The sequence below is a fragment of the Oncorhynchus clarkii genome, chromosome 32 (genome assembly GCF_045791955.1).
Source record: "Oncorhynchus clarkii lewisi isolate Uvic-CL-2024 chromosome 32, UVic_Ocla_1.0, whole genome shotgun sequence".
NCBI classification, from domain to species: Eukaryota; Metazoa; Chordata; class Actinopteri; order Salmoniformes; family Salmonidae; genus Oncorhynchus; species Oncorhynchus clarkii.
The window spans coordinates 10,512,005-10,584,093 of record NC_092178.1 but is presented as its reverse complement, the minus strand read 5'-3'; the positions used below and the strand labels follow the sequence as shown (position 1 = coordinate 10,584,093).

The 72,089-nt window shown below is 41.4% G+C and overlaps 1 protein-coding gene across 1 annotated transcript; it reads right to left on the bottom strand.

The window, feature by feature from the left end:
- Positions 1-33,911: 33,911 nt before the first annotated feature.
- Positions 33,912-70,635, bottom strand: LOC139392319 (E3 ubiquitin-protein ligase MYLIP-A-like). Its single transcript, XM_071140220.1, has 7 exons — positions 70,383-70,635; positions 67,114-67,304; positions 46,412-46,597; positions 39,209-39,406; positions 38,650-38,814; positions 36,962-37,370; positions 33,912-35,873 (listed from the first exon to the last, which is right to left on the bottom strand). Exons 1-7 carry the CDS (start codon positions 70,467-70,469, stop codon positions 35,652-35,654), a joined length of 1,458 nt encoding a protein of 485 aa, XP_070996321.1. The 5' UTR covers positions 70,470-70,635; the 3' UTR covers positions 33,912-35,651.
- Positions 70,636-72,089: the final 1,454 nt, after the last annotated feature.

The window sequence follows — 72,089 nt, the reverse complement described above, 5'->3', positions numbered from 1 at the left end:
TGAAACCTCAGTCAGTAAAATATAAAACCTTACTCAGTCAGTAAAATATGAAACCTTACTCAGTCAGTAAAATATAAAACCTTACTCAGTCATTAAAATATGAAACCTCAGTCAGTAAAATATGAAACCTTACTCAGTCAGTAAAATATGAAACCTCAGTCAGTAAAATATAAAACCTTACTCAGTCAGTAAAATATGAAACCTTACTCAGTCAGTAAAATATGAAACCTTACTCAGTCAGTAAAATATGAAACCTTACTCAGTCAGTAAAATATAAAACCTTACTCAGTCAGTAAAATATGAAACCTTACTCAGTCAGTAAAATATGAAACCTTACTCAGTCAGTAAAATATGAAACCTTACTCAGTCAGTAAAATATGAAACCTTACTCAGTCAGTAAAATATGAAACCTTACTCAGTCATTAAAATATGAAACCTTACTCAGTCAGTAAAATATGAAACCTTACTCAGTCAGTAAAATATGAAACCTCAGTCATTAAAATATGAAACCTTACTCAGTCAGTAAAATATGAAACCTTACTCAGTCAGTAAAATATGAAACCTTACTCAGTCAGTAAAATATGAAACCTTACTCAGTCATTAAAATATAAAACCTCAGTCATTAAAATATGAAACCTTACTCAGTCATTAAAATATGAAACCTTACTCAGTCAGTAAAATATGAAACCTTACTCAGTCAGTAAAATATAAAACCTTACTCAGTCAGTAAAATATGAAACCTTACTCAGTCAGTAAAATATGAAACCTTACTCAGTCAGTAAAATATGAAACCTTACTCAGTCAGTAAAATATGAAACCTTACTCAGTCAGTAAAATATGAAACCTTACTCAGTCAGTAAAATATAAAACCTTACTCAGTCAGTAAAATATGAAACCTTACTCAGTCAGTAAAATATGAAACCTTACTCAGTCAGTAAAATATAAAACCTTACTCAGTCAGTAAAATATAAAACCTCAGTCATTAAAATATAAAACCTTACTCAGTCATTAAAATATAAAACCTCAGTCAGTAAAATATGAAACCTTACTCAGTCAGTAAAATATGAAACCTTACTCAGTCAGTAAATATGAAACCTTACTCAGTCAGTAAAATATGAAACCTTACTCAGTCAGTAAAATATGAAACCTTACTCAGTCAGTAAAATATAAAACCTTACTCAGTCAGTAAAATATGAAACCTTACTCAGTCAGTAAAATATAAAACCTTACTCAGTCAGTAAAATATAAAACCTCAGTCAGTAAAATATGAAACCTTACTCAGTCAGTAAAAATATAAAACCTTACTCAGTCAGTAAAATATAAAACCTCAGTCAGTAAAATATGAAACCTTACTCAGTCAGTAAAATATAAAACCTCAGTCAGTAAAATATAAAACCTTACTCAGTCAGTAAAATATGAAACCTTACTCAGTCAGTAAATATGAAACCTTACTCAGTCAGTAAAATATGAAACCTTACTCAGTCAGTAAAATATGAAACCTTACTCAGTCAGTAAAATATGAAACCTTACTCAGTCAGTAAAATATGAAACCTTACTCAGTCAGTAAAATATGAAACCTTACTCAGTCAGTAAAATATGAAACCTTACTCAGTCAGTAAAATATGAAACCTTACTCAGTCAGTAAAATATAAAACCTTACTCAGTCAGTAAAATATGAAACCTTACTCAGTCAGTAAAATATAAAACCTTACTCAGTCATTAAAATATGAAACCTTACTCAGTCATTAAAATATGAAACCTTACTCAGTCAGTAAAATATAAAACCTTACTCAGTCAGTAAAATATGAAACCTTACTCAGTCAGTAAAATATAAAACCTCAGTCAGTAAAATATGAAACCTTACTCAGTCAGTAAAATATGAAACCTTACTCAGTCAGTAAAATATGAAACCTTACTCAGTCAGTAAAATATAAAACCTCAGTCAGTAAAATATAAAACCTTACTCAGTCAGTAAAATATAAAACCTTACTCAGTCATTAAAATATGAAACCTCAGTCAGTAAAATATGAAACCTTACTCAGTCAGTAAAATATGAAACCTCAGTCATTAAAATATGAAACCTTACTCAGTCAGTAAAATATGAAACCTCAGTCATTAAAATATGAAACCTTACTCAGTCATTAAAATATGAAACCTTACTCAGTCAGTAAAATATGAAACCTTACTCAGTCATTAAAATATAAAACCTCAGTCATTAAAATATGAAACCTTACTCAGTCATTAAAATATGAAACCTTACTCAGTCAGTAAAATATGAAACCTTACTCAGTCAGTAAAATATAAAACCTTACTCAGTCAGTAAAATATGAAACCTTACTCAGTCAGTAAAATATGAAACCTTACTCAGTCATTAAAATATAAAACCTTACTCAGTCATTAAAATATGAAACCTCAGTCATTAAAATATAAAACCTTACTCAGTCATTAAAATATGAAACCTCAGTCATTAAAATATAAAACCTTACTCAGTCAGTAAAATATGAAACCTTACTCAGTCAGTAAAATATAAAACCTTACTCAGTCAGTAAAATATGAAACCTTACTCAGTCATTAAAATATAAAACCTCAGTCATTAAAATATAAAACCTTACTCAGTCATTAAAATATAAAACCTCAGTCATTAAAATATGAAACCTTACTCAGTCATTAAAATATAAAACCTCAGTCATTAAAATATAAAACCTTACTCAGTCATTAAAATATAAAACCTCAGTCATTAAAATATGAAACCTTACTCAGTCAGTAAAATATGAAACCTTACTCAGTCAGTAAAATATGAAACCTCAGTCAGTAAAATATAAAACCTTACTCAGTCAGTAAAATATGAAACCTTACTCAGTCAGTAAAATATGAAACCTTACTCAGTCAGTAAAATATGAAACCTTACTCAGTCAGTAAAATATAAAACCTTACTCAGTCAGTAAAATATAAAACCTTACTCAGTCAGTAAAATATAAAACCTTACTCAGTCAGTAAAATATGAAACCTTACTCAGTCAGTAAAATATGAATCCTTACTCAGTCAGTAAAATATGAAACCTTACTCAGTCAGTAAAATATGAAACCTTACTCAGTCATTAAAATATAAAACCTTACTCAGTCAGTAAAATATAAAACCTTACTCAGTCAGTAAAATATAAAACCTTACTCAGTCAGTAAAATATGAAACCTTACTCAGTCAGTAAAATATGAAACCTTACTCAGTCAGTAAAATATGAAACCTTACTCAGTCAGTAAAATATGAAACCTTACTCAGTCAGTAAAATATGAAACCTTACTCAGTCAGTAAAATATGAAACCTTACTCAGTCAGTAAAATATGAAACCTTACTCAGTCAGTAAAATATGAAACCTTACTCAGTCAGTAAAATATAAAACCTTACTCAGTCAGTAAAATATAAAACCTTACTCAGTCAGTAAAATATGAAACCTTACTCAGTCAGTAAAATATGAAACCTTACTCAGTCAGTAAAATATGCATCCTTACTCAGTCAGTAAAATATGAAACCTTACTCAGTCAGTAAAATATAAAACCTCAGTCAGTAAAATATAAAACCTTACTCAGTCAGTAAAATATGAAACCTTACTCAGTCAGTAAAATATGAAACCTTACTCAGTCAGTAAAATATGAAACCTTACTCAGTCAGTAAAATATAAAACCTCAGTCAGTAAAATATGAAACCTTACTCAGTCAGTAAAATATGAAACCTTACTCAGTCAGTAAAATATGAAACCTTACTCAGTCAGTAAAATATAAAACCTCAGTCAGTAAAATATGAAACCTTACTCAGTCAGTAAAATATGAAACCTTACTCAGTCAGTAAAATATGAAACCTTACTCAGTCAGTAAAATATGAAACCTTACTCAGTCAGTAAAATATACAACCTCAGTCATTAAAATATAAAACCTCAGTCATTAAAATATAAAACCTTACTCAGTCAGTAAAATATGAAACCTTACTCAGTCAGTAAAATATAAAACCTTACTCAGTCAGTAAAATATAAAACCTCAGTCAGTAAAATATAAAACCTTACTCAGTCATTAAAATATAAAACCTTACTCAGTCAGTAAAATATAAAACCTTACTCAGTCAGTAAAATATGAAACCTTACTCAGTCAGTAAAATATAAAACCTTACTCAGTCAGTAAAATATGAAACCTTACTCAGTCAGTAAAATATGAAACCTTACTCAGTCAGTAAAATATGAAACCTTACTCAGTCAGTAAAATATAAAACCTTACTCAGTCAGTAAAATATGAAACCTTACTCAGTCAGTAAAATATGAAACCTTACTCAGTCAGTAAAATATAAAACCTTACTCAGTCAGTAAAATATGAAACCTTACTCAGTCAGTAAAATATGAAACCTTACTCAGTCAGTAAAATATGAAACCTTACTCAGTCAGTAAAATATAAAACCTTACTCAGTCAGTAAAATATGAAACCTTACTCAGTCAGTAAAATATAAAACCTTACTCAGTCATTAAAATATAAAACCTTACTCAGTCAGTAAAATATGAAACCTTACTCAGTCAGTAAAATATGAAACCTTACTCAGTCAGTAAAATATGAAACCTTACTCAGTCAGTAAAATATGAAACCTTACTCAGTCAGTAAAATATGAAACCTTACTCAGTCAGTAAAATATGAAACCTTACTCAGTCAGTAAAATATGAAACCTTACTCAGTCATTAAAATATAAAACCTTACTCAGTCAGTAAAATATAAAACCTCAGTCATTAAAATATGAAACCTTACTCAGTCAGTAAAATATGAAACCTTACTCAGTCAGTAAAATATAAAACCTCAGTCATTAAAATATGAAACCTTACTCAGTCAGTAAAATATGAAACCTTACTCAGTCAGTAAAATATGAAACCTTACTCAGTCAGTAAAATATGAAACCTTACTCAGTCAGTAAAATATAAAACCTTACTCAGTCAGTAAAATATGAAACCTTACTCAGTCAGTAAAATATGAAACCTTACTCAGTCAGTAAAATATAAAACCTTACTCAGTCAGTAAAATATAAAACCTTACTCAGTCAGTAAAATATGAAACCTTACTCAGTCAGTAAAATATGAAACCTTACTCAGTCAGTAAAATATGAAACCTTACTCAGTCAGTAAAATATGAAACCTTACTCAGTCAGTAAAATATGAAACCTTACTCAGTCAGTAAAATATGAAACCTTACTCAGTCAGTAAAATATGAAACCTTACTCAGTCAGTAAAATATGAAACCTTACTCAGTCAGTAAAATATGAAACCTTACTCAGTCAGTAAAATATGAAACCTTACTCAGTCAGTAAAATATGAAACCTTACTCAGTCAGTAAAATATAAAACCTCAGTCAGTAAAATATGAAACCTTACTCAGTCAGTAAAATATGAAACCTTACTCAGTCAGTAAAATATAAAACCTTACTCAGTCAGTAAAATATGAAACCTTACTCAGTCAGTAAAATATGAAACCTTACTCAGTCAGTAAAATATGAAACCTTACTCAGTCAGTAAAATATGAAACCTTACTCAGTCAGTAAAATATGAAACCTTACTCAGTCAGTAAAATATGAAACCTTACTCAGTCAGTAAAATATGAAACCTTACTCAGTCAGTAAAATATGAAACCTTACTCAGTCAGTAAAATATGAAACCTTACTCAGTCAGTAAAATATGAAACCTCAGTCATTAAAATATAAAACCTCAGTCATTAAAATATAAAACCTTACTCAGTCAGTAAAATATGAAACCTTACTCAGTCAGTAAAATATGAAACCTTACTCAGTCAGTAAAATATGAAACCTTACTCAGTCAGTAAAATATGAAACCTTACTCAGTCAGTAAAATATGAAACCTTACTCAGTCAGTAAAATATGAAACCTTACTCAGTCAGTAAAATATAAAACCTTACTCAGTCAGTAAAATATGAAACCTTACTCAGTCAGTAAAATATGAAACCTTACTCAGTCAGTAAAATATGAAACCTTACTCAGTCAGTAAAATATGAAACCTTACTCAGTCAGTAAAATATGAAACCTTACTCAGTCAGTAAAATATGAAACCTTACTCAGTCAGTAAAATATGAAACCTTACTCAGTCAGTAAAATATGAAACCTTACTCAGTCAGTAAAATATAAAACCTTACTCAGTCAGTAAAATATGAAACCTTACTCAGTCAGTAAAATATGAAACCTCAGTCATTAAAATATGAAACCTTACTCAGTCAGTAAAATATGAAACCTTACTCAGTCAGTAAAATATAAAACCTTACTCAGTCAGTAAAATATGAAACCTTACTCAGTCAGTAAAATATGAAACCTTACTCAGTCAGTAAAATATGAAACCTTACTCAGTCAGTAAAATATGAAACCTTACTCAGTCAGTAAAATATGAAACCTTACTCAGTCAGTAAAATATGAAACCTTACTCAGTCAGTAAAATATGAAACCTTACTCAGTCAGTAAAATATGAAACCTTACTCAGTCAGTAAAATATGAAACCTTACTCAGTCAGTAAAATATGAAACCTTACTCAGTCAGTAAAATATGAAACCTTACTCAGTCAGTAAAATATGAAACCTTACTCAGTCAGTAAAATATGAAACCTTACTCAGTCAGTAAAATATGAAACCTTACTCAGTCAGTAAAATATGAAACCTTACTCAGTCAGTAAAATATGAAACCTCAGTCATTAAAATATAAAACCTCAGTCATTAAAATATAAAACCTTACTCAGTCAGTAAAATATGAAACCTTACTCAGTCAGTAAAATATGAAACCTTACTCAGTCAGTAAAATATAAAACCTTACTCAGTCAGTAAAATATGAAACCTTACTCAGTCAGTAAAATATGAAACCTTACTCAGTCAGTAAAATATGAAACCTTACTCAGTCAGTAAAATATGAAACCTTACTCAGTCAGTAAAATATGAAACCTTACTCAGTCATTAAAATATAAAACCTTACTCAGTCAGTAAAATATGAAACCTTACTCAGTCAGTAAAATATGAAACCTTACTCAGTCATTAAAATATAAAACCTTACTCAGTCAGTAAAATATGAAACCTCAGTCAGTAAAATATGAAACCTTACTCAGTCATTAAAATATAAAACCTCAGTCATTAAAATATAAAACCTTATTCAGTCAGTAAAATATGAAATCTCAGTCAGTAAAATATGAAACCTTACTCAGTCAGTAAAATATGAAACCTTACTCAGTCAGTAAAATATGAAACCTTACTCAGTCAGTAAAATATGAAACCTTACTCAGTCAGTAAAATATGAAACCTTACTCAGTCAGTAAAATATGAAACCTTACTCAGTCAGTAAAATATGAAACCTTACTCAGTCAGTAAAATATGAAACCTTACTCAGTCAGTAAAATATGAAACCTTACTCAGTCAGTAAAATATGAAACCTTACTCAGTCAGTAAAATATGAAACCTTACTCAGTCAGTAAAATATGAAACCTTACTCAGTCAGTAAAATATGAAACCTTACTCAGTCAGTAAAATATGAAACCTTACTCAGTCAGTAAAATATGAAACCTTACTCAGTCAGTAAAATATGAAACCTTACTCAGTCAGTAAAATATGAAACCTTACTCAGTCATTAAAATATGAAACCTTACTCAGTCATTAAAATATAAAACCTTACTCAGTCAGTAAAATATGAAACCTTACTCAGTCAGTAAAATATGAAACCTTACTCAGTCAGTAAAATATGAAACCTTACTCAGTCAGTAAAATATAAAACCTTACTCAGTCAGTAAAATATGAAACCTTACTCAGTCAGTAAAATATGAAACCTTACTCAGTCAGTAAAATATGAAACCTTACTCAGTCAGTAAAATATGAAACCTTACTCAGTCAGTAAAATATGAAACCTTACTCAGTCATTAAAATATGAAACCTTACTCAGTCAGTAAAATATGAAACCTTACTCAGTCAGTAAAATATGAAACCTTACTCAGTCAGTAAAATATGAAACCTTACTCAGTCAGTAAAATATGAAACCTTACTCAGTCAGTAAAATATGAAACCTTACTCAGTCAGTAAAATATGAAACCTTACTCAGTCAGTAAAATATGAAACCTTACTCAGTCAGTAAAATATAAAACCTTACTCAGTCAGTAAAATATGAAACCTCAGTCATTAAAATATAAAACCTCAGTCATTAAAATATAAAACCTCAGTCATTAAAATATAAAACCTCAGTCATTAAAATATAAAACCTCAGTCAGTAAAATATGAAACCTTACTCAGTCAGTAAAATATGAAACCTTACTCAGTCAGTAAAATATGAAACCTTACTCAGTCAGTAAAATATAAAACCTTACTCAGTCAGTAAAATATGAAACCTTACAGTCATTAAAATATGAAACCTCAGTCAGTAAAATATGAAACCTTACTCAGTCAGTAAAATATGAAACCTCAGTCATTAAAATATGAAACCTTACTCAGTCAGTAAAATATAAAACCTTACTCAGTCATTAAAATATGAAACCTTACTCAGTCAGTAAAATATGAAACCTTACTCAGTCAGTAAAATATGAAACCTTACTCAGTCAGTAAAATATGAAACCTTACTCAGTCAGTAAAATATGAAACCTTACTCAGTCAGTAAAATATGAAACCTTACTCAGTCAGTAAAATATGAAACCTTACTCAGTCAGTAAAATATGAAACCTCAGTCATTAAAATATAAAACCTTACTCAGTCATTAAAATATGAAACCTTACTCAGTCAGTAAAATATGAAACCTTACTCAGTCAGTAAAATATGAAACCTCAGTCATTAAAATATAAAACCTTACTCAGTCATTAAAATATGAAACCTTACTCAGTCAGTAAAATATGAAACCTTACTCAGTCATTAAAATATAAAACCTCAGTCAGTAAAATATGAAACCTTACTCAGTCAGTAAAATATGAAACCTTACTCAGTCAGTAAAATATGAAACCTTACTCAGTCAGTAAAATATAAAACCTCAGTCAGTAAAATATGAAACCTTACTCAGTCAGTAAAATATAAAACCTCAGTCAGTAAAATATGAAACCTTACTCAGTCAGTAAAATATGAAACCTTACTCAGTCAGTAAAATATGAAACCTTACTCAGTCAGTAAAATATGAAACCTTACTCAGTCAGTAAAATATAAAACCTTACTCAGTCATTAAAATATAAAACCTTACTCAGTCATTAAAATATAAAACCTTATTCAGTCAGTAAAATATGAAATCTCAGTCAGTAAAATATGAAACCTTACTCAGTCAGTAAAATATGAAACCTTACTCAGTCAGTAAAATATGAAACCTTACTCAGTCAGTAAAATATGAAACCTTACTCAGTCAGTAAAATATAAAACCTCAGTCATTAAAATATAAAACCTCAGTCATTAAAATATGAAACCTTACTCAGTCAGTAAAATATAAAACCTTACTCAGTCAGTAAAATATGAAACCTTACTCAGTCAGTAAAATATAAAACCTTACTCAGTCAGTAAAATATGAAACCTTACTCAGTCAGTAAAATATGAAACCTTACTCAGTCAGTAAAATATGAAACCTTACTCAGTCAGTAAAATATAAAACCTTACTCAGTCAGTAAAATATGAAACCTTACTCAGTCAGTAAAATATGAAACCTTACTCAGTCAGTAAAATATGAAACCTTACTCAGTCAGTAAAATATGAAACCTTACTCAGTCAGTAAAATATGAAACCTTACTCAGTCAGTAAAATATAAAACCTTACTCAGTCAGTAAAATATGAAACCTTACTCAGTCAGTAAAATATAAAACCTTACTCAGTCAGTAAAATATGAAACCTTACTCAGTCAGTAAAATATGAAACCTTACTCAGTCAGTAAAATATGAAACCTTACTCAGTCATTAAAATATAAAACCTTACTCAGTCAGTAAAATATGAAACCTTACTCAGTCAGTAAAATATAAAACCTCAGTCATTAAAATATAAAACCTTATTCAGTCAGTAAAATATGAAATCTCAGTCAGTAAAATATGAAACCTTACTCAGTCAGTAAAATATGAAATCTCAGTCAGTAAAATATGAAACCTTACTCAGTCAGTAAAATATGAAACCTTACTCAGTCAGTAAAATATGAAATCTCAGTCAGTAAAATATGAAACCTTACTCAGTCAGTAAAATATGAAACCTTACTCAGTCAGTAAAATATGAAATCTCAGTCAGTAAAATATGAAACCTTACTCAGTCAGTAAAATATGAAACCTTACTCAGTCAGTAAAATATAAAACCTTACTCAGTCAGTAAAATATGAAACCTTACTCAGTCAGTAAAATATGAAACCTTACTCAGTCAGTAAAATATGAAACCTTACTCAGTCAGTAAAATATGAAACCTTACTCAGTCAGTAAAATATGAAACCTTACTCAGTCAGTAAAATATGAAACCTTACTCAGTCAGTAAAATATGAAACCTTACTCAGTCAGTAAAATATGAAACCTTACTCAGTCACCTCAGTCATTAAAATATGAAACCTTACTCAGTCAGTAAAATATGAAACCTTACTCAGTCAGTAAAATATGAAACCTTACTCAGTCAGTAAAATATGAAACCTTACTCAGTCAGTAAAATATGAAACCTTACTCAGTCAGTAAAATATGAAACCTCAGTCATTAAAATATAAAACCTTACTCAGTCAGTAAAATATGAAACCTTACTCAGTCAGTAAAATATGAAACCTCAGTCAGTAAAATATGAAACCTTACTCAGTCATTAAAATATAAAACCTTACTCAGTCATTAAAATATAAAACCTTACTCAGTCATTAAAATATAAAACCTTACTCAGTCATTAAAATATAAAACCTTATTCAGTCAGTAAAATATGAAATCTCAGTCAGTAAAATATGAAACCTTACTCAGTCAGTAAAATATGAAATCTCAGTCAGTAAAATATGAAACCTTACTCAGTCAGTAAAATATGAAACCTTACTCAGTCAGTAAAATATGAAACCTTACTCAGTCAGTAAAATATGAGACCTTACTCAGTCATTAAAATATAAAACCTTACTCAGTCAGTAAAATATAAAACCTCAGTCAGTAAAATATGAAACCTTACTCAGTCAGTAAAATATGAAACCTTACTCAGTCAGTAAAATATGAAACCTTACTCAGTCAGTAAAATATGAAACCTTACTCAGTCAGTAAAATATAAAACCTCAGTCATTAAAATATGAAACCTTACTCAGTCAGTAAAATATGAAACCTTACTCAGTCAGTAAAATATGAAACCTTACTCAGTCAGTAAAATATGAAACCTTCACCTCAGTCAGTAAAATATGAAACCTTACTCAGTCAGTAAAATATGAAACCTTACTCAGTCAGTAAAATATGAAACCTTACTCAGTCAGTAAAATATGAAAACCTCAGTCAGTAAAATATGAAACCTTACTCAGTCAGTAAAATATGAAACCTTACTCAGTCAGTAAAATATGAAACCTTACTCAGTCAGTAAAATATGAAACCTTACTCAGTCAGTAAAATATGAAACCTTACCTCAGTCAAAAATATGAAACCTTACTCAGTCAGTAAAATATGAAACCTTACTCAGTCAGTAAAATATGAAACCTTACTCAGTCAGTAAAATATGAAACCTTACTCAGTCAGTAAAATATGAAACCTTACTCAGTCAGTAAAATATGAAACCTTACTCAGTCAGTAAAATATGAAACCTTACTCAGTCAGTAAAATATGAAACCTTACTCAGTCATTAAAATATGAAACCTTACTCAGTCAGTTAAAATATAAAACCTTACTCAGTCAGTAAAATATGAAACCTTACTCAGTCAGTAAAATATGAAACCTTACTCAGTCAGTAAAATATGAAACCTTACTCAGTCAGTAAAATATGAAACCTTACTCAGTCAGTAAAATATGAAACCTTACTCAGTCAGTAAAATATAAAACCTTACTCAGTCAGTAAAATATGAAACCTTACTCAGTCAGTAAAATATGAAACCTTACTCAGTCAGTAAAATATGAAACCTTACTCAGTCAGTAAAATATGAAACCTTACTCAGTCAGTAAAATATGAAACCTTACTCAGTCAGTAAAATATGAAACCTTACTCAGTCAGTAAAATATGAAACCTTACTCAGTCAGTAAAATATGAAACCTCAGTCAGTAAAATATGAAACCTTACTCAGTCAGTAAAATATGAAACCTTACTCAGTCAGTAAAATATGAAACCTTACTCAGTCAGTAAAATATGAAACCTTACTCAGTCAGTAAAATATGAAACCTTACTCAGTCAGTAAAATATGAAACCTTACTCAGTCAGTAAAATATAAAACCTCAGTCAGTAAAATATAAAACCTTACTCAGTCAGTAAAATATAAAACCTCAGTCAGTAAAATATAAAACCTCAGTCAGTAAAATATGAAACCTTACTCAGTCAGTAAAATATGAAACCTTACTCAGTCAGTAAAATATGAAACCTTACTCAGTCAGTAAAATATGAAACCTTACTCAGTCAGTAAAATATGAAACCTTACTCAGTCAGTAAAATATGAAACCTTACTCAGTCAGTAAAATATGAAACCTTACTCAGTCAGTAAAATATGAAACCTTACTCAGTCATTAAAATATGAAACCTCAGTCAGTAAAATATGAAACCTTACTCAGTCATTAAAATATGAAACCTTACTCAGTCAGTAAAATATGAAACCTTACTCAGTCAGTAAAATATGAAACCTTACTCAGTCAGTAAAATATGAAACCTTACTCAGTCAGTAAAATATGAAACCTTACTCAGTCAGTAAAATATAAAACCTTACTCAGTCAGTAAAATATGAAACCTCAGTCATTAAAATATGAAACCTTACTCAGTCAGTAAAATATGAAACCTTACTCAGTCAGTAAAATATGAAACCTCAGTCATTAAAATATGAAACCTCAGTCAGTAAAATATGAAACCTTACTCAGTCAGTAAAATATGAAACCTTCAGTAAAATATAAAACCTTACTCAGTCATTAAAATATGAAACCTTACTCAGTCAGTAAAATATGAAACCTTACTCAGTCAGTAAAATATGAAACCTTACCTCAGTCAGTAAAATATGAAACCTTACTCAGTCAGTAAAATATGAAACCTTACTCAGTCAGTAAAATATGAAACCTTACTCAGTCAGTAAAATATGAAACCTTACTCAGTCAGTAAAATATAAAACCTTACAGTCAAAAATATAAAACCTTACTCAGTCAGTAAAATATGAAACCTTACTCAGTCAGTAAAATATGAAACCTTACTCAGTCAGTAAAATATAAAACCTTACACAGTCAGTAAAATATGAAACCTTACTCAGTCAGTAAAATATGAAACCTTACTCAGTCAGTAAAATATGAAACCTTACTCAGTCAGTAAAATATGAAACCTTACTCAGTCAGTAAAATATGAAACCTTACTCAGTCAGTAAAATATGAAACCTTACTCAGTCAGTAAAATATAAAACCTCAGTCAGTAAAATATGAAACCTTACTCAGTCAGTAAAATATGAAACCTTACTCAGTCAGTAAAATATAAAACCTTACTCAGTCAGTAAAATATGAAACCTTACTCAGTCAGTAAAATATAAAACCTTACTCAGTCAGTAAAATATGAAACCTTACTCAGTCATTAAAATATGAAACCTTACTCAGTCAGTAAAATATGAAACCTTACTCAGTCAGTAAAATATGAAACCTTACTCAGTCAGTAAAATATGAAACCTTACTCAGTCAGTAAAATATGAAACCTTACTCAGTCAGTAAAATATGAAACCTTACTCAGTCAGTAAAATATGAAACCTTACTCAGTCAGTAAAATATGAAACCTTACTCAGTCAGTAAAATATGAAACCTTACTCAGTCAGTAAAATATAAAACCTTACTCAGTCATTAAAATATGAAACCTTACTCAGTCATTAAAATATGAAACCTCAGTCATTAAAATATGAAACCTTACTCAGTCAGTAAAATATGAAACCTTACTCAGTCAGTAAAATATGAAACCTTACTCAGTCAGTAAAATATAAAACCTCAGTCATTAAAATATGAAACCTTACTCAGTCAGTAAAATATGAAACCTTACTCAGTCAGTAAAATATGAAACCTTACTCAGTCAGTAAAATATAAAACCTCAGTCAGTAAAATATGAAACCTCAGTCAGTAAAATATAAAACCTCAGTCAGTAAAATATGAAACCTTACTCAGTCAGTAAAATATGAAACCTTACTCAGTCAGTAAAATATAAAACCTCAGTCAGTAAAATATGAAACCTTACTCAGTCAGTAAAATATGAAACCTTACTCAGTCAGTAAAATATAAAACCTTACTCAGTCAGTAAAATATGAAACCTTACTCAGTCAGTAAAATATAAAACCTTACTCAGTCAGTAAAATATGCATCCTTACTCAGTCATTAAAATATGAAACCTTACTCAGTCATTAAAATATAAAACCTCAGTCATTAAAATATGAAACCTTACTCAGTCAGTAAAATATGAAACCTTACTCAGTCAGTCAAAAATATGAAACCTTACTCAGTCAGTAAAATATGAAACCTTACTCAGTCAGTAAAATATGAAACCTTACCTCAGTCAGTAAAATATAAAACCTCAGTCATTAAAATATAAAACCTCAGTCATTAAAATATAAAACCTCAGTCAGTAAAATATAAAACCAGTCAGTCAGTAAAATATAAAACCTTACTCAGTCAGTAAAATATGAAACCTTACTCAGTCAGTAAAATATGAAACCTTACTCAGTCAGTAAAATATAAAACCTCAGTCAGTAAAATATGAAACCTTACTCAGTCAGTCAGTAAAATATGAAACCTTACTCAGTCAGTAAAATATGAAACCTTACTCAGTCAGTAAAATATGAAACCTTACTCAGTCAGTAAAATATAAAACCTCAGTCAGTAAAATATGAAACCTTACTCAGTCAGTAAAATATGAAACCTCAGTCATTAAAATATGAAACCTTACTCAGTCAGTAAAATATGAAACCTTACTCAGTCAGTAAAATATAAAACCTTACTCAGTCAGTAAAATATAAAACCTTACTCAGTCATTAAAATATAAAACCTCAGTCAGTAAAATATGAAACCTTATTCAGTCTCCTACCAGTCTCCTACCCCCTGTCCCTTACCCCTGTCCCCTACCCCCAGTCTCCTATCCCAGTCCCCTACCCCATGTCTCCTACCCCCAGCCCCCTGTCCCCTACCCCCAGTCCCCTACTCCCAGATCCCCAGTCCCCCAGCCCCCTCCAGGCCTACCTATGACCTTCTCTTCAGACTGGTTCACTTGGGTCTGATCAGGACATCCGTAAAGTCCAGTTTGAGATCTGTATCTACACGAGGCATGGTTCCTGAGTTATGGAGGATTATTGAGGAGGTTATTCTGAAGCAGCAGGCTGCTGGGTTTTTCGTAGGCACCAAGACCCAGGCCCGCAACCTCCAGGAGCAGATTTATAGTGTATGGTGGCCCTCCCAGCCCCCCTGGAATCTCCTTCTCCTTCTCTTTCCCCTTCACCCTCGCTCTCCCCTATCCTTTGTTGTTCTCCCCATCCACCTCCCTCTCTCGCAGTGGAGTGGACACAGCAGCTGTGTCAGCCGCAGACGTTGCTTGTCCGGGCAGATTAAGCACACACATCTTGTAAACATACACTACTGGTCAAAAGTTTTAGAACACCTACTCATTCAAATGTTTTTCTTAATTTTTTAAAACTATTTTCTACATTGTAGAATAATAGTGAAGATATCAAAACTATGAAATAACACATATGGAATCATGTAGTAACCAAAAAAGTGTTAAACAAATCTAAATATATGTTACATTTTAGATTCTTCAAAGTAGCCACCCTTTGTCTTGATGACAGCTTTGCACACTCTTGGCATTCTCGCAACCAGCTTCACCTGGAATGCTTTTCCAACAGTCTTGAAGAAGTTCCCACATATGCTGAGCACTTGTTGGCTGCTTTTCCTTCACTCTGCGGTCCAACTCATCCCAAACCATCTCAATTGGGTTGAGGTCGGGTGATTGTGGACATCAGGTCAACTGATGCAGCACTCAATCACTACCCTTCTTGGTAAAATATACCCTACATAGCCTGGAGGTGTGTTGGGTCATTGTCCTGTTGAAAAACAAATGATAGTCCCACTAAGCACAAACTAGATGGTATGGCGTATTGCTGCAGAATGATGTGGTAACTATGCTGGTTAAGTGTGCCTTGAATTCTAAATAAATCACAGACAGTGTCACCAGCAAAGCACCCCCACACCATAATACCACCTCCTCCATGTTTTAAGGTGGAAAATATACATGCAGAGATCATCCGTTCTCCTACTCTGCGTCTCACAAAGACACAGCGGTTGGAACCAAAAATCTACAATTTGGACTCTAGACCAAAGGACAAATTTCCACAGGTCTAATGTCCATTGCTCGTGTTTCTTGGCCCAAGCAAGTCTCTTCTTATTGGTGTCCTTTGATAGTGGTTTCTTTGCAGCAATTGAACCATGAAGGCCTGATTCACACAGTCTCCTCTGAACAGTTGATTTTGAGATGTGTCTGTTACTTGAACTCTGTGAAGCATTTATTTGGTCTTTAATTTCTGAGGCTGGTAACTCTAATGAACGTATCCTCAGCAGCAGAGGTAACTGTGGGTCTTCCATTCCTGTGGCGGTCCTCATGAGAGCCAGTTTCATCATAGTGCTTGATGGTTTTTGAGACTGCACTTGAAGAAATATTAAAAGTTCTTGAAATATTCCGTATTGACTGACCTTCATGTCTTAAATTAATGATGGACTGTCGTTTCTATTTGCTTATTTGAGCTGTTTTTGCCATAATATGGACTTTGATTTTTACCAAATAGGGCTATCTTCTGTATACCCATCTACCTCGTCACAACATTACTGATTGGTTAAAACGCATAATAAAGGAAATAAATTCCACAAATGAACTTTTAAAACTTCTTCGGGACAGGGGGCAGCATTTTCACTTTTGGGTGAATAACATGCCCAAATTGCCCAAAGATTTGGATAGAACACACTCTGAAGTTTCTAAAACTGTTTGAATCGTGTCTGTGAGCATAACAGAACTTATGTAGCAGGCAAAACCCAGAGGACTAACCATTCAGATTTCTTTTTTTTGAGGTCACTGTCTTCTCAATAGGTTTTCATTGGGAAACCAGATTTCTAAGGGACTTGCTTGCAGTTCCTACCACTTCCACTGGATGTCACCAGTCTTTGGAATTTGGTTGAGGTTTGTGCTTTGTGTAATGAAGAAGTACGGCCATCTTGAATGAGAGTCACTTGAAGTGGACTGTTTGAGAGGCGCGAAAAGTAGCGTCAGTTTGTTTTCTTATGGTATTGAACACAGATCATCCCGTCTTCAATTTTATAGATTATTTACGTTTAAAAATACCTAAAGTTGTATTACAAAAGTAGTTTTAAATGTTTTGGCAAAGTTTACAGGTAACTTTTGAAATATTTTGTAGTGACGTTGGTCAAGTTGGAACCAGTGTTTTTCTGGATCAAACGTGCCAAATAAATTGACATTTTGGAATATATATGGACGGAATTAATCGAACAAAAGGACCATTTGTGATGTTTATGGAACATATTGGAGTGCCAACAAAAGAAGCTCGTCAAAGGTAAGGCATGATTTATATTTTATTTCTGCGTTTTGTGTCGCGCCTGCAGGGTTGAAATATGCTACTCTCTCGTTGTTTACTGTTGTGCTATCATCAGATAATACCATCTTATGCTTTCGCCGAAAAGCCTTTTTGAAATCTGACATGTTGGCTGGATTCACAACGAGTGTAGCTTTAATTTGCTATCTTGCATGTGTGATTTAATGAAAGTTTGATTTTTATCGAAATTTGTTTGAATTTGGTGCTCTGCATTTTCCCTGGCTATTGGCCAAGTGGGACGCAAGCATCCCGCCTATCCCAGAGAGGCTAAGAAGGAACACCTGTTAATTTAAAATGGATTCCAGGTGACTACCTCATGAAGCTGGTTGAGATAATGCAGAGAGTGTGCAAAGCTTTCATCAAGGCAAAGGGTGGCCATTTGAAGAATCTCAAATATAAAATATATTTTGATTTGTTTAACACTTTTTTGGTTACTACATGATTCCATATGTGTTATTTCATAGTTTTGATGTCTTCACTGTTATTCTTCAATGTAGAAAATAGTAAAAATAAAGAAAAACCCTTGAATAAGTAGGTGTTCTAAAACTTTTGAGCATCACCTCCTGTCCAGCATAGTATAGTCCAGTATAGTATAGTCCAGTATAGTCCAGTATAGTATAGTATAGTCCAGTATAGTATAGTCCAGTATAGTATAGTCCAGTAGAGTATAGTCCAGTATAGTCCAGTATAGTCCAGTATAGTCCAGCATAGTATAGTCCAGTATAGTCCAGTATAGTATAGTATAGTCCAGTAGAGTATAGTCCAGTAGAGTATAGTCCAGTATAGTATAGTCCAGTAGAGTATAGTCCAGTATAGCCCAGTATAGTATAGTATAGTCCAGTATAGTATAGTCCAGTAGAGTATAGTCCAGTATAGTATAGTACAGTAGAGTATAGTCCAGTATAGTCCAGCATAGTATAGTCCAGTAGAGTATAGTCCAGTAGAGTATAGTCCAGTAGAGTATAGTCCAGTATAGTATAGTCCAGTAGAGTATAGTCCAGTATAGTCCAGTATAGTATAGTCTAGTCCAGTATAGTATAGTCCAGTAGAGTATAGTCCAGTATAGTCCAGTATAGTATTGTCCAGTATAGTATAGTCCGGTATAGTCCAGTAGAGTATAGTCCAGTATAGTATTGGCCAGTATAGTATAGTCCAGCATAGTATAGTTCAGTATAGTCCAGTATAGTATTGTCCAGTATAGTATAGTCCAGTATAGTCCAGTAGAGTATAGTCCAGTATAGTATTGGCCAGTATAGTATAGTCCAGTATAGTATAGTCCAGCATAGTATAGTCCAGTATAGTATAGTCCAGTATAGTATAGTCCAGTATAGTCCAGTATAGTATTGTCCAGTATAGTATAGTCCAGTATAGTATAGTCCAGTATAGTATAGTCCAGCATAGTATAGTCCAGTATAGTCCAGTATAGTCCAGTAGAGTTTAGTCCAGTATAGTCCAGTATAGTATAGTCCAGTATAGTCCAGTATAGTATAGTCCAGCATAGTATAGTCCAGTATAGTCCAGTATAGTCCAGTAGAGTTTAGTCCAGTATAGTCCAGTATAGTATAGTCCAGTATAGTCCAGTATAGTATAGTCCAGCATAGTATAGTCCAGTATAGTATAGTCCAGTATAGTATAGTCCAGTAGAGTATAGTCCAGTAGAGTATCGTCCAGTATAGTATAGTCCAGTATAGTATAGTCCAGTATAGTATAGTCCAGCATAGTATAGTCCAGTATAGTATAGTCCAGTATAGTATAGTCCAGTAGAGTATAGTCCAGTAGAGTATCGCCCAGTATAGTATAGTCCAGTATAGTATAGTCCAGTATAGTATAGTCCAGCATAGTATAGTCCAGTAGAGTATAGTCCAGTATAGTATAGTCCAGTATAGTATAGTCCAGTAGAGTATCGTCCAGTATAGTATAGTCCAGTAGAGTATGGTCCAGTATAGTGTGGTCCAGTAGAGTATGGTCCAGTATAGTATAGTCCAGTAGAGTATAGTCCAGTAGAGTATAGTCCAGTAGAGTATCGTCCAGTATAGTATAGTCCAGTAGAGTATGGTCTAGTATAGTGTGGTCCAGTAGAGTATAGTCCAGTAGAGTATAGTCCAGTAGAGTATAATGAGAGAGAGAGAGAGAGAGAGAGAGAGAGAGAGAGAGAGAGAGAGAGAGAGAGAGAAGAACGGACAAGGAAAGTGGTACTCGGTTGGTACAGCGTGGCTCTTGCAACACCAGGGATGAGAGTTTGATTCTCACGGAGGAACGGTGCTAAAATACATGCAAACTTCACAACGTGTTCATTACTTTCAGATGAACCATGTCTGGAATGAGACGTGGTGGATAGGAAGGGTGAAACACCACAAGGATCTCCCCCTACATTCTACAACATACTCACTATGGCCAGAAGGGGTCACAATAGCTAAGGAAATACAGTCTTATGCCCTGTGTTTTGGTACAGGTATAGCATTATGCCCTGTTTTTGGTACAGTGAGCCTTATGCCCTGTGTTTTTGTACAAGTAGTGTTTGTTCCCACCTGTGTTTGTGGGATATTGTATTTTGTATTTTGAGTAAGTGTATGTAGCACCTCTGTAGTCACGATTCGTTGTTTGTTTATTGTTAAGTTTCACTATTGATAAATTATGTGGAACTCAACATTCGCTGCGCCTTGATCCGTTTCTACAAACGATCGTGACAGGGGTACTGAACTTTGTAAAATGGCTTAGTAATATTCCAGGTACATTTTCAAGATTGAAAACCCATCTAAACTCCTATCTCCTCTCCATAAAACGGTGATAACCTCACAGCGGTAACAGTGATAACTGGGAAAACCTCACAGCGATAGCTGTGATAACTGGGATAACCTCACAGCGATAGCTGTGATAACTGGGATAACCTCACAGCCATAGCTGTGATAACTGGGATAACCTCACAGCGGTAACAGTGACAACTGTGATAACCTCACGGAAATAACTGCGATAGCTGTGATAACTGGGATAATCTCACAGCAATAGCTGTGATAACTGGGATAATCTCACAGCGATAGCTGTGATAACTGGGATAATCCCACAGCGATAGCTGTGATAACTGGGATAACCTCACAGCGATAGCTGTGATAACTGGGATAACCTCACAGCGATAGCTGTGATAACTGGGATAACCTCACAGCGATAGCTGTGATAACTGGGATAATCTCACAGCGATAGCTGTGATAACTGGGATAACCTCACAGCGATAGCTGTGATAACTGTGATAACCTCACAGCGATAGCTGTGATAACTGGGATAACCTCACAGCGATAGCTGTGATAACTGGGATAATCTCACAGCGATAGCTGTGATAACTGGGATAACCTCACAGCGATAGCTGTGATAACTGGGATAACCTCACAGCGATAGCTGTGATAACTGTGATAACCTCACAGCGATAGCTGTGATAACTGTGATAACCTCACAGAAATAACTGTGATAGCTGTGATAACCTCACGGAAATAACTGTGATAGCTGTGATAACTGTGATAACCTCACAGCGATAGCTGTGATAACTGTGATAACCTCACCGAAATAACTGTGATAGCTGTGATAACCTCACAGAAATAACTGTGATAGCTGTGATAACCTCACAGCGATAGCTGTGATAACTGTGATAACCTCACAGCGATAGCTGTGATAACTGTGATAACCTCACAGCGATAGCTGTGATAACTGTGATAACCTCACAGCGATAGCTGTGATAACTGTGATAACCTCACAGAAATAACTGTGATAACTGTGATAACCTCACAGCGATAGCTGTGATAACTGGGAAAACCTCACAGCGATAGCTGTGATAACTGTGATAACCTCACAGCGATAGCTGTGATAACTGTGATAACCTCACAGAAATAACTGTGATAGCTGTGATAACCTCACAGAAATAACTGTGATAGCTGTGATAACCTCACAGAAATAACTGTGATAGCTGTGATAACCTAAAGCATATAAACTGTGCTGTGATAACTGTGATAACCTCACAGAAATAACTGTGATAGCTGTGATAACCTAAAGCATATAAACTGTGCTGTGATAACCTCACAGCGATAGCTGTGATAACTGTGATAACCTCACAGAAATAACTGTGATAACTGTGATAACCTCACAGCGATAGCTGTGATAACTGGGAAAACCTCACAGCGATAGCTGTGATAACTGTGATAACCTCACAGCGATAGCTGTGATAACTGTGATAACCTCACAGAAATAACTGTGATAGCTGTGATAACCTCACAGAAATAACTGTGATAGCTGTGATAACCTCACAGAAATAACTGTGATAGCTGTGATAACCTAAAGCATATAAACTGTGCTGTGATAACTGTGATAACCTCACAGAAATAACTGTGATAACTGTGATAACCTCACAGCGATAACTGTGATAGCTGTGATAACCTAAAGCATATAAACTGTGCTGTGATAACTGTGATAGCCTCACAGAAATAACTGTGATAGCTGTGATAACCTAAAGCATATAAACTGTGCTGTGATAACTGTGATAGCCTCACAGAAATAACTGTGATAACTGTGATAACCTCACAGCGATAACTGTGATAGCTGTGATAACCTAAAGCATATAAACTGTGCTGTGATAACTGTGATAACCTCACAGAAATAACTGTGATAGCTGTGATAACCTAAAGCATATAAACTGTGCTGTGATAACCTAAAGCATATAAACTGTGCTGTGATAACCTCACAGAAATAACTGTGATAGCTGTGATAACCTCACAGAAATAACTGTGATAGCTGTGATAACCTCACAGAAATAACGGTGATAGCTGTGATAGCTGTGATAACCTAAAGCATATAAACTGTGCTGTGAAAAAGTATTTGCCCCATTTCAGATTTTCTCTATATTTGCACATTTTTGATACTGAATGTTATTAGATGCTCTTCAACCGATCGCTGCCCGCACCTGCCTGCCCATCTAGCATCACTACTCTGGACGGTATGTGGACAACTACAAATACCTAGGTGTCTGGTTAGACTGGAAACTCTTCTTCCAGACTCACATTAAGCATCTCCAATCCAAAATTAAATCTAGAATCGGCTTCCTATTTCGCAACAAAGCATCCTTCACTCATGCTGCCAATCATAACCTCGTAAAACTGACAATCCTACCGATCCTTGACTTCGTTGATGTCATTTATAAAATAACACTCTACTCAGCAAATTGTATGCAGTCTATCACAGTGCCATCCGTTTTGTCACCAAAGCCCCATACACTACCCACCACTGTGACTGTATGCTCTCTTTGGCTGGCCCTCGCTTAATATTCGTCGCCAAACCCACTGGCTCCAGGTCATCAATAAGTATTTTCTAGGTAAAGCCCCGCCTTATCTCAGCTCACTGGTCACCATAGCAGCACCCACCCGTAGCACACGCTCCAGAAGGTATATTTCACTGGTCACCCCCAAAGCCAACTCCTCCTTTGGTCGTCTTTCCTTCCAGTTCTCTGCTGCCAATGACTGGAACCAATTGCAAAAATCACTGAAGCTGGAGACTTATATCTCCCTCACTAACTTTAAGCATCAGCTGTCAGAGCAGCTTATTGATCCTTGCACCTGTACATAGCCCATCTGTAAATAGCCCATTCAACTACCTCATCCCCATAGTGTTATTTATTTTTTTGCTTTTTTTACCCCAGTATATCTACTTGCACATTCATCTTCTGCACATCTATCACTCCATTGTTTAATTGTTAGATTGTAATTATTTCGCCACTCTGGCCTATTTATTGCCTTACCTCCCTAATCTTACTACATTTGCACACACTGTATATGTAACGGTCGTCGGTGGAAGAAAGTGAGGACCAATGCGCAGCGCGGTAAGTGTCCATATTTTTAATAACGTAATAGAACACTGAACAAAAACAACAAAGTGAACGAACGAAAGCGAAACAGTTCTGTCTGGTGCAGAATGCAAACAACAAACAAAAAACAATCACCCACGAAACACAGGTGGGAAAAGGCTACCGAAGTATGATTCTCAATCAGAGACAACTAACGACACCTGCCTCTGATTGAGAACCATACCAGGCCAAACGCAAAACACAACATAGAAAAACAAACATAGACAACCCACCCAACTCACGCCCTCACCATACTAAAACAAAGACATAACAAAATAACTAAGGTCAGAACGTGACAGTATATATACTTTTCTATTGCGTTATTGACTGTATATTGTGTTTATTCCATGTGTAACTCTGTGTTGTTTGTGTCGCACTGCTTTGCTTTATCTTGGCCACGTCACAGTTGTAAATGAGAACTTGTTCTCAACTGGCCTACCTGGTTAAATAAAGGTGTTCTCCACTGGCCTACCTGGTTAAATAAAGGTGTTCTCCACTGGCCTACCTGGTTAAATAAAGGTGTTCTCAACTGACCTACCTGGTTAAATAAAGGTGTTCTCAACTGGCCTACCTGGTTAAATAAAGGTGTTCTCAACTGGCCTACCTGGTTAAATAAAGGTGTTCTCCACTGGCCTACCTGGTTAAATAAAGGTGTTCTCCACTGACCTACCTGGTTAAATAAAGGTGTTCTCAACTGACCTACCTGGTTAAATAAAGGTGTTCTCAACTGGCCTACCTGGTTAAATAAAGGTGTTCTCAACTGGCCTACCTGGTTAAATAAAGGTGTTCTCAACTGGCCTACCTGGTTAAATAAAGGTGTTCTCAACTGGCCTACCTGGTTAAATAAAGGTGTTCTCCACTGGCCTACCTGGTTAAATAAAGGTGTTCTCAACTGACCTACCTGGTTAAATAAAGGTGTTCTCCACTGGCCTACCTGGTTAAATAAAGGTGTTCTCCACTGACCTACCTGGTTAAATAAAGGTGTTCTCAACTGACCTACCTGGTTAAATAAAGGTGTTCTCCACTGGCCTACCTGGTTAAATAAAGGTGTTCTCCACTGACCTACCTGGTTAAATAAAGGTGTTCTCCACTGACCTACCTGGTTAAATAAAGGTGTTCTCCACTGACCTACCTGGTTAAATAAAGGTGTTCTCAACTGACCTACCTGGTTATATAAAGGTGTTCTCCACTGACCTACCTGGTTAAATAAAGGTGTTCTCCACTGACCTACCTGGTTAAATAAAGGTGTTCTCCACTGACCTACCTGGTTAAATAAAGGTGTTCTCAACTGGCCTACCTGGTTAAATAAAGGTGTTCTCCACTGGCCTACCTGGTTAAATAAAGGTGTTCTCCACTGACCTACCTGGTTAAATAAAGGTGTTCTCCACTGACCTACCTGGTTAAATAAAGGTGTTCTCCACTGACCTACCTGGTTAAATAAAGGTGTTCTCCACTGACCTACCTGGTTAAATAAAGGTGTTCTCAACTGACCTACCATGTTAAATAAAGGTGTTCTCCACTGACCTACCTGGTTAAATAAAGGTGTTCTCAACTAGCCTACCTGGTTAAATAAAGGTGTTCTCCACTGACCTACCTGGTTAAATAAAGGTGTTCTCAACTGGCCCACCTGGTTAAATAAAGGTGAAATGAATAAAAATGTCTTCAACCAAAACCTAATATTAGATCAAAGGAACCTGAGGTTACAAATAACACAATAATTACATACCTAACTATTGTGTTAATCAGTATCTAAAATATTCTGAAGTTGAGAAAATGTTAAAGGGGCAATTCCTTTTTCACAGCACTGTATAGCCAACTCATCTTTGACCCCTTGTATTGTATAACCCTCTCACTGTGCCTTATCAGGAGACAGAGACACAGCAACACACTGCCCTGCATTGATAAGTCAGCAAGATAAGTCAATCTTATGCAATATTGAATTAGAGGTGGGGCAGTCTGTGTTACAGAAAGTCCACCATAAGAACATGTGTCAGCATGTTGGAGCTGAAGATGAGGCTTCAGATCTGCCTCTGTGTCTACTGTGTAATACATTGTTAGATTTTATGACACTGGGGAGATAGATAGATGCTGCCTGTAGGTGAAAGTTCATGTGGGGGTCACCATCGCTGCATGGACAGAGGGAGGGGGACCTCAATAAAACTCAATGTTACCCACCTTTTTGTTTTATGATAGGGCTTACCTATCTATTACATGAACTATTTAACTATTACATCGAAGCGTGTTTTCGCATGAGGGTTTAACCATCTAGTTACCTGTTATTGTTTTAGGGGGACACCCATCTAGTTACCTGTTATTGTATTAGGGGGACACCCATCTAGTTACCTGTTATTATATTGGTGTTTACCATCTAGTTACCTGTTATTATATTGGGGTTTACCCATCTAGTTACCTGTTTATTATATTGGGGTTTACCCATCTAGTTACCTGTTATTGTTTTAGGGGGACACCCATCTAGTTACCTGTTATTATATAGGGGTTTACCATCTAGTTACCTGTTATTATATTGGGGTTTACCCATCTAGTTACCTGTTATTGTATTGGGGTTTACCCATCTAGTTACCTGTTATTGTATTGGGGTTTACCCATCTAGTTACCTGTTATTATATTGGGGTTTACCCATCTAGTTACCTGTTATTATATTGGGGTTTACCCATCTAGTTACCTGTTATTATATTGGTGTTTACCCATCTAGTTACCTGTTATTATATTGGGGTTTACCCATCTAGTTACCTGTTATTATATTGGGGTTTACCCATCTAGTTACCTGTTATTATATTGGGGTTTACCCATCTAGTTACCTGTTATTATATAGGGGTTTACCCATCTAGTTACCTGTTATTATATTGGGGTTTACCCATCTAGTTACCTGTTATTATATAGGGGTTTACCCATCTAGTTACCTGTTATTATATAGGGGTTTACCCATCTAGTTACCTGTTATTATATTGGGGTTTACCCATCTAGTTACCTGTTATTATATAGGGGTTTACCATCTAGTTACCTGTTATTGTATTGGGGTTTACCCATCTAGTTACCTGTTATTATATTGGTGTTTACCCATCTAGTTACCTGTTATTATATTGGGGTTTACCCATCTAGTTACCTGTTATTATATTGGGGTTTACCCATCTAGTTACCTGTTATTATATAGGGGTTTACCCATCTAGTTACCTGTTATTATATAGGGGTTTACCATCTAGTTACCTGTTATTATATTGGGGTTTACCCATCTAGTTACCTGTTATTATATTGGGGTTTACCCATCTAGTTACCTGTTATTGTATTGGGGTTTACCATCTAGTTACCTGTTATTATATTGGGGTTTACCCATCTAGTTACCTGTTATTGTATTGGGGTTTACCCATCTAGTTACCTGTTATTATATTGGGGTTTACCATCTAGTTACCTGTTATTATATTGGGGTTTACCCATCTAGTTACCTGTTATTGTATTGGGGTTTACCATCTAGTTACCTGTTATTATATTGGGGTTTACCATCTAGTTACCTGTTATTATATTGGGGTTTACCCATCTAGTTACCTGTTATTATATTGGGGTTTACCCATCTAGTTACCTGTTATTATATTGGGGTTTACCCATCTAGTTACCTGTTATTATATTGGGGTTTACCCAATGTTTCTTTACCACTTTACTCCTGTGTATCACTACAATAGATACAAAAAAATAAGTCTGTTGTGACTTTACTCTCTTTAATCGGATGAATGTGATTTATTTAATCCATGTTTCATTGTTACCCTGATTAAATGAAAAATGTAACAATTAACTCATTAGGATTTGGGGCACTACGGAATAAGTTGTTTAATTAGTTACCATCTCCCGAATGAATCTCTAGAAGATATGTATATTATATATCGATAACAGTCACTTATTAATCATTACCTCATATCAGTCTTATAATCTGAATGGTGGCATCATTATTGGATCTGCAAACCCCCTGAGTTTTACTGATCATTCTGTTTCACACAAATTGGTTGAATTATTTATTTACTAGCTAACTAAATAATAACATAGAGTAACTTCCTCTTACATGAGACAAAGGTCCCTAGTGGAATGTCAAGATATGATGGTCTTTGGAGGCAAAGGGACATTCCTCTAGTTGATACTTAAGGGTAAAAGAGAGAGAGTCTCCTTATCTTGTAATTTACGACCGGGTGTGAACTGCCAACCCAGAACAGAACCGAACAGAGCAGAATAGAACAGAACAGAGCAGAAGAGAACAGACAGAACAGAGCAGAATAGAATAGAGCAGAATAGAACAGAACAGAACAGAACAGAACAGACAGAACAGAATAGAACAGACAGAACAGAATAGAACAGACAGAGCAGAATAGAACAGAGCAGAATAGAACAGAGCAGAAGAGAACAGAACAGACAGAACAGAATAGAACAGACAGGACAGAGCAGAAGAGAACAGAACAGACAGAACAGAGCAGAGCAGAATAGAACAGAGCAGAGCAGAAGAGAACAGAACAGAATAGAACAGAGCAGAAGAGAACAGAACAGACCGAACAGAATAGAACAGAACAGAATAGAACAGAACAGAGCAGAACAGAACAGAGCAGATCAGAACAAAACAGAACAGAGCAGACAGAACAGAATAGAAATGAGCAGAATAGAACAGAAGAGCAGAACAGAACAGAATAGAACAGAGCAGAACAGAACAGAGCAGAGCAGAACAGAACAGAACAGAACAGACAGAACAGAATAGAGCAGAACAGAACAGAATAGAGCAGAACAGAACAGAGCAGAGCAGAATAGAACAGAATATAATAGAACAGACAGAAGAGAACAGAACAGACAGAACAGAATAGAACAGAGCAGAAGAGAACAGAACAGAATAGAACAGAGCAGAATAGAACAGAGCAGAAGAGAACAGAACAGATAGAACAGAGCAGAAGAGAACAGAACCGAACAGAATAGAACAGAGCAGAAGAGAACAGAACAGAGCAGAAGAGAACAGACAGAACAGAATAGAACAGAGCAGAATAGAACAGAACAGAGCAGAAGAGAACAGACAGAATAGAACAGAGCAGAATAGAACAGAACAGAGCAGAAGAGAACAGAATAGAATAGAACAGACAGAACAGAACAGAGCAGAATAGAACAGACAGAACAGAATAGAACAGAGCAGAATAGAGCAGAAGAGAACAGAATAGAATAGAACAGACAGAACAGAATAGAACAGAGCAGAATAGAATAGAATAGAACAGACAGAACAGATGGTTTCTGAGTGCAGAACATTTTGTACACTTTTGTGTCTTTCCCTCCAAACTCCATTCTGGTGTTAGAGAAAGACACAGAGGAAACGTTACTGTGTCACTGACATGCAGTCATAGAGAGGGGTGTCTAATGAAATGGCCATCTGCAAACTATGATGAAAAATAACATTAAAAGGGGAGGGAGATCATCATTTCTAATTTATAAAATCTCTAAAAAGCTGTGCAGAACGCTCCCAGCAGAATTTTGTTTGTAACTATAAACATCTAAATTACATGATAACCATACATAATGACTACTCTATATTGCCCATCTCTTTGACAGGGCCCATGCCCACCTCTCTGATGGGCCCCATGCCCACCTCTCTGATGGGCCCCTTGTCCACCTCTTTGACAGGGCCCATGCCCACCTCTCTGATGGGCCCCTTGTCCACCTCTTTGACAGGGCCCATGCCCACCTCTCTGATGGGCCCCTTGCCCACCTCTCTGAATGGCCCCATGCCCACCTCTCTGATGGGCCCCTTGTCCACCTCTTTGATGGGGCCCTTGCCCACCTCTCTGATGGGCCCCTTGTCCACCTCTTTGATGGGGCCCTTGTCCACCTCTCTGATGGGGCCCTTGTCCACCTCTTTGACCAGTTCCCTTCCGTCAAGGGACCCATCAGATAGATGGCCATCAGAGAGAGAGAGAGAGAGGCAGACGGAAGGGAACTGTTGCGTCTAATGAAGTCTGTGCCATTGTCGTTGACCATGTAAACAGAGGCCTTAACATGGCAGAGGCTGCCAGATTAGTTCACCCCAATCTGAAAAGATCAACTGTCAATTCGATCATGAGAACATTTCACCAAGGACACTGGTAAGTCTGCAGGATATGCACTATGCTTTCCCATTACATATTGTAATGCGTGTAAATTCACTAAACATGTTCCAGTATTGTTCCAGTATGATCTATGGACAGTAAACTCTGTTCTACCTCATTGGCCAACGAGCGACCGTCCAAGTGCCTGGACAACGTGGGAGAAACATCTCCACACCTCATTGTGTTTTTCATTGAAATTGAGCAGGCCTGTCAAGGTGAAGGGGTCCCTTATGTCATTGTGTGGGACAATGTCAGGTTCCACAATGCAGAGGCGGTTCAGGCATGGTTTGGGACCCATCCCCGATTTGTGACCCTATACCTGCCCCTATACTCTCCTTTCCAATTGAGGATTTGTTTTCAGCATGGAGGTGGAAGGTGTACGATCCCCATCCCTATGAGCGTGACACCCTCCTTCTGGTCATGGATGAGGCATGCGACGACATCAATGCAGACCAGTGTCAAGCTTGTATTCGCCATGCCTAAAGGTTTTTCCCGCAGTGCAGGAACAATGAGGACATTCACTGTGATGTGTATGAGAATGTATGGTGAAATGCTCAAGACAGACTTGATGCACATTAATCTGTGCTAAACGTTGTGTTATTTTCATTTAATTTCTTTCATTTAATTTCTTCCATTTGATTAGACAGTACACCTATGTTACAATTATATCTGAAAAATATATTGTAGAGGATGTCTTCTTTGATCACACCTTTGATTACACATTGGATAGATATTATGGAGATAATAGATTTTCTGTCCATTTTGTTGGGTAATGTAACTATCGCCTAATGTGAAAACTGTTGTTTACAGTAGAGAAGCATATTACTTTCAGCACTTCTAAGGGCTGAGTTTGAAGCACATATTCTCAGGTTGTTTCCTGCTTTGAATTTGATTGTTCTTCATAACAGCAACTCTTCTAGAACACCTTCCATGAGCAAGGTTCCACGGCTATCTACCATTATAGTGCACACTGCACTATACAGGCCATACATAGCGTGTCACTTCAGACGTAGACCGTAGATCTGTAAGTGAAAAGTAATGAAGTCTTTAAGTTGGCCAGAAAGACATGGATGTATGTACATTAAGGGAAGGAATGTTAGTTGTTCACTTCATGTTTAAAAAAACGATTGTTCTCTTTCTGTAATGCCACTCTCTTTCTGAGAACAACAACTATACCCGTAGAAAAAAGGGTGCTAACTATAACCATAGAAGCTTGTCCCGATAGGGGTAACCTTAATGGTCCTAGGTAAAACCGTCTGCAAAATGTTCTACCTAGAATCCTCTGTAAATGGTTCTACCTAGAACCCTTTATTAAGGCGTCTACCTACAACACCTTCAATCTTCTAATCTGTGTTCTAAATGGAACTCTCATCAAGGGGTAGAACCCTTCTATCTTTTGATACAAAATGTAAATTCTAAACTGAACACTTTTTCTAACTAAAACCCTGAGAGGACTTGAACTCACCAACCATCAAGGAGTTGCATGCAATTAAATGCATTACATTTACACTGAAACCCATCTCTGCCTAGCCATGAGTGTCTGAAGAGACTATAAACTCAACAGAGGTGAACCCCATCTCTGCCTAGCCATGAGTGTCTGAAGAGACTATAAACTCAACAGAGGTGAACCCCATCTCTGCCTAGCCATGAGTGTCTGAAGAGACTATAAACTCAACAGAGGTGAACCCCATCTCTGCCTAGCCATGAGTGTCTGAAGAGACTATAAACTCAACAGAGGTGAACCCCATCTCTGCCTAGCCATGAGTGTCTGAAGAGACTATAAACTCAACAGAGGTGAACCCCATCTCTGCCTAGCCATGAGTGTCTGAAGAGACTATAAACTCAACAGAGGTGAACCCCATCTCTGCCTAGCCATGAGTGTCTGAAGAGACTATAAACTCAACAGAGGTGAACCCCATCTCTGCCTAGCCATGAGTGCCTGAAGAGACTATAAACTCAACAGAGGTGAACCCCATCTCTGCCTAGCCATGAGTGTCTGAAGAGACTATAAACTCAACAGAGGTGAACCCCATCTCTGCCTAGCCATGAGTGTCTGAAGAGACTATAAACTCAACAGAGGTGAACCCCATCTCTGCCTAGCCATGAGTGTCTGAAGAGACTATAAACTCAACAGAGGTGAACCCCATCTCTGCCTAGCCATGAGTGTCTGAAGAGACTATAAACTCAACAGAGGTGAACCCCATCTCTGCCTAGCCATGAGTGTCTGAAGAGACTATAAACTCAACAGAGGTGAACCCCATCTCTGGCTAGCCATGAGTGTCTGAAGAGACTATAAACTCAACAGAGGTGAAACCCATCTCTGCCTAGCCATGAGTGTCTGAAGAGAACTTTGAGGCTATAAACTCAACAGAGGTGAAAGCCATCTCTACCTAGCCACGAGTCTGAAGATAACTTTGAGGCTATAAACTCAACAGAGGTGAAACCCATCTCTACCTAGTCGTGAGTGTCTGAAGAGAACTTTGAGGCTATAAACTCAACAGAGGTGAAACCCATCTCTACCTAGCCACGAGTCTGAAGAGAACTTTGAGGCTATAAACTCAACAGAGGTGAAACCCATCTCTGCCTAGCCATGAGTCTGAAGATAACTTTGAGGCTATAAACTCAACAGAGGTGAAAGTTGGATGGATTATAAAAATAATGACTAGACATGGATTATTAGACTACCAGATCTCTAGTTTACTTCTCTCTCTCTCTCTCTCTGATAACCTCCCCCTCTCTCTCTCTCTGATAACCTCCCTCTTCTCTCTCTGATAACCTCCCTCTTCTCTCTCTGATAACCTCCCTCTCTCTCTCTCTGATAACCTCCCTCTCTCTCTCTGATTACCTCCTTCTTTCTCTCTCTGATAACCTCCCTCTTTCTCCTGTTCTCTGTGTTAACCACTCCCTAGTATGTCATGTAGTACATGTTGCCACTTATTGTGTAAGCCTACAGTATAGTGTTTTATTGGCAGTTATGTAATGAGGAATTTATGCAATCATATAACATTTCACTTAAATACATTTTTGATTAGACTCTTGGACAAAATAAGTAATAATGTTTAAGTGTTTCTTCTATATTATTTTAAAGACAGATTATGGTCTTATGCTGATATTAACACTTTTGTAATACATTATATTTTCATTGTCAGACATAATACCCACAAGCTTGTTATAGTTTCCCATTGTTCTCTGACACCACTAATACATTTTGCCTGTGTGCTTTTGACCACACTGTACGGCCACAGGGCAGCGACAGACATGACTGCTGCTGCGTCACAGAGCAGAACACACTAGATCGAGTGTGGCCAACTCTAGGCCTCGACTGTTTGCTACGGATGGAGGAAAAAGTGAGACAATCAGGCCCTTGAGGACTGGAATTGTCCACCTCTGTACTAGATGAAGTTTCTATGTGCATCTGGGTTACTGGCTGCCTAAGGCCTCGTGGCTAGACACTGGAAACTGAGCAACAAAAGGGGGCCTCCTCGACTGCGTTCACACAGGCAGACCAGATCAGAATTTTGGTATTTTGACCAAATCAGATCAGCTCTGAAAAAAATATTCAAGATTCAAATGGTTATTTATTCATCCTTAATGGAATAGACCACAGAACAGCTGTAAATATTGCAGATTGTCCCTTTAAAGTCAGTCACTCCTACTACTCATTCAGGACCCTCCCTCTTTTCCAGCTGTCATCAGTGTCCTTGGAGTCTCTTTAACAGTATAGATGTTGCCTGACAGTGTGTGTGTGTGTGTGTGTATCAGTACAGATAGTGGATCAATACTAACGTTCTTTCGGGTCACCTCCCCTCGATCGCCAAGCTGTTTAATCACAGTGAAGCAACGCGTATCCTAAAATAATCATTAGTAAAAACAGTCTGTAATCTGATAATGCATCATTCTGATAATGAAATGATCAGTACATCAACATACAGAAACTTTAACGACAAAACAACATTTATTTACTGAGATCTGATTAAAAGCATAGCAGGCATTACCTTTGACCTTTAGTAATCTTCAATCACAAAACACCCTGTCATTTAATCCCATATCTTTATCTGACCTGTCAGCTGTGAATGTGAGTGTTGCCAGGGTAACTGTGTTGCCAGGGTAACTTTAGATCAACACTGTCAAAGCCATGAATAAAAATGGATTAACTTTTTTTTTTAAATAACTCAGTCAGAAAAGTAATGTTTAAAAAAACAACTTTATTAACACTTTTCTCATTCAAAGAAATAACATACAAAAGATCCAAAGTAATTTCTTTCTACAATTACAGAGCATAGGTTTTTGCTTCAAAAAAACAGAAACAATTCCTACTTGTACAAAGTGAATAAAAGCATCAATCCCCTGCAGTGACAATGTGCCAAATGGTTCCAGCCATAAAGAAAACATTCTTCATCATCTTTCAAAACAAACAAAGTCTGTGCAAAGAACGAACACATACCAAAAAACACTGAGTGAGTCTCAAAATGGCAGCCTATTCCCTATTCAGTGCACTACTGTTGACCAGAATCCTATGGGCCCTGGTCAAAAGTAGTGCACTACGTAAGGAATAGGGTGCCATTTGGAAGACAAACCCCATGTTGCTACATTAATAAGGCAAAACCCTACAGATAATTCACTTGGGGAGCTTCCTTGGTAAAGTGAATGTAGATAGAAAAAAATATTTTGGCCTAAAAATACGTAGAAAGTTTTTCAAAAAGCAGCTAGTATTGCACTGATAGACTAGTACCCTTTAATAATGAAATCATAAGGAACGCACTAGTTGACCACATAAAAAACAGAAATACTGATCACAGAATACACAGTAGTGGCTGATCCCAGATCTGTTTGTGTTATATAACTAACTCCTATGGTCTGGGTTAGTGATGCAACACAAACAGATCTGGGATAAGGCTAGAAAAAAAATTTGAAAAAAAAAAACAGCCTTAGCAATAAATAAAAATCAGGGAATACTTAAAACATCTTATTTTGGGGACCTGCATTTCTGTGGGTTCCTGTTCATATGGGATGAAATAATAAATGGACGGAGCTCATGGAGTTCTGTTTGAATCTGGTCTTTTTTCTGAGGGTCATTCAACCATTTCTCTTTCCCTGTCAAAGTTCTTGTTTGGTTCCAGAACCCATCTACACACGAAGAGAATAATACTGGGCTTATCGTCAAGGCTTACCCACAACGGCATCCCAAATGACATGACTATTCCCTATATAGTGCACTACTTTTGACCAGAGCCCAAAGTAGTGCACAACATATAACGAATAGCATGTCATTTGGGACGCATTCCATCTCTAAATCAGAATGTTGTGCTGTGCTAGGGTCGGGCTGCTTCCTACCCGTCAAATACCTTCTTATTGGCATGGAAACCATAGGAACTACATGGGAAACAAACACCTAAACAGGAAACCAACAACAAAAATGAAACGCATTTCACTCTGTTAGAACCATGAAATGAGGTTCTCAAAGCTTAAAAGAACCATTTAAAACTGAATGACTCTACGTTGCCTAGTACTCTCCTGGAACACAGAATGTCCTCGTCTTGTACAAACGCTGCAGGTTATGAGCCCAATACATAATTCACGTTCTGTAGACCAATATGGAGAAACAAAAAAAACAACACAACACAACCAAAAAATGGTGAAATAAATCAAAATAACGCCACTAATTCAGATCAGATCAACTGATGAAATTAGATTAAAACTAAATAATACGCAATAAACCTAAATCTAAAAGGGAGGGGAGGTATTAAAAAAAATCCCAAGTCCATCATTGGAGAAAATACCATCGTCAGGGAGAGTGGCACGGTGAAAACAACCCAACAGAACCCAATGGTGTTGGAACTGGACTGGGCTGCTTCCCAAATTGCACCCGATTCCCCATGTAGTGCCAGGGAGACATTTGGTACACAGCCTGGGAGTGGTGAAGTGGTTCTATGTCTCTGTGTGGTAGATGTTGTTGGAGTCGTGTCGGGTGTTGGTGTTGCAGTAGTCCTTGGTGTGGCAGGTGTGTCCTAGACCACACATAGCTCTGTGGATGGGACCGGGGCTGTCGTCGCCATGGTGAGAGGTGGTGGTGAAGTTCAGGAGACTGGTGCAGGTGGGGAGGTAGACGTGCTGCACGTGTTCCACCTCCGACCGACACACCGGACACGACTGGGGAGAGGACAAAGAGAGAACGTCAACATAAAACTGTCACTTCATTTGAGGTACAGGACAGGTACAATACATTCTGTAGACAGAAAGCACGTTAAGAGGCCGAGTTGCACATGCAGATCCACAATGCTACAGAAAGCATGAACCACCACCAGCCCTGGGCTGCTAGCCTGTTAGTTAACCAACCGGGACCTCCAGATCAAATTACCCACAATACACTCTGTTCAGACATATCTAGAAGATGGTTAATAGTGTGTTATAAGGGGGCGGCCATCTTGGAAAGTGAGGGGGGAGGAAAAATCTCCTGTTCTCTCTCCTCTCAATGTGTTTGGGTCTAGCCATCACATGACACGTTTCCTTGTGGATTTAATGGAATAGAGATTTGCTGGTCTGCTGCTGGCAGCTTTAATCCACAGCCACTAATTCACCATCTGAGACGGCAGTTTAAGCAAAGTTGGGCACATTTAGGAGATTAGTTGGAGGGACAATCAGGTTAGCTGAAGTCATGCATGAGCAAAACATTGGATCGTTTTTTTTTAAAAGCCTTAAAAGTGATGAGAGTGACTCAGGAGAAAAGTCAAGTATTCTCCTGGAATCAGAGCGCTCTGCCACTCATGGTATTACACAGCTAGAACCACAGAGTGTGGACAACAACCACTAACACAAACTGTGGCTAGGTTCCAATACTACTCAACAGCTTCCTTCCTTCCCAAGTGTTCTTTCCTACAATGGCACAAAGGACCGGATGGGTTTCTGTCCTACTGCTGTACTGTATTAAGACCTAGCTGAAATACGGCCTCAAGAAAGATGAGAAAGGGAAGACATTTAAACCTAATGAGACAGCCGAGTGTTCTGGGGGTTGACGGCAGTGGTGGCATCCAAATGTCTTGACCAATGGTCAACTTAACCAAAAAACCATCAACAACTAAATGAATGTGCAGAGATGAAAGTGTTTTCTGGACTCCTTCTCTATCATTGACTGGTAGTAGCTTCTCAATGTAGCCAAGACCACCATGCAGGAAATAACATGTGTGTTGAGATCATTTTCAACCAATCACAAGTAGTCACTTCTATCTGGGTCTCTTCACCTGTAGTTGGTTGGCGCAGGTCTGGCAGCACACCATGTGTCCACAGGGGCAGAAGGCTGAGTCGATCTCCTCCACACAGCACAACATACACAGCAGAGCTTCTCTGAGTTTATCTAGTCTCTCCAGCAGCGCCCTGCTCTGCTGACAGCTCCCACAGTCCTCTCCCAGCCCCTCCTCCTGGCCACGCATTGGACTGAGCCCCGATGGCGTCCTCTCGCCAACCGCCGCCATGATTCCGGCGTTGTAGAGCGTCCGGCGTGCGTAGTCGTAGACCTCCTTGGAGGTGCGTCGGATGTCGAAGACGTACTTCTTGCCCAGGTTGATGTTCTCATTGAGGAAGAGAGACGCCAGGTGACCCTTGAAGTCACGGCTGTACTGCATCATCACCGCGCTGGTTACCGTGTCACACCTGAAAGAGAGAGGGAGACATTATTAACCAGGAAGTATCAATCTCATTCTGTGTTCATCTGTCAACTGAATGTTAGACACCATTTTCAAATCAATTGATTTCTCCATTGTCCACATCTCTTTTGTCTCTGAACCTATAAAAGTGTTGTGGCTAAATGGTGTACAGCTAAGGTAAAAATGTTGCATGTTTGAGTCTGGGAGAATTTTTGCATTCTGGCTAACCGTTTTCCTAACATGCTATGTCCTGTAAATTCTCTTAATCTACTAGAAAAAGTCCAATCTGTATACCATCTAGTCAAAACCCTATAAAAAGGGGGTTGATCATGTTCAACAGCAGTATAGGACTCTAGAAATCCTCTACACTGACAGACACTGCTACAGGTCCTACAGAACAGGCACATCTGGACAAGCTGAGGAATACGTGGTGAAAACCCCCCACACACAATAGAGAGGTCATCCTTGTACCTTTGTGACTATTGTAAGCCGAGCTTTGCTATTGCACAATTGAAAACAGCTGACATCCATTTTTCCAGGAAGAAGCACTTTTAGTTTCATTAAATATCAACACTAAGACAGGCTCTTCATTTCCTGTACTGCCTATGGCTTCCTCAAGATCAGGACATTTATTTAACTAGGCAAGTCAGTTAAGAACACATTCTTATTGTCAACGACGGAACAGTGGGTGAACTGTCTTGTTCAGGGGCAGAAGGACAGATTCGAACTTGCAACCTTCCGGTTACTAGTCCAACGCTCTAACCACTCACATGGGGCAGGCAGTTTGTTGACGACACCAAAGGATCAAAGCACAGTCTCAGTGAATGTGTACAACTACAGATCAGGATGCAGAGTCTTCAGAAACACCAAGGTTTAAGTGATGAGAGAGAACGTTATCTAACTGGACTAAAATGGGGGGAGTGTAACGGTTGGCTGGTTGACCAGCCCCTAGGCAGTATAAAGTCACGCCAGACTGGTTCAGGGACTCTTCGTGTATTCAGAAGGATGTAGAGTCAGGTGAGTAATTTTTCAGTTTTTGATTTGTTAAAAAAAGTTTGAAATATCCAATAAATGTCGTTCCACTTCATGATTGTGTCCCACTTGTTGTTGATTCTTCACAAAAAAATACAGTTTTATATCTTTATGTTTGAAACCTGAAATGTGGCAAAAGGTCGCAAAGTTCAAGGGGGCCGAATACTTTCGCAAGGCACTGTATATGCAGAGTGTAGAATTGGACTGCATGTATTTGTGTTCTGGCTTCCAACAAGGTAACCCTCTCCACTCGCCTGTAGAAGGCGTGTGTCTCAGTGATGGCCCGGTACAGTCCGCTTGCTGCCCGGTTGCTGATCAGCTTGAATAGCAGAACCACACTGTCGCTGGTATCCTTGGTCACCGTCAGGTAAACACTCTTCCCTGACTGGGTGGCTGTTTGTATTATGGGATAGCTGATCCTAGAATGGATAAAGAAAAGCTGAACTTAGAAACGGTATTCTTTCAACTGAAATCCTGTAATATTACACCCACACAGACAGAGACAGAGAGACAGAGAGACTATCGCACAACAATAAAACAAATATATAATTCAAGTTTGATGACAATCTCAGATTTCCTAGAAGGTAAAGTTAGCGGGTCAGATGGACTTTACCCTTCATAGATGTGGACGGTACAGTAAAAGGTACAGTATTTCTAGGAGGCAATCTGAACTACGTACAGTAGATTGTGTATTGTGCACTATGAGACCCACATGCCAAGCTCTCTGGTGACGTTGTTTTGGAAGATATGTCAGTGTTCTGACTGCACAAGATATGGAGTAGTTGGTTAAGTATGGTGAAGATCCTCCTTTACCTGTTGACCAGGCTGAAGTCCTCTTTACAGACAGCGATACCTTCAGGGCCAACCCCTATGGCCAGCCTCTGTCCCTCTGCGTCCCTGGCCCAGTGCCACTCCACCCCGTAGTGCTCCAGGCTGGACACCAGCTGCAGGGCCTGGTACTCCACCGACCCCGGGCTCTGACCCTCCAACGCCTTGTGCTTAGAGATGATACTGTGGCGAGAGAGAGGAGAGGGAGATGGCAGTGTTACTACTGATTCACATGCAGAGCCTCTTTGCTTCAAAGGGTTCACACAAAGAGCCACTGTGCTTGAAATAGTTCATGTTCTGCATTCATTTCCTGGGAGGGCTGTGAGAAAACAGTAGAGAAACATCTTCACACAACTGAGAAACGTGACTGACTGCTGGTAATGAAGTCATGAACATCCCTACCGATGGCCATCTAGAAGACATGAAGGGTTCTAACACCAGACATACAGTGAGTCCAGCAGCCAGGATGAGGTTGAAAGCACTGCTACATGAATCACTCAATGGCCACAGTCAGTATGTCAGCTGCACCACAAGGCAAGCACCAAGGTCCCAGATACTACAGACAGCACCAAGGTCCCAGATACTACAGACAGCACCAAGGTCCCAGATACTACAGACAGCACCAAGGTCCCAGATACTACAGACAGCACCAAGGTCCCAGATACTACAGGCAGCACCAAGGTCCCAGATACTACAGACAGCAGACTGAAGAACCAAGGTCCCAGTTACTACAGACAGCAGACTGAAGCACCAAGGTCCCATATACTACAGACAGCACAAAGGTCCCAGTTACTACAGACAGCAGACTGAAGCACCAAGGTCCCAGTTACTACAGACAGCACCATGGTCCCATATACTACAGACAGCAGACTGAAGCACCAAGGTCCCATATACTACAGACAGCAGACTGAAGCACCAAGGTCCCATATACTACAGACAGCAGACTGAAGCACCAAGGTCCCAGTTACTACAGACAGCACAAAGGTCCCAGTTACTACAGACAGCAGACTGAAGCACCAAGGTCCCAGATACTACAGACAGCAGACTGAAGCACCAAGGTCCCAGTTACTACAGACAGCACCAAGGTCCCAGATACTACAGGCAGCACCAAGGTCCCAGATACTACAGACAGCAGACTGAAGAACCAAGGTCCCATATACTACAGACAGTAGACTGAAGCACCAAGGTCCCATATACTACAGACAGCACAAAGGTCCCAGTTACTACAGACAGCAGACTGAAGCACCAAGGTCCCAGTTACTACAGACAGCACCATGGTCCCAGATACTACAGACAGCAGACTGAAGCACCAAGGTCACAGTTACTACAGACAGCACCAAGGCCCCAGATACTACAGACAGCACCAAGGTCCCATATACTACAGACAGCACCAAGGTCCCAGATACTACAGACAGCAGACTGAAGCACCAAGGTCCCATATACTACAGACAGCACAAAAGGTCCCACATACTACAGACAGCACCAAGGTCCCATATACTACAGACAGCACCAAGGTCCCAGTTACTACAGACAGCACCATGGTCCCAGATACTACAGACAGCAGACTGAAGCACCAAGGTCCCAGTTACTACAGACAGCACCAAGGCCCCAGATACTACAGACAGCACCAAGGTCCCATATACTACAGACAGCACCAAGGTCCCAGTTACTACAGACAGCACCAAGGCCCCAGATACTACAGACAGCACCAAGGTCCCATATACTACAGACAGCACCAAGGTCCCATATACTACAGACAGCACCAAGGTCCCATATACTACAGACAGCACCAAGGTCCCATATACTACAGACAGCACCAAGGTCCCATATACTACAGACAGCACCAAGGTCCCAGATACTACAGACAGCACCATGGTCCCAGATACTACAGACAGCAGACTGAAGCACCAAGGCCCCAGATACTACAGACAGCACCAAGGTCCCAGATACTACAGACAGCACCAAGGTCCCATATACTACAGACAGCACCAAGGTCCCAGTTACTACAGACAGCACCATGGTCCCAGATACTACAGACAGCAGACTGAAGCACCAAGGTCCCAGTTACTACAGACAGCACCAAGGCCCCAGATACTACAGACAGCACCAAGGTCCCATATACTACAGACAGCACCAAGGTCCCAGTTACTACAGACAGCACCAAGGCCCCAGATACTACAGACAGCACCAAGGTCCCATATACTACAGACAGCACCAAGGTCCCATATACTACAGACAGCACCAAGGTCCCAGATACTACAGACAGCACCATGGTCCCAGATACTACAGACAGCAGACTGAAGCACCAAGGCCCCAGATACTACAGACAGCACCAAGGTCCCAGATACTACAGACAGCACCAAGGTCCCATATACTACAGACAGCACCAAGGTCCCAGATACTACAGACAGCACCAAGGTCCCATATACTACAGACAGCACCAAGGTCCCAGATACTACAGACAGCACCAAGGTCCCAGATACTACAGACAGCACCAAGGTCCCAGATACTACAGACAGCAGACTGAAGCACCAAGGTCCCATATACTACAGACAGCACAAAGGTCCCAGATACTACAGACAGCACCAAGGTCCCATATACTACAGACAGCACCAAGGTCCCAGTTACTACAGACAGCACCATGGTCCCAGATACTACAGACAGCACCAAGGTCCCAGATACTACAGACAGCACCAAGGTCCCAGATACTACAGACAGCACCAAGGTCCCAGATACTACAGACAGCACCAAGGTCCCAGATACTACAGACAGCACCAAGGTCCCAGATACTACAGACAGCACCAAGGTCCCATATACTACAGACAGCACCAAGGTCCCAGATACTACAGACAGCACCAAGGTCCCAGATACTACAGACAGCACCATGGTCCCAGATACTACAGACAGCAGACTGAAGAACCAAGGTCCCAGTTACTACAGACAGAACCAAGGTCCCAGATACTACAGACAGCAGACTGAAGGGAAAATATCTTCATAAGAATTCCATCATATCTTTCTGAATCATATTACCCTGGGAGGGAGGGAACTCATATTTCCATAGTGCTACAGAGACCTCATGTGATGGGGATTGAGATTATAGAGAGGGAGGAAGGGTCCTTCCTGAGCTGTCAGTCTGTCACCCAGAGAGCAGATTTTATAATATAATCCCATCATCCCCTTATCTGAGCAAAAATAATAAGGGAATCAATCACTATAATGCAATGTGAGTCTCTGTCCTCTCCTGCTAGCAATCCTCTCATCACTATGTGTGCAGTGTGAATTCAAGTGTTTGAACTGAGCTATTATTGCCCTAGCATTACTCCTGGACTGAACCTCGACCCCTCCCTCAGTTCCATACGAACCTCGACCCCCCCTCAGTTCCATACGAACCTCGACCCCCCCCCAGTTCCATACGAACCTCGACCCCCCCCCCCCCCTCAGTTCCATACGAACCTCGACCCCCCCCCCCCCCCTCAGTTCCATACGAACCTCGACCCCCCCCCCCCCCTCAGTTCCATACGAACCTCGACCCCCCCCCTCAGTTCCATACGAACCTCGACCCCCCCCTCTCTGTTCCATACGAACCTCGACCCCCCCCTCTCTGTTCCATACGAACCTCGACCCCCCCCTCTCTGTTCCATACGAACCTCGACCCCCCCTCAGTTCCATACGAACCTCGACCCCCCCCCTCAGTTCCATACGAACCTCGACCCCCCTCCTCAGTTCCATACGAACCTCGACCCCCTCCTCAGTTCCATACGAACCTCGACCCCCCTCCTCAGTTCCATACGAACCTCGACCCCCCTCCTCAGTTCCATACGAACCTCGACCCCCCTCCTCAGTTCCATACGAACCTCGACCCCCCTCCTCAGTTCCATACGAACCTCGACCCCCCTCCTCAGTTCCATACGAACCTCGACCCCCTCCTCAGTTCCATACGAACCTCGACCCCCTCCTCAGTTCCATACGAACTTCGACCCCCTCCTCAGTTCCATACGAACTTCGACCCCTCCTCAGTTCCATACAAACCTCGACCCCTCCTCAGTTCCATACGAACTTCGACCCCTCCTCAGTTCCATACGAACCTCGACCCCCTCCTCAGTTCTATACGAACGTCGACCCCCTCCTCAGTTCTATACGAACCTCGACCCCCTCCTCAGTTCTATACGAACGTCAACCCCCTCCTCAGTTCTATACGAACGTCAACCCCCTCCTCAGTTCTATACGAACCTCGACCCCCTCCTCAGTTCCATACGAACCTCGACCCCCTCCTCAGTTCCATACGAACCTCGACCCCCTCCTCAGTTCCATACGAACCTCGACCCCCCCCCTCAGTTCCATACGAACCTCGACCCCCTCCTCAGTTCCATACGAACCTCGACCCCCTCCTCAGTTCCATACGAACCTCGACCCCCCCCCCTCAGTTCCATACGAACCTCAACACCCCCCCCCCCCCCCCCCCCCCCCCCCCCCTCAGTTCCATACGAACCTCGACCCCTCCTCAGTTCCATACGTACCTCGACCCCTCCTCAGTTCCATACGGACATTACTCATACAGCTATACGGGGGTACTGATGTCGACTCCCAACAACTGTGTCTATGGAATGCATCACCAATACATTTCCTCCTACAGACAGCTTTGCTGTTCGGAAACTTTCACAACAGTGATAATATTCTCCTGCTGTAATTTCTTTACTATGGTAAAATGATCTGTATGTGAGCGCCTCTGTAAATGGTATCACAAAATGAGTTAAACACAGTACATACATTGGTTAAGTCTTCCTCCCAAGACATACGCTTGATTATGAGGGGCAAGAATGTCCAGAACATTACCCATAGTGCAATAGAAGTATGCTATCGGCAATTACTCAAAACAACAGAGCTGACGGAAATCACCAAATGGGCTATTATAATTGACAATACATTAACAAAGACAGCTTCATGTCCATATTAGCCTGACATTTCCCTCCAATTACGATGTCAGGAGGATCCTAGTTTGTGTGTGCTTGTCTTGCATGTGTATCCTAGTGTGTGTGTCCTAGAGTGTGTGTAAATACAGCGATAGATCGGTCCTCTGACCTAGTATGAACAGTCCCTAGTTTAGCTTGGCCTCCACCCAAACTGGCAGTCTTCTCAAACTGTTGACTTAACCAGTCAACGAGCTGCTGGGCTACGCTCTAATCGCTCGCTTGGTTCTCACAACCATGTTGTTGTTGTTGTAGCTGGCTGGCTGGCAGGCAGGCGGACAGACAGACAGGCAGACAGACAGGCAGAAAGACAGGCAGACAGACAGGCAGACAGGCAGGCAGGCAGACAGGCAGACAGGCAGACGGCTTTATGTGTTAGAGTGGAAAACAACTTCCGGGCTGGGTTTCACAGAAAATATAAATAACTACCATTTATTTTCTGAGGTCTTTGGCTGATTTCCCCATGATGTCAAGGAAAGAAGCACTGAGTTTGAAGGTAGGCCTTGAAATACATCCACGCCTCCAATTGACTCAAATGATGTCAATTAGCCTTTGGGAAAGCTTCTAAAGCCATGACATCATTTTCTGGAATTTTCCAAGCTGTATGTACATTTCTGCCCCACTGAAATTGTGATACAATGAAATAATCTGTCTGTAAACAATTGTTGGAAAAATGACTTGTGTCATGCACAAAGTAGATGTCCTAACCGACTTGCCAAAACTATAGTTTGTTAACAAGAAATGTGTGGAGTGGTTGAAAAACAAGTTTTAATGACTCCAGCATAAGTGTATGTAAACTTCCAACTTCAACTGTACCATTCCCTTTTCAAGTGTTCATTTGTATGATTTACAGTCGTTTCACAATGTGTAGGACAGTTACCTGGCTAGAACTCAATAACCCTGCTTGCTTTGGTGAAATTCCCTGTTAGGTGTTCAGTTCCGTGCCTGAACAGGTTTGGTCCTTGAGAGAGAAAAACAAGTGGCTACATGGTAGAATCTTTGGGAAGAGAGGAGTGTGTCTGTCTCTGTAGAGGGGACCTTGTGAGTATGTGTAGTAGGCTCCAAAATGGCACCTTATTACCCATCTAGCGCACTACTTTTGACCAGAGTCTATGGGGAAATAGGGTGCCATTTCCTTTCCATCTATTACTCATCTCATGTTAGGTGACATCACGTGGGACAAACAGTTGTTCGAATTGCAGACCAACCTCGGCTCCATGGTAGGAACATGGGAGGGGAACACGTTTTCTTTCTGTACAGCGAACCTCGTGACCGTGTCTTTTCTTCCAGTTTCCTCTTGGTCGGTCTTTTGCGCATGGCGACTGACACGTGGGCATGAGTTTTGAACTTTGTTCCAATTGCAAAGCAAACAATTTCTGGGGACTTCCAAACTCTGCTGCTGTCTGCAATGTCAGTGGAACTGATATCAGGTTCCCATGGCACTGTATGTTTCTGTCAGATGCACGCGACAGACTGATTCATATTCAAGAAGGTAGGCTAAGTAGAGGGAAGTGTTACGGCTCGGAGCAACTCATGGGTTAGGGTGCAAATTCTAGAACCTATTTTACACCTACTTGTTTATTTGTTTTGAACAGCTACCATATGTTATTTCGGAATAGGAACACAGCTAAATCTAGGTAACACCGATGGTAATAAACGATGAAAGGTTTGACCTGTTCTGGGATGAATGTTCAAACATTCTGAATTGGGACAGGAAAGGGAATTTTCCTCTTTGAAGCATCCAATTGTTAGAAGTCCAACCGATGTTGGATGAATCATTAACAACACATCTGTCACTTGGTTCAGCTAGATGTTGATACTTTCATATCATAAGCCTCTAATAACATATCTGTTCTCTAAGCCAGCCAGCGACCTTGTCAAGGGTAGCTTTGCTTTCAATATTTCAACCGTGTATTCATGTCCTGCAAACTCCATCCAATTAGCACAATGGCTTCAATCCTGTTTAAACACACCATAGGTGTGTGTGTGTGTGTGTGTGTGTGTTTGGACACATTTTACTATACTTGTGAGAACCAAAAGTACTCACAAGAATAGTAAACTAACTAGAATTCAGAAGTGTGGCCATTTTTGCCAGCTATTTCCGACTTAGGGTTAGGTTTAGGGAATAAGTGAAAATAGGATCTTGAATGGGAATCAACTGTTGGGCCCCAAAAAGTCCTCAAGCATAGTAAGACATCGCTGTGTGTGTGTGCGACCTTACCTGTTGACTGTTGCCGGGCAGGGTTCGCTCCCACACAGCTCGAAGAACCAGTACTTGGCTGTGTTCTGGTTGTAGTCTCTGAACTCAGCTTGGGCCAGCAGGGCACTCAGCTCCTCAGCCTGCTCCGAACACATCCTCAGGTGGCCGCTGTGGAGGTTCTCCTTGACCTGCATGAAGAACACATGTCTGGTGGAGGGAAGAGAGAGGAGGGAATGTTAGACATGAACTGGAACAGGTAATGATTGGAGAGGGGTGGTGCACAGGGCCTGGAACCAAACAGGTAATGATTGGAGAGGGGTGGTGCACAGGGCCTGGAACCAAACAGGTAATGATTGGAGAGGGGTGGTGCACAGGGCCTGGAACCAAACAGGTAATGATTGGAGGGGGGTGGTGCACAGGGCCTGGAACCAAACAGGTCATGATTGGAGAGGGGTGGTGCACAGGGCCTGGAACCAAACAGGTCATGATTGGAGAGGGGTGATGCACAGGGCATGGAACCAAACAGGTCATGATTGGGGGAGCAGGTGGAAGTCAGAGGTTGGGTTACACACAGAGCAGCTGTGTGTGTGTGTGTGTGTGGGGGGGGGGGGGGGGGGCAACAGGCCTAGAGCACCTGAAAAATTGATGGTTGTTCACTCATTGACACTAGAATCTCACTTTCTCTCTCACACCAACACACATTATGACTGACAGCTGATCTCCAGCTTACCAAAGCCATATACCTCAAAGTAGTACTCTGTTCCGCTTTCTAGTTCACTACGGTCATTGATGCCAGGAATAGAATGAGGAACACAAGCAGAGTTAAAAAGTTACAGCTGTTCCCAGACAGTGCGTGACGAAGTCTGACTTTTAACCCAGTGACTCAGTCAGCGACTTTAATTATTATTATTATATTTATTTAATTAGGCAAGTCAGTTAAGAACAAATGTTTATTTTCAATGACGGCCTAGGAACAGTGCCATGTTCAGGTGCAGAAAGACAGATTTTTACCTTGTCAGCTCAGGGATTCGATCTTGCAACCTTTCGGTTACTAGTCCAACACTCTAACCACTAAGCTACCTTCCGCCCCGAAATGGGGCTTCATAACTCCAATCAGGGTACACTGTACACTGTACACAGACACTGTACACTGTACACAGACACTGTACACACACATACACTGTACACACACAGACACTGTACACACACACACACACACTGTACACACACACACACACACACTGTACACACACACACTGTACACACACACACAGAGCTCTAGCTCTTATCACAGTGTAAGAGGAGTCAGCAGCCAGCCCTGTAAACTTCTGTATAGCTGCCTATTCACAGCAGTGTGCTACAGAGTGATAAGCAGACCGGGTTCTACTGCTGTTGTGTTGTAACAGTGGGGTCTGGGTACGATAGCACCATTCAGCCTTGGCCTCTCTTCTTCTCCCGCTCTCATTCTTAAAAAAAGAAGTCTGGTTATATACCAAAACAAGCCCACACAAAGACACGGCTAAATCGATGTAATGATGACGCAGCGCTGTAAGCTTGTTCTTAGGGAGGTAAGGGCCCTCCTATGTTGTTGCTAAACACTTGTTATTGTGCCGAATTCAACATGGAGGGATAGTAGGCGTCGGGAAAGAAACTGGATTTTTTTTTAAAGAAAGAAAGAAAGAATAACAATAGACAAAAACAACATGGAATACAGTGAACATTGGACAGGTACAATCACAGGCACGGAGGCTTCTACATTGTTTTCCCCGAAACATGTATTAGTTCCTAAGATGTGGTGAATGATTGAGTTATTAAAGTTGTTGCCTACTTTAACTCGGTTATGATGTGATGACACTTCTCTTTCAAGTCACTGTCCAGTGAGGCTGTTAACACAAAACTGAGATACCAATAATATCATATAGGATCCAGTCAGCTGGATCAAACCAGACCTGACTCCCTTGTTTTCCTCACACATAATGTAACCTCATACCTTGCCATACCACTACCGAGCCCATCCTTACAAATGAATAACACAACATCGCTAACACAAAGCTATGTAAACATACAACTCCAACTGTGTATGAATGTGTGAGATTTTACTGTCAACTCCGCTTGGTCTCTTCCTGCCACCCCTGCGCTGATGGCTGAAAGCATTCATGCAGGAAAAAGCTTGCCGCACTGGTTTTAGTCACACCAACATTCTAATTTAGCTAGCACACAATCCCATCTCATCTTGAATGCGCCGACGGTCTTGTTTTTGTTGCAGATTGCATATTTCAGGTAGAAAACATAATAGGTCCAGAGTCTGGACTCCAGACAGTAACAGTGCTATTTTTGTATCGAGGATGAGTTCACTTTGGAGCCAGTCCAGGGTTCACACATAAGTAGCACAGATTGCTAGCTAGGCTAACTACACTGCTGCCTAGGTAGCCAGCTAACGTTAACTAAGTGATCATGTGATGAGGGCTGCTTGCTTGGTGAAGTGTACTTTGGATTACTTCTGTTAAATAGTCTGTCGCTGGCACGCTACTCACTGTCAAACCACCATGCCTATTCTTCTACCTATTTTTGTTCATTCTATATACAGTATATAATATTGGTGCTTTATGTATGGAATAAAGACAGATACTAATATTTATGTGAAAGGCTAATATCACCGATAATATCAGTCACCGATTTTAGCGGTCGGGCTCTAAACAGCACACAGCCGTCTGTTTCCTTATTGTGCTCGGCCCAGCAGCAGGACTCATGTGACCAGCAGGCTGCTTGCTACCTGCCTGGTTGGAAACCAAAGGGCTCTGACTACCTGGGGCTTACTATCAGTCACGGTCCTGCCTGGCCTGACTGCTCTCCTTCCCTCTCCCTCGTCACCCCGGGGTCGCCTGGGGCTTACTATCAGTCACGGCCCTGCCTGGCCTGACTGCTCTCCTTCCCTCTCCCTCGTCACCCCGGGGTCGCCTGGGGCTTACTATCAGTCACGGCCCTGCCTGGCTGCTCTCCTTCCCTCTCCCTCGTCACCCCGGGGTCGCCTGGGACTTACTATCAGTCACGGCCCTGCCTGGCTTGACTGCTCTCCTTCCCTCTCCCTCGTCACCCCGGGGTCGCCTGGGGCTTACTATCAGTCACGGCCCTGCCTGGGCTGACTGCTCTCCTTCCCTCTCCCTCGTCACCCCGGGGTCGCCTGGGGCTTACTATCAGTCACGGCCCTGCCTGGCCTGACTGCTCTCCTTCCCTCTCCCTCGTCACCCCGGGGTCGCCTGGGGCTTACTATCAGTCACGGCCCTGCCTGGCCTGACTGCTCTCCTTCCCTCTCCCTCGTCACCCCGGGGTCGCCTGGGGCTTACTATCAGTCACGGCCCTGCCTGGCTGCTCTCCTTCCCTCTCCCTCGTCACCCCGGGGTCGCCTGGGACTTACTATCAGTCACGGCCCTGCCTGGGCTGACTGCTCTCCTTCCCTCTCCCTCGTCACCCAGGGGTCGCCTGGGGCTTACTATCAGTCACGGCCCTGCCTGGCCTGACTGCTCTCCTTCCCTCTCCCTCGTCACCCCGGGGTCGCCAGCTCACTGCTCCGCCTTTACGTGACTACAAACTGAAAAGGAACACTTCTCCTGTAGCGTGGTCACGTGCAGTCCAACTCTTTCATACCTCCCACCGAATACTGGGTTTAATCTGGGCTCAGAACCAGGGCTAAATGACCATGTCTGGGTGTATACAGTATCTGTAACATCCTCGTAATAAGAAGTTAAATACTAGGTAGGTATTGTTGTTAAGGACAATGTATAGGAAACCGTCACAAGTCTAGTCTAACTTGTACAGCGAGTCGACACAATTCAACTTCCAGGACAGCAGGGCAGGATTCTCCCCTCATCCACCATGCTTTGATGTGAACTGTAGAGGGCGGTGATGAGGAGGGTGTGAGCTGGTCTGACTGTCCTCTGTGCAGGATCGTGACTGGTACACGGCTCGAACATGAACTCCAACAATGTCTGGGAACGCCAGGCTGCAACGCCAGGCTGCATCAGAGGTGCCCAGACTGCCAACAGCACACATCATGACACCAGTCACTACCCTGTCCACACACACACACAACCTACCAGTCACTACCCTGCCCTCACACAGACAACCTACCAGTCACTACCCTGCCCTCACACAGACAACCTACCAGTCACTACCCTGCCCTCACACAGACAACCTACCAGTCACTACCCTGCCCTCACACAGACAACCTACCAGTCACTACCCTGCCCTCACACAGACAACCTACCAGTCACTACCCTGCCCTCACACAGAAAACCTACCAGTCACTACCCTGCCCACACACAGACAACCTACCAGTCACTACCATAGACAGTAACCATCTCCACACCGCTGCCCACACTACCACCATCTGTCCAGGTAGAAGGACACTGCTGCACACACTACCCACCATCTGTCCAGGTAGAAGGACACTGCTGCCCACACTACCCACCATCTGTCCAGGTAGAAGGACACTGCTGCCCACACTACCACCATCTGTCCAGGTAGAAGGACACTGCTGCCCACACTACCACCATCTGTCCAGGTAGAAGGACACTGCTGCCCACACTACCACCATCTGTCCAGGTAGAAGGACACTGCTGCCCACACTACCACCATCTGTCCAGGTAGGACACTGCTGCCCACACTACCACCATCTGTCCAGGTAGAAGGACACTGCTGCCCACACTACCACCATCTGTCCAGGTAGAAGGACACTGCTGCCCACACTACCACCATCTGTCCAGGTAGAAGGACACTGCTGCCCACACTACCACCATCTGTCCAGGTAGAAGGACACTGCACATAAAACCAGTCAGTACCGTGTGTGACCACCATCATGCAATGCAACACATCACCTTTGCATAGAGTTGATCAGGCGGTTGATTGTATGTTGTGGAATGTTCTCCCACTCCTATTCAATGGTTTTGCGAAGTTGCTGGATATTGACGGCAACTGGAAAACGATCCAGAGCATCCCAAACATGCTCAATGGGTGACATGTTTGAGTATGCAGGCCATGGAAGAACTGGGACATTTTCAGCTTCCAGGAATTGTGTACAGATCCTTGCAACATTGGACCGTGAATTATCATGCTGCAACACGAGGTGATGGCGGTGGATGAACGACACGGTATGTGTATGTTATCATGCTGCAACACGAGGTGATGGCGGTGGATGAACGACACGGTATGTGTATGTTATCATGCTGCAACACGAGGTGATGGCGGTGGATGAACGACACGGTATGTGTATGTTATCATGCTGCAACACGAGGTGATGGCGGTGGATGAACGACACGGTATGTGTATGTTATCATGCTGCAACACGAGGTGATGGCGGTGGATGAACGACACGGTATGTGTATGTTATCATGCTGCAACACGAGGTGATGGCGGTGGATGAACGACACGGTATGTGTATGTTATCATGCTGCAACACGAGGTGATGGCGGTGGATGAACGACACGGTATGTGTATGTTATCATGCTGCAACACGAGGTGATGGTGGTGGATGAACGGCACGGTATGTGTATGTTATCATGCTGCAACACGAGGTGATGGCGGTGGATGAACGGCACGACACGGTATGTGTATGTTATCATGCTGCAACACGAGGTGATGGCGGTGGATGAACGACACGGTATGTGTATGTTATCATGCTGCAACACGAGGTGATGGCGGTGGATGAACGGCACGACACGGTATGTGTATGTTATCATGCTGCAACACGAGGTGATGGCGGTGGATGAACGGCACGGTATGTGTATGTTATCATGCTGCAACACGAGGTGATGGCGGTGGATGAACGACACGGTATGTGTATGTTATCATGCTGCAACACGAGGTGATGGCGGTGGATGAACGGCACGTCAGTGCATTCAAATTGCCATCGATATAATGCAATTGTGTTCATTGTCCGTAGCTTATGCCTGCCCATCCATAACCCCACCATGGGGCACTCTGTTTACAACGTTGACATCAGCCGTCCACACAACGCCATACACGTGGTCTGTGGTTGTGAGGCAGGTTGTATGTACTGCTAAATTCTCTAAAACGATGTTAGAGGTGGAGTATTGTAGAAACATTCACAAATGCAGCTCAGGCAGAATGCTCACTAACAGGGATGTAAAAAAAATGTGCACAAAACTTGAGAGAAATAAGCTTTTGTGCATATGGAACATTTCTGGAATCATTCATGTCAGCTCATGAAACACTTTACATGTCGCGTTTATTTTTTTGTTTAGTATACACTACCAGTAGTCAAAAGTTTAGACACGCCTACACGTTTCTTTATTTTCACCAATTTCTACATTGTAGAATAATAGTGAAGACATCAAAACCATTCAATTACACATGGAATCATGTAATAACCAACAACAAAAAAAAGTGTTAAACAAATCAAAAATACATTTTATATGAGATTCTTCAAAGTAGCCACCCTTTGCCTTGATCACAGTTTTGCACACTCATGGCATTCTCTCAACCATCTTTACCTGGAATGCTTTTTCCAACAGTCTTGAAGGAGTTCCCACATATGCTGAGCACTTGTTGGCTGCTTTACCTTCACTCTGCAGTCCAACTCATCCCCAAACCATCTCAATTGGGTTGAGGTTAGGTGATTGTGGAGGCCAGGTCATATAATGCAGCCCTCCATCACTCTCCTTCTTGGTCAAATAGCCCTTACACAGCCTGGGAGGTGTGTTGGGTCATAGTCCTACTAAGCACAAACCAGATGGGATGGTGTATCGCTGCAGTAGCCATGCTGGTTTTGTGTGCCTTGAATTCTAAATAAATCACAGACAGTGTCACCAGTAAAGCACCATCACACCACCTCCTCCATGCTTCACGGCGGGAACCAAACATGCGGAGATCATCCGTTCACCTCCTCACAAAGACACGGTGGTTGGAGCCAAAAAAAACTCTAATTTGGACTCATCAGACCAAAGGACAGATTTCCACCGGTCTAATGTCCATTGCTCGTGTTTCTTGGCGCAAGCAAGCCTCTTCTTCTTATTGGTGTCCTTTAGTAGTGGTTTCTATACAGCAATTCACCTATGAAGGCCTGATTCACACAGTCTCTTCTGAACAGTTAATGTTGAGATGCTTCAGACTTCAAGTAACAGACACATTTACTTAGGCTGCAATTTCTGAGGCTGGTAACTCAAATGAACTTATCCTCTGCAGCAGAGGTAACTCTGGGTCTTCCTTTCCTGTGGCGGTCCTCATGAGAGACAGTTTCATCATTGCGCTTGGTTTTTACGACTGCACTTGAAGAAACTTTCAAAGTTTTAGACATTTTCAGAATTGACTGACCTTCATGTCTTAAAAGTAACTTGGTCCTTTACCAAATAGGGCCATATTCTGTATACCTCTTCCCCCCTACCTTGTCACAACACAACTGATTGGCTCAAACGCATTAAGAAGGAAATAAATTCCTCAAATTAACTTTTAACAAGGCACACCTGTTAATTGAAATGCATTCCAGGTGACTACCAAATGAAGCTGGTTGAGAAAATGCCAAGAGTGTGCAAAGCTGTCATCAAGTCAAAGGGTGGCTACTTTGAAGAATCTGAAATATAAAATATTTTTGGATTTGTTTAACCCTTTTTTGGTTACTACATGACCAATATATATGTTATTTCATAGTTTGTGTCTTCACTATTATTCTACAATGTAGAAAATTGTTAAAAAAAAATCAAATAAAGGCAACCCCTTGAATGACTGTGTCCAAACTTTTGACTGGAACTGTATATATATATATATATATATATATATATATATAATTAAATCTTCAACAGGATTAGACCTATTTTTGATCAAATTTGAATGGAATTGATGGAGAGAAAGACCGTGAGAGAGTGTTTGCCTGCACACTGATTTAAAGCAATGATATTTGAGTGATAGGCTGCTTTAATTAAAACTCTTTACAATTAAAAAAAAAATAAGGTCACCCCCGCATGGTGAACTGCGCTCCATACGAAGATGCGCTGTCTGTCCCGTCAGTGATTGATAATGCAGATAGCAGAGAGTCGGCCGTAGAGAAGCCAGATTGAGACATTACATATCAATTAAAAACAGATCCATTTCACGTCATGCTGTTCATAGAAATCATTTATTATAACAATTGTAGCAGTTATTTTTTTCTCTGGAAAAGAGAGCAGGTTTGGGTTGGAAATCTCTAACCTGGTTGCCACTATTCAACTCCAACACAGACGGACAAAACAGCAGGGGTTCTAGTTAAGCCTGCAGGGAATCTGATATTGGAACAGAAAACCCTTAAACCTCCGCCTCTCTGCTGGCCCAGTTTAAATACAACTAGGATGAACACAGCCTCTTTAAGGCTTTTGTTACTGTCAAGGAACACCTGCTCTCAGACCACTGGACCGCATGGTACATTTACTGTTCACACACACACACACACACACACACACACACACACACACACACACACACACACACACACACACACACACACACACACACACACACACACACACACACACACACACACACACACACACACCACCGCGGGCAATGGATGACAGCGGGGGCTCCAACACAAAGTCATCTGTTCTACTGCTGGAATGCTAAAACACTTGACTGCATAGCTGGAATAATTCAATTAGAGAATATGGTTCATTGATCCCTATGTGTGACAGCAGATGGAAGATAAGAGAGGAGGAGAAGGAAGAAGAAGAGAAAGGGGGAGGAGGAAGAGGGCGTTTAGTGCACTTGAATTATGATTTTATTAATGACATATTTTAACTGTGTTTTAGATGTTGTCAAAGTTAAATGACTTCAAATAGGCTATATATATTTCACATGCTCTCCTCTCTTCACCTCAGTACTTTTTCTTAACTAAATTAAAGAGTTAACAAGTTCTCAAAAGTAGCCAAAAACAAATGATAAAACAATTGTTTCAACTGGACTTCTCCTCTCGGTAGTAACATAGAACACATCAGAACGTCACATCAGAACGTCACAGAGTTCACAGTTTCCAGACGAACATAAAGTCCGTGGGAAATGAAACCAAAAAACCTCTGCCTTGCGACTGCACCGCATCAGCCAATGCGAAGTGTCTGTTTCAGAGCTCACAGGGCCAGGCTCTAAACAATGTGGTTTGTTGGAGTAACAAACCACACAGCCCAAAGCTGTGGTGCTAGAGGTCACTCCCAATCAACGAACTCTAATAACCCCATTCCACCACTCACTGTCTCTCAATGAAAACTTCACAGTTTACACTCTCCAACACAAGGCTGTTAATCAGCTCGTTTAAGCAACGGAAAGAGTGACAAAACACTAAATAAATAAGATTAAAATTATTCACATGCCGACTGTATTCCTGAATCCAAAGAGTGGCATTTCGAGGCAAACTAATACGTTGTTTTTGTAAGCTAAAACGTCCTGTGGTCATGGGAACATAACGGAGTATTCCATAATAATGGACTGTAGAAGGGCAAAGGTCACACACACAGCCCAGAGCCAGCCACAGACATCCTTCCTGTCCGGGAACTAATGCTATGGGTTCGAACTAGATATACGAGGGACTGATACTTGAGTTCAGAGACCTTAAAGGCAGGTTTAAAAAAAAAAATTGGGGGAAAAGGACAGGGGCTGACTGAGGAAACCCTCATCTCCTAAACTAAGGCAAATGGATATAATGCTAACACGAATGGTCTTGAATTCCATGAAAAACATCCATCAGCCTTGTTGTTGTGACAATATCTAGGTTGTGCAGACATGTAAAGACACTGGAGTTGTCAGGGCTCAATAATACACAAGGGTTCTCCCAGGGGGTTTAGAGGGAGGATCGCAAAACACAACGACACGTGACGTCTGCATTCGCACCCAAGTTAAACTGCCAGAGCATTCTCAAACGTTCCTCTCTAACTGAATTCACAGACATATTGAACCAAAACAAAAGCAACAATGTCAAAGATTCTAGTGAGTTACAGTTCGTATAAAGAAAATTAGTCAACTGAAATAAATGAATTAGTCCCTAATCTATGGATTTCACATGGCTGGGAATACAGATATGCATCTGGTCACAGATACCTTAAAACAGGTAGGGGTGTTGATCCTAAAAGCAGTCAGTATCTGGTGTGACCACCATTTGCCTCATGGAGTGTGACATCTCTTTCACATAGTTAAATCAGGCTGTTGACTGTGGCCTGTGAAATGTTGTCCCACTTCTCTTCAATGGTTGTGTGAAGTTGCTGGATATTGATGGGAACTGGAACACGCTGTTGTATACGTTGATCCAGAGCATCCCAAACATGCTCAATGGGTGACATGTCTGGTATGCAGGCTTCTAGGGATTGAGTACAGTTCTTTGCCACATAGGGCCGTGCATTACCATGCTGAAACATGAGGTGATGGTGGCGGATGAATGGCACGACAATGGGCCTCAGGATCTCATCACGGCATCTCTGTGCATTCAAATTGCTATCAATAAAATGCAATTGTGTTCATTGTCTGTAGCTTATGCCTGCCCATACCATAACCCCACCATGGGGCACTCTGTTCACAACGTTGACGTCAGCAAACCGCCCGCCCACGTTCACAACATGTGTCTGCGGTTGTGAGGCAAGTTGGAAGTACTGACAAATTCTCTAAAACGACATTGGATGAGGCTTATGCATGCCAATTGCACGTTCCTTCAAAACTTGACAGTTGTGGCATTGTGTTGTGTGACAAAACTGCACATTTTAGAGTGGCCTTTTGTCCCCAGCACAAGGTGCATCCATGTAATGACCATGCTGCTTAAATCAGCTGCTTGATATGCCACACCTGTCAGGTGGATGGATTATCTTGGCGAAGGAGAAATGCTCACTAACAGGGATGTAAACACATTTGAGCACAACATTTAAGAGAAATACGTTTTTTTTGCATATGGAACATTTCTAGAATCTTCTATTTCAGCTCATGAAACATGGGACCAACACTTTACATGTTGCCTTTATATTTGTGTACTAACAAATCAAATCAACTAGACTCTGATTGAAGGACAACTAACTGAGTCCGAGAGGCCATGCAAACCCAAGAATGCATGCATGTTGCTGCCATTCAAAAAAACCCAGCCAGAATGCCCTTCCATTTTGAACCTAGTATTAGCAGAATTTACCAGTCAAATTGCTAGGGTTAGAGGCTTTAAGTCCCTTCTAGAGATTCTATTTCTAAGGAAAAGGAACTAAAAACATCCCTTTTCTCATTCATGGCAGTGGTCTATTATAATGGCTGTGCTGTGCCCTCTGGTTTGCTAACCCCCCCGACCAACCGTTGGCCTGATCGGAATGCTAAACAACAAGGAGTGGAAAACATGTTAATTTAGACCAGCATGACGTAGACAACACTACCTCTGGGCTAGTGAGGGATAACGAGGCAGGCAGCACTACCTCTGGGCTAGTGAGGGATAACGAGGCAGGCAGCACTACCTCTGGGCTAGTGAGGGATAACGAGGCAGGCAGCACTACCTCTGGGCTAGTGAGGGATAACGAGGCAGGCAGCACTACCTCTGGGCTAGTGAGGGATAACGAGGCAGGCAGCACTACCTCTGGGCTAGTGAGGGATAACGAGGCAGGCAGCATTACCTCTGGGCTAGTGAGGGATAACGAGGCAGGCAGCACTACCTCTGGGCTAGTGAGGGATAACGAGGCAGGCAGCACTACCTCTGGGCTAGTGAGGGATAACGAGGCAGGCAGCACTACCTCTGGGCTAGTGAGGGATAACGAGGCAGACAGCAAACATTCATTGAGGGGGGCCAAGGTCAAACCATAGAATTAAAACAACTAGAACAATGATGACATTCTACGTATTCTATTTCTATGGGGCCCCAACTCAATCCCTGCCTTGCTCTCACCCAAACAGACATGACCACTCCCATCATCTCCTAACCAATGGATGGATTTATCAGGAAGTTTCATAAAGAGGGATGTTTGTTGTTTGAGCGAACAGCTTTTAAAACAAATATTAAATCTACTACTCCTCTGAGAATTCAGAAATTACAACCAAATGCAGAAGTAGCTCTATGAGACTGCACAGATCTGGTCAGTGAACACACACACACAAACATCAAGACTGGCTCAACTCAAACCATGGTCAGAGACAGAGTCAGTCTAGGTGTGAGCAGCAACAAAAATAGATGGGGGGGGGGGGGGGGGGGGGGGGGGGGGTAGAGAAAACATCTCTCCCACTAGCAGGCAGTCGGCTGCATTAGGCAGTCGGACAGGGTGTTTCAAAAGCTACCCAGGTGGAGCGGTGTAGAGAGTTGCTGTGATCTAAGCTACAGGATTAGGATGGGGGTTTATTTGATGTTCAGAGGACAGAGGAACCACAGAAATCACACTGAACTGAGCCTGCGCCACAGACCAAAGACCTGAGTGTGTATTTATAGAAAGCTTTTAAAAAATGTGGGAGTGTGTGTGAAATTCATTTGAGATCATCTTAAAAGACGTCCTCCAGCGATTTTTGAACTTTGACTGTTGGAAAGCGATATCCAAAGTATAAATACAATGAGGTACACACACTAAAGGGTAAAAAAATAACTATTGCGCAAAATAGTGTTTTTTAGACAACTGCAAACCTCAAGGAGTTGGTCTGATGGGAGTCCGTGATGTCATCCCTAGCTTGAGGAACAATAAGAGAACAAGAGGAAAGCCACCCCATGTCATAACATACCTGGACCACCTATTGAGATGTGCCTTTGTTGTAGTCAAAGTAGAAGTGCTATGAGAAGTTGGGGCTTGCATGTACGTTTTAAAGTTGGTTTCGTGTTAAATGGTTTAAGCGCTAGAGCGGGCCGAATAAATATTATTATAATAATAATAATAATAATAATAATAATAATAATGAGTTTGTAATACATTTGGAGTAGCTTGCCTTCAGCAAGCAAACTAATAAGAAGAGTGTAGAGCGCTGCGGATCCCGACAGAACACTGCTGCAGTCGCCATTTGTCATTCTGCGGTTGGGAGCGGGTGGTCAGATCAGACAGGCTTCGGGATGGAAATATTTGTGTCGTCCCGCAGGTTATTTGTAAACGGTCGTCTTTCTGCTTGTTGCGCATTAAACTACCTATTGTATTAAAAAGTCACATCTGTCTCATTCATTGCTTCAAGTTAAGAGGCCTGCCTGTGGTCTCAATGAAATCGAGTAGGCTGCCTACGATTTTTTTTTTCATCTTCATCTTTCCGAGGAAATGTACTTCCCAAATATGAGGATTAGAATATAGTTAACTACATTGCCTAAAAATAAATATTGATCACCCATATTTGTCTGTCTGGAAATCGTCCCACTCCTAAAAAGGTAAGCTATACAACGAAGTGAAAGTGAAAGAGCAAGTCTCACCAATTCTGCTCTCTTCAAACTACGTCTAGCCTACTCGCTGTTATAGCCCGGTAATACAGAAAGTCCACGTCTAGCCTACTCGCTGTTATAGCCCGGTAATACAGAAAGTCCACGTCTAGCCTACTCGCTGATATAGCCCGGTAATACAGAAAGTCCACGTGTAGCCTACTCGCTGATATAGCCCGGTAATACAGAAAGTCCACGTCTAGCCTACTCGCTGATATAGCCCGGTAATACAGAAAGTCCACGTGTAGCCTACTCGCTGACATAGCCCGGTAATACAGAAAGTCCACGTCTAGCCTACTCGCTGATATAGCCCGGTAATAACGGGGCTTTGCTTCACGGAAACGTGGCTTACTGGAGAGACGCTATCCGAAGCGGTGCAGCCAACAGGTTTCTCCACGCATCGCGCAGACAGGAAAAAACATCTTTCTGGTAAAAAGAGGGGCGGGGGCGTATGCCTTATGACTAACGTGACATGGTGTGATGAAAGAAACATACAGGAACTCAAATCCTTCTGTTCACCTGATTTAGAATTCCTCACAATCAAATGTAGACCGCATTATCTACCAAGAGAATTCTCTTCGATTATAATCACAGCCGTATATATCCCCCCCCAAGCAGACACATCGTTGGCTCTGAATGAACTTTATTTGACTCTTTGCAAACTGGAAACCATTTATCCGGAGGCTGCATTCATTGTAGCTGGGGATTTTAACAAGGCTAATCTGAAAACTAGACTCCCCAAATTTTATCAGCATATCGATTGCGCAACCAGGGGTGGAAAGACCTTGGATCATTGTTACTCTAACTTCCGCGATGCATATAAGGCCCTGCCCCGCCCCCCCTTTCGGAAAAGCTGACCACTACTCCATTTTGTTGATCCCTGCCTACAGACAGAAACTAAAACAAGAGGCTCCCACGCTGAGGTCTGTCCAACGCTGGTCCGACCAAGCTGACTCCACACTCCAAGACTGCTTCCATCACGTGGACTGGGACATGTTTCGTATTGCGTCAGACAACAACATTGACGAATACGCTGATTCGGTGTGCGAGTTCATTAGAACGTGCGTTGAAGATGTCGTTCCCATAGCAACGATTAAAACATTCCCTAACCAGAAACCGTGGATTGATGGCAGCATTCGTGTGAAACTGAAAGCGCGAACCGCTGCTTTTAATCAGGGCAAGGTGTCTGGTAACATGACCGAATACAAACAGTGCAGCTATTCCCTCCGCAAGGCTATCAAACAAGCTAAGCGTCAGTACAGAGACAAAGTAGAATCTCAATTCAACGGCTCAGACACAAGAGGCATGTGGCAGGGTCTACAGTCAATCACGGACTACAGGAAGAAATCCAGCCCAGTCACGGACCAGGATGTCCTGCTCCCAGGCAGACTAAATAACTTTTTTGCCCGCTTTGAGGACAATACAGTGCCACTGACACGGCCTGCAACGAAAACTTGCGGTCTCTCCTTCACTGCAGCCGAGGTGAGTAAGACATTTAAACGTGTTAACCCTCGCAAGGCTGCAGGCCCAGACGGCATCCCCAGCCGCGCCCTCAGAGCATGCGCAGACCAGCTGGCCGGTGTGTTTACGGACATATTCAATCAATCCCTATACCAGTCTGCTGTTCCCACATGCTTCAAGAGGGCCACCATTGTTCCTGTTCCCAAGAAAGCTAAGGTAACTGAGCTAAACGACTACCGCCCCGTAGCACTCACTTCCGTCATCATGAAGTGCTTTGAGAGACTATTCAAGGACCATATCACCTCCACCCTACCTGACACCCTAGACCCACTCCAATTTGCTTACCGCCCAAATAGGTCCACAGACGATGCAATCTCAACCACACTGCACACTGCCCTAACCCATCTGGACAAGAGGAATACCTATGTGAGAATGCTGTTCATTGACTACAGCTCGGCATTCAACACCATAGTACCCTCCAAGCTCGTCATCAAGCTCGAGACCCTGGGTCTCGACCCCGCCCTGTGCAACTGGGTACTGGACTTCCTGACGGGCCGCCCCCAGGTGGTGAGGGTAGGCAACAACATCTCCTCCCCGCTGATCCTCAACACTGGGGCCCCACAAGGGTGCGTTCTGAGCCCTCTCCTGTACTCCCTGTTCACCCACGACTGCGTGGCCACGCACGCCTCCAACTCAATCATCAAGTTTGCGGACGACACAACAGTGGTAGGCTTGATTACCAACAACGACGAGACGGCCTACAGGGAGGAGGTGAGGGCCCTCGGAGTGTGGTGTCAGGAAAATAACCTCACACTCAACGTCAACAAAACTAAGGAGATGATTGTGGACTTCAGGAAACAGCAGAGGGAACACCCCCCTATCCACATCGATGGAACAGTAGTGGAGAGGGTAGCAAGTTTTAAGTTCCTCGGCATACACATCACAGACAAACTGAATTGGTCCACTCACACAGACAGCATTGTGAAGAAGGCGCAGCAGCGCCTCTTCAACCTCAGGAGGCTGAAGAAATTCGGCTTGTCACCAAAAGCACTCACAAACTTCTACAGATGCACAATCGAGAGCATCCTGGCGGGCTGTATCACCGCCTGGTACGGCAACTGCTCCGCCCTCAACCGTAAGGCTCTCCAGAGGGTAGTGAGGTCTGCACAACGCATCACCGGGGGCAAACTACCTGCCCTCCAGGACACCTACACCACCCGATGTCACAGGAAGGCCATAAAGATCATCAAGGACATCAACCACCCAAGCCACTGCCTGTTCACCCCGCTATCATCCAGAAGGCGAGGTCAGTACAGGTGCATCAAAGCTGGGACCGAGAGACTGAAAAACAGCTTCTATCTCAAGGCTATCAGACTGTTAAACAGCCACCACTAACATTGAGTGGCTGCTGCCAACACACTGACACTGACTCAACTCCAGCCACTTTAATAATGGGAATTGATGGGAAATGATGTAAAATATATCACTAGCCACTTTAAACAATGCTACCTTATATAATGTTACTTACCCTACATTATTCATCTCATAGGCATACGTATATACTGTACTCTATATCATCGACTGTATCCTTATGTAATACATGTATCACTAGCCACTTTAACTATGCCACTTTGTTTACATACTCATCTCATATGTATATACTGTACTCGATACAATCTACTGTATCTGCCTATGCTGCTCTGTACCATCACTCATTCATATATCCTTATGTACATCTTCTTTATCCCCTCACACTGTGTACAAGACAGTAGTTTTGGAACTGTTAGTTAGATTACTTGTTGGTTATTACTGCATTGTCGGAACTAGAAGCACAAGCATTTCGCTACACTCGCATTAACATCTGCTAACCATGTGTATGTGACAAATAAAATTTGATTTGATTTGATTTGTAATACCAAAAGTCCACGTCTAGCCTACTCGCTGATATAGCCCGGTAATACAGAAAGTCCACGTGTAGCCTACTCGCTGATATAGCCCGGTAATACAGAAAGTCCACGTCTAGCCTACTCGCTGATATAGCCCGGTAATACAGAAAGTCCACGTCTAGCCTACTCGCTGATATAGCCCGGTAATACAGAAAGTCCACGTCTAGCCTACTCGCTGACATAGCCCGGTAATACAGAAAGTCCACGTCTAGCCTACTCGCTGATATAGCCCGGTAATACAGAAAGTCCACGTCTAGCCTACTCGCTGATATAGCCCGGTAATACAGAAAGTCCACGTGTAGCCTACTCGCTGATATAGCCCGGTAATACAGAAAGTCCACGTCTAGCCTACTCGCTGATATAGCCCGGTAATACAGAAAGTCCACGTCTAGCCTACTCGCTGATATAGCCCGGTAATAGAGAAAGTCCACGTCTAGCCTACTCGCTGATATAGCCCGGTAATACAGAAAGTCCACGTCTAGCCTACTCGCTGATATAGCCCGGTAATACAGAAAGTCCACGTCTAGCCTACTCGCTGATATAGCCCGGTAATACAGAAAGTCCACGTGTAGCCTACTCGCTGATATAGCCCGGTAATACAGAAAGTCCACGTCTAGCCTACTCGCTGATATAGCCCGGTAATACAGAAAGTCCACGTGTAGCCTACTCGCTGATATAGCCCGGTAATACCGAAAGTCCACGTCTAGCCTACTCGCTGATATAGCCCGGTAATACAGAAAGTCCACGTCTAGCCTACTCGCCGAAAGCTTAATATAAAAATGGCCACGTGAGAATCTCTGGTAATTTAACCTATTTCTTAGGTTATTTATTTTTGCACATTTCGATATTGCCAATAAGGCGCCAATTGCTGAGTCTTCACATGAGCCTAAAATAACAATGTGGGATCAGTTCTTGTGGTAGCGAGTGGGAGTCCGACAAAGACAGCTGGTGTGGGCAGGGGTGGGACGAAAAGCTGCAGGTGCGAGAGGGGTGAATAAATCAGTCCTGTGCAGACTTGTACCAGAGTGGGCGGGCGCGCACGCGCACACACACACACACACACACACACACACACACACACACACACACACACACACACACACACACACACACACACACACACACACACACACACACACACACACACACACACACACACACACACACACACACACACACACACACACCAGGATTTGGTGATGATTCTGTAAATTTAAGCAGTCCAGCTTATGTAAGCAGCTTTCTGTTTTGTGTTCTGTGGGTGCAGAGTCCACCATATGCTATGTAACAGGGTGAGAGAGAGAGGCCCATGTATATGCATACGTGAGTGTGTACATACTGGCGTTCTGCGTGCGTCTGTACCCACTAAGGACAATTCACACGCTCTCCAGCATCTGTTACTACCTGCAGGCTTTCCAGTACCAGGGCGTACGTACGTGCGTTCGTATAGCTGTGAGGGTAAGTGTGTAGAGCTGTGAGGGTAAGTGTGTAGAGCTGTGAGGGTAAGTGTGTATAGCTGTGAGGGTAAGTGTGTATAGCTGTGAGGGTAAGTGTGTATAGCTGTGAGGGTAAGTGCGTATAGCTGTGAGGGTAAGTGCGTATAGCTGTGAGGGTAAGTGCGTATAGCTGTGAGGGTAAGTGCGTATAGCTGTGAGGGTAAGTGTGAGCATGCCTATAATGCTGGAAAATCCCCCTGGGCCAGGTCACCATTCAGCACTGTTACTTGCCAAGAACACTCAGTTCCATTGGTGGATATTAGTTTGTGAGCATGTTCCATTGGTATATAGTAGATTCTGAGAGTCGTCCTTCATTAGTAAACTATTGGCCGGGGTCTCTCTCACTCATACACTGGCAGTGTAACACTTGTAGCCGTCAGAACAAGCTGATAGATGAGGGATAGACTAGAGCACATGCAGAGGAGAGACGGAGGAATAGACTAGAGCACATGCAGAGGAGAGATGGAGGAATAGACTAGAGCACATGCAGAGGAGAGATGGAGGAATAGACTAGAGCACATGCAGAGGAGAGATGGAGGAATAGACTAGAGCACATGCAGAGGAGAGACGGAGGAATAGACTAGAGCACATGCAGAGGAGAGACGGAGGAATAGACTAGAGCACATGCAGAGGAGAGACGGAGGAATAGGAGTTGGAGACGGTCACGCATTCTACCTATATGTTCTGCTCTCACTGTGAGAGTCTACTGGTCGGGTGCTCTCCAGATGGTCACACTGTCGTACTGTTTCTGTACCATACCAGGGTATTTGGTATTACCGGAAGTGCACACAAGGGGGGCTATCTGAGCTGGATATCATTCATTTAACACATCTTATATTTCTTATATATTTCTACTTAACTTACAAGCAGTGGAGTAGCACTCCTGTCTGTTTGTGGTTGGAGTGTGAGAGGCAGAGACAGCAGTAGTCTAACTGGGTGACGGGCAGAGGGAGACAGCAGTAGTCTAACTGGGTGACGGGCAGAGGGAGACAGCATTAGTCTAACTGGGTGACGGGCGGAGGGAGACAGCAGTAGTCTAACTGGGTGACAGGGTGTCAGGGTATCTATCAGCCTGATGAAGTCAGCGTGTCAGGGTATCTATCAGCCTGATAAAGTCAGCGTGTCAGGGTATCTATCAGCCTGATGAAGTCAGCGTGTCAGGGTATCTATCAGCCTGATGAAGTCAGCGTGTCAGGGTATCTATCAGCCTGATGAAGTCAGCGTGTCAGGGTATCTATCAGCCTGATGAAGTCAGGGTATCTATCAGCCTGATGAAGTCAGCGTGTCAGGGTATCTATCAGCCTGATGAAGTCAGCGTGTCAGGGTATCTATCAGCCTGATGAAGTCAGCGTGTCAGGGTATCTATCAGCCTGATGAAGTCAGGGTATCTATCAGCCTGATGAAGTCAGGGTATCAGGGTATCTATCAGCCTGATGAAGTCAGTGTGTCAGGGTATCAGGGTATCTATCAGCCTGATGAAGTCAGGGTATCTATCAGCCTGATGAAGTCAGCGTGTCAGGGTATCTATCAGCCTGATGGAGTCAGGGTGTCAGGCCATTCACTAGAGAAGTATCAACATGCTTTCTTTGGAAGACTGGATCATTTCCTCTCTGGTTTGTTTGTGGAAAAGAAGAACGATTTCAAAAATGAGGCTGACAAAATACAGAGCTAAGAGCTAAGAGCATATTAAATGAGAAAAAAAGCCTTTCACACTGGTCTTTTTATAGTTATTTTAACTCATGCATATTTTCTGAGTATGTAGTAAAAGCATTTTAGCATTTAAACACATTCACAACGGTGAGACGTGCCTTTGAGACTGTCAAACGCCAAAAGAAACTAACAACAGAGAAATGCACAAGAACAAGGACGCTTCTCCTTAAATGAGAAAGTCAACAAAAGAAAAGAAACCAAAAGCAAAGAGAAACAACAAATGTTGAAGTAAAGCCCACTTCTCCTTCATTCACTTGAATGAGAGCCAGCAGGGAAGGTCTGGGGAGGGCTGTATAGCTCTCAGCAGGCAGGACCAGGCAGGCATAGGGACCCTGTGGCATCAGCAACAGAGCCTTTACAGAGTTCCCATTTCCTGGACGCCTCCCGCCCTGCTCCACAATGACCTGTAGTAACCCTGTGTGCTGCGGGTTACTGTAGTTCGCTCCACTGTAGAGCCTAATCAGGAAGTCACAACTAACTTCACAGGATACAGTAGCTACAGTACGGTGCTGAATGATCTGGTTGTTAAGCTTCTCCTCCTACAGCACATGACTGGAGTCAGAGGGAATCTTAACAGTTAAGGGTTGAGTTAGAGAAGATGTTAAAATATGAATATTTAATGAGTAACATGCCCTAGATTTATTTAGCTTCCTTTTCCCATCATAACAAGACGATGTAAGGACCATGTGGTAATAAGAGTGTGTGTGTGTGTGTGTGTGTGTGTGTGATACAGAATATCCATACCTCGTCTGTTCCTGGAGTATGAGATGTGGTTCCACAAAGAACTTGACTCGAAGCCGGAGTCGGCAGGGAGTCAGATTGTCCACCTGCTGACAGATTCTGTTCCTGAGGTTGAGCCACAGGTTCTCTCCTTTATTGCCTGAGAACTGCAGGCCAAAGTAGTCCACCTCTAGGATTCCCAACTTCCTACACACCTTTAGAATAGAATAATTCAGTGTGTTAGGTTAAACAAAGTGATCAGGGGGAAACCAGTCAAACCCACAGAATAGTCATTCTATCAAAGTAAAACCTCAGTTGATTTGGTTTGTGAAGGCCTAAAAAAAAGTTCAGCGCATCTTCAATAAAACATGAGACTGAGTTTACCGTGTATTTTTTTGCCTTTGCCATTGACTCCGTGGCTCGTACACATCAATATGCAGGCCGTAAAGCCAGTGGGAGCGTTGATGGAAAACACATGGGATCTTTTTCACCTGATAATACAACTCACCTCGAGCGCATCCCACGCGCCTCTCAACAGCGACAAGAAAGAAACGGAGTTACATAACGTCAAGGACAGCCTACTTCCAGACGGGATGGAGTTACATAACGTCAAGGACAGCCTACTTCCAGACGGGACCCAGACAGGACGGAGTTACATAACGTCAAGGACAGCCTACTTCCAGACGGGACAGAGTTACACAACGTCAAGGACAGCCTACTTCCAGACGGGATGGAGTGACATAACATCAAGGACAGCCTACTTCCAGACGGGACGCAGACAGGACGGAGTTACATAACATCAAGGACAGCCTACTTCCAGACGGGACAGAGTTACACAACGTCAAGGACAGCCTACTTCCAGACAGGACGGAGTTACATAACGTCAAGGACAGCCTACTTCCAGACGGGATGGAGTTACACAACGTCAAGGACAGCCTACTTCCAGACGGGACGGAGTTACATAACATCAAGGACAGCCTACTTCCAGACGGGACGGAGTTACATAACGTCAAGGACAGCCTACTTCCAGACGGGATGGAGTTACACAACGTCAAGGACAGCCTACTTCCAGACGGGACCCAGACAGGACGGAGTTACATAACGTCAAGGACAGCCTACTTCCAGACGGGACGGAGTTACATAACATCAAGGACAGCCTACTTCCAGACGGGACGGAGTTACATAACGTCAAGGACAGCCTACTTCCAGACGGGACGGAGTTACATAACGTCAAGGACAGCCTACTTCCAGACGGGACGGAGTTACATAACATCAAGGACAGCCTACTTCCAGACGGGACAGAGTTACACAACGTCAAGGACAGCCTACTTCCAGACGGGACGGAGTTACATAACATCAAGGACAGCCTTCTTCCAGACGGGACGGAGTTACATAACGTCAAGGACAGCCTTCTTCCAGACGGGACGGAGTTACATAACGTCAAGGACAGCCTACTTCCAGACGGGACGGAGTTACATAACGTCAAGGACAGCCTACTTCCAGACGGGACGGAGTTACATAACGTCAAGGACAGCCTTCTTCCAGACGGGACAGAGTTACAGTGCCTTGCGAAAGTATTCGCCCCCCTTGAACTTTGCGACCTTTTGCCACATTTCAGGCTTCAAACATAAAGATATAAAACTGGACAGAGTTACATAACGTCAAGGACAGCCTACTTCCAGACGGGATGGAGTTACATAACGTCAAGGACAGCCTACTTCCAGACGGGACAGAGTTACACAACGTCAAGGACAGCCTACTTCCAGACGGGATGGAGTTACATAACGTCAAGGACAGCCTACTACCAGACGGGACGGAGTTACATAACGTCAAGGACAGCCTACTTCCAGACGGGACGGAGTTACACAACGTCAAGGACAGCCTACTTCCAGACGGGACGCAGACAGGACGGAGTTACATAACGTCAAGGACAGCCTACTTCCAGACGGGACGCAGACAGGACGGAGTTACATAACGTCAAGGACAGCCTACTTCCAGACGGGACCCAGACAGGACGGAGTTACATAACGTCAAGGACAGCCTACTTCCAGACGGGACCCAGACAGGACGGAGTTACATAACGTCAAGGACAGCCTTCTTCCAGACGGGACAGAGTTACATAACATCAAGGACAGCCTACTTCCAGACGGGACGGAGTTACATAACGTCAAGGACAGCCTACTTCCAGACGGGACCCAGACAGGACGGAGTTACATAACGTCAAGGACAGCCTACTTCCAGACGGGACGGAGGATGAGGACTAGTGTCAACGCGCTGTGCATATGATATAAAATGGATAGAACTCATTAGAAAACAAGGCGATTAAAGCCTCCGATAAATTCACATTGGTTCCTTTTATTTCCTGGTTTGAGGACTAACATTACATTATTTTTTTTCACCTTCATTTAACCAGGTAGGCAAGTTGAGAACAAGTTCTCAATTACAACTGCGACCTGGCCAAGATGAGCGACAAAAAAGCAAAGCGACAAAAAAACACAGTTACACATCAACAAACGTACAGTCCATAACACAATAGAAACATGAATATATGTACAGTCTGACACCAGCAGCTCTGTGCACGCGTGATAGTATTTATTAACTCTTTCAAAACGGATTTCGCAGTAATTTGGAACTATTGTATATTCAATGTTGATCTAGTCAACAATGGGAACCCCCATTCAAGCTTCACAATAGCATTGCCAATTTGCCAAGCATGCACCGGGGAACCAAATGAACTGAAGTAACCTTGGCTTGACAAAGCCTTTCCTCGCGAATATACTACCAGGAAACAACTCCCTCAGAAAGAACCTTAATAGTAAATTACCGATTTAGGAAATCACAAATTTAATGAGGTTGATGGGGGGGGGGGGGGGGTATTTCACGGAAAATATAGCCAACTTATTTTCGACCAAAGCAACATTGTTGCACGATAGAGGAAAAATGTAATAAAATTACAGATTAAATTAATAATCATTTGTAATGCTGTGTGTGACAATGTATGGGTAGGTAGTCTATCATTTGACAGAGAATGCCATTTCGAGATAACTGACGTTGGCAGAAAATCTAGCAAATAACACTGAACTTCGCCTGTACATCAACATTTGGATTTATCATCTCGACAAACGAACACACGCGCTCATGTTGCCAAGTGTTGCGTTTCAATCTGAACATTTCACTGTAAATTACACTTGCAGGACAATATTCACTGGAATTTGACACAAATGTTATATGTTATAAATAACGTATTAACAACCTGAAAAGGGGGTAATTAAATTAGTATCCACTATCCATACCTTATTCAGACAGTCTTCACCATTCGCCTTCGTATCAACTTCCACTTCCATAACCACCGAATCCGGCCGGGTAACATGGCAAAGCATTTTGGCAATCTAATAGTTTAGCTTTGGTCTATACCTCTCTTTAAAAAAATAAACAACCTCGGTGTCCCTCCTTTTGAGACCCTACATTAAGCTTTCGTTCACTTTCTGAGCCCTCTCACTTTGTGTGACAAACACTACCTTCCAGCTGTAGGATATCAATTGCTATGCCAAAGCACTGTTTACTCGGAAGCAGCCAATGACAGAGCGTTTAGCATATTCTCAGCCACAAACCTGCCAACCGCGAGCCCCGGTCATGTCCGAACGAGATGGTGGCTTTACAACGCAGGACGAGGACGGCCAAGGCGCCCCCTTCTGAGTGCGCAGCTAATTTCACCTTCCATAAATATACGGAACCTTCACCTGCTTAGGAAGAGTTGACTATCCATGGAAATATCTGAGTTGAGTTGCATGAGTAAGTTGGGCGCTGCATATGAATTAATAATGCATTGGAATACTGATAGAATATAGCAACAGTGGAGAACTATGTGGCCCCAACCATTTATTTTGGTGCTTGCTTTCAAAAGTATCTGAATTGTTAATGCTAAAAGCTCCCATTGTTTTTGCCCAAATACGCTTCCTTGCCTTGTGAGCAAAGTCTATTCCTGTAAATTGTCCTGTGGCTAGTTAGGCATACCTGTCTCTATGTTGTTGACATTCAGCAGCCTACTGTGTAGCCAATGTCAGACAACATGTTTCACACACAGCAGTTGTTTTCATTTTTCACCTTTCTGCAACGGCTATTAGTTACTTCCTGTGTGATCTTCACGAGTTAGATGTGATTTAAAAGGGGAGCATTTCTTCTTCGTGTGTTTATAAATCTCCTATCATGACAGACAGGCAGAATAGGATGGAAACGTATCATCCTGTTATTGTGTGGTTTTAATGAACTGCACTCATTTCCCACGGAGAAACACGCACCACAAACCCCATGTTCACACATCGATGTGCTTGACATCAGTAACAATGCAGCAGTATATTGGTGTGTATGTATGTGGATGATTGTAGGGGGAGACTGTCAACGACCTTCATCTATACTGACATAAAAACACAATTTAAGTCTGTCAAAGCTGCATGGCAGTTGGATGCAAAATGTCCTGTTTTCCTTTGTCCATTTGAGTCTTTCACAGAGAGGGACATTTGAGTCTTTCACAGAGAGGGACATTTGAGTCTTTCACAGAGAGGGACATTTGAGTCTTTCACAGAGAGGGACATTTGAAAAGGGACGTTGGCCTCAAAATGTCATCCACCAAGTACTGCTTTGAAAATAACTGTCTGTGACAATAACTGTATAAATTGGCCTGTGACCCTGATGTTCTACTGACTTTAAGATCGGATAGCAGGAGAGATGTAATGTGGATTGAGACAGGTCAAGCCTGTGAGTGAGTGAGTGAGTGAGTGAGTGAGAGAGAGAGAGAGAGAGAGAGAGAGAGAGAGAGGCATCCCAGCTTCCTGAACTGCGTTGTCAGTGCATTCGTGTGGTGTTCAACTCAGCCAGCTGTTTGACCTTCTGCACCCTTCCAAAGGACACCAGGGAGCTGGGCTGCCTGCCTGCCCATCGAGTCTACTGGTCAGAAACTACGTGTCCCGATGCAGCTAGTCTAGTGTGGAAACTACCAGTGT

Bases quoted from the DNA above. Each gene is read 5' to 3' on its own strand.
- LOC139392319 (XM_071140220.1), bottom strand. From the start codon at position 70,469: ATGCTTTGCCATGTTACCCGGCCGGATTCGGTGGTTATGGAAGTGGAA. The intron at 67,305-70,382 runs GTATGGATAGTG...TCTATTCTAAAG, and splicing joins GTGAAGACTGTCTGAATAAG to GTGTGTAGGAAGTTGGGAAT. The intron at 46,598-67,113 runs GTATGGATATTC...TCCCTCCACCAG, and splicing joins ATACTCCAGGAACAGACGAG to ACATGTGTTCTTCATGCAGG.